Source organism: Pollicipes pollicipes, unplaced genomic scaffold (assembly GCF_011947565.3).
Source record: "Pollicipes pollicipes isolate AB1234 unplaced genomic scaffold, Ppol_2.1 Scaffold_2555;HRSCAF=2994_pilon_pilon_pilon, whole genome shotgun sequence".
NCBI lineage: Eukaryota > Metazoa > Arthropoda > Thecostraca > Pollicipedomorpha > Pollicipedidae > Pollicipes > Pollicipes pollicipes.
Genome location: NW_023596136.1, coordinates 41,570,971 through 41,623,839, shown reverse-complemented (window position 1 = coordinate 41,623,839; position 52,869 = coordinate 41,570,971). Strand labels below are relative to the sequence as shown.

The window sequence follows — 52,869 nt, the reverse complement described above, 5'->3', positions numbered from 1 at the left end:
AGTCTACAGACGCAGGCAGCTGACTTCGGCTATTCATGTTCCCGCGGTACAAAGTCCCGAAAGGCGGTTGGTCGGAGCGGCGTCCGACCCATATCGCACACCAGTTTACCCGGCCTGTCGGCTGGACGCGGGGCCGGAGCGCCGGGTCCCGGGTCCGTCCAGGGCTGCTGGGCCGGGGCAGCCGTGTTTGAGGGAGGGGCGGCTCCCACCGTCACCTCAGTCAACACGACAGGGTCGTCCCTCGCCACGCAGCGGCCTCGAGAAACGCCGTGGTCTGGCTCGGAGATGCTACGACCGGACTCCGAGACGGGTCGGCCGGACCCCGAGACACGACAGCGGGATCCGAGACACAACGGCCGGGATCAGAGATAGGGTGATCAGATCCGAGACACGACAGCCGGATCCGAGACACAACGGCCGGGATCAGAGACAGGCCGACCAGATCCGAGACACGACGGCTGGGATCAGAGATACGACAGCCGGATCCGAGACACGATGGCCGGGATTCGAGACACGACCGCCGCGACCCCGAATCACGACGGCCGGGGGTTAGAGGATAGGCCGGCCTGAGACGAGACACGACAGCCAGGTCCGAGACACAACGACCGGGGTCAGAGCCACCACCACCGCACCGGGCCCCGAGACACGACAGCCGGATCCGAGACACAACGGCCGGGATCAGAGACGGGCCGACCAGATCTAGGAGACACGACCGCCGGGCCCCGAGACACGACGCCGGGTCAGAGGCAACGACCTGCCGGGCTCCGAGACACGACGGCCGGGGCCAGAGGCACGGCCGCCGGCTCCGAGACACGACGGACAGGGTCAGAGGCCACGGCCGCCGGGCTCCGAGACACGACGGCCGGGGGTCAGAGGCACGGCTGCCGTGCTCCGAGACAACGACGGCCAGGGTCAGAGGCAGGACCGCCGGGCTCCGAGACACCGACGGCCGTGGGCAAGAGATACGCACGGCTCGCGTTAATCCGAGACCCGACGGCCAGATCCGAGACACGACAAGATTGGATCGAAAGACACGACAGCCGCATCCGAGACACAACGGCCGGGATCAGAGACACGACGACCTGAGTGGTTGGCCCCGTGGCGCAACAACCGATTCGCGCGTGTAACGAAAGTCCTCGAGGCAGCACCAACGGTCCTGCGGGGGGCAGCGACCGGCTTCCGGGACACAACAGCAGGATCTGAGACAAACCTGACGGGACAGGAGCTCTGGGACACAGTGGGGGGGGGGGGGGGGGGCAGCGGCTTCGGGACGCAATTGCACTCGGCCAGAAAGCGACGGCACACAGATGCAGGACAGCGACTTCCGATGCAAATGTCTGGCTACAGCTCGGAGACACAGCTGGAGGGACAGCGACCCCCAGACGCAACTGTCTGGCTACAGCTCGGAGACACAGCTGGAGAGACAGCGACTCCCAGGCGCAAACTGCCTGGCTACAGCTTGGAGACACAGCTTGAGGGACAACGGCTCCGAAACACAACCGTCTGGCTACAGCTTGGAGATACGGCTTGAGGGACAGCGACTCCCAGACATAGCTATAGGAACAGAGGCCCAGAGATACAGCAGCCTAGATGTCCCGCGTCGGATACTTGTCGTCAAGTGCACAACATATGTGGAAACGGAGCGTTTATGAAAAATAACACCTGATATTGCATAAATATCCATCCAGTTGGTGCACGCTCCATTCCCATCGCTAACGTGATGAATAATGCTCGCTTGAGCCATCATGACGTGTGTTACGTCACAAGTCCCTTCACGTCCCGTCCAACACTAATCCGCTACAAAGCTTATGTTCCCCCGCTGGTGTTGCAATGCCACTACCGTGCTTCTGATAGCCTTTTGCACCATGTGGGTTGGTAACTACGGACTACCAGGGGTGCAGTTTCGTAAAACAACTTGGGGAATTGAGCAGAGAACGACAGTAAACCTACATTCAAAATGCATCAAAAACGTGCTTCTCACCGGATCTGGCTCACTTTCATCTCAAACGCAAGCGTTTGGATAGTTCCCAACTGAATAGTAAATTACACCCTTGCTAGTTACGCATCTGTTCGCTATTCGCAACGCGTACGGCGGGCTAGAGCGGCCAGCTGATTCCCAGCCGGAGCGTACGGACGAACGAACAGATTCGAACGTTTGCGTCAAATCGCGTTGCGTGTGCCAAGGTGTGATCGGATCGACAAGGCAGGCATTGGCACGGTGACAGTGACGATGATGATGACAGGGGCCTCGCTGTGTGCAATGCCGACACCAGCTCAACTCCCGCAAAAACAGCATACGATTACTAAGGCACATACAGCCACAGCCAGTGTGACCGGGGGGCGTAATGGCCGAGTGGTTAGCGCACTCCCCTCTCTCGTGGGAAGCCCGGGATCGAACCCCGATTGAGCCATGGCCCTTGAGCGTTAATGATCTCTGCAGTCGCTGGCGTTCCACAAAAGGATGAGTGGCGCGACGTACATTGGGTTCATGGAAAAGTGTGACATTATAATTACGATCTTATAAGTGCAAAGGGATTTCAGACCTGAGGATTTCCACGGCGCAAAAGAATGGCTGGGCAGCATGGTGAGAGCCCCACGTAGCGGGATGGTCCGCGAGTTATTAGGGAACTGTCGCTGGTGGAACGAGCCCTCGCCGTCAGACTACCGGCAACAGCCGGCCCGCTGCCCCGCTCTGTTTCGGCCCGTGTCGTCACCAACCCGCTCCTCTGCCTCGTTTCGGCCCGTGTCGTCGCCGCCCCGCTCCCCTGCTCCGTGAGCTGCGGCCGCACGCCGGCCCGCTCCCCTGCTCCGTGAGCAGCGGCCGCACGCCGGCCCGCTCCCCGCTCCGTGAGCTGCGGCCGCACACCGCTCCGCTCCTTTGCTCCGTGGGCTGCGGCCGCACACCGCCCCGCTCCCCGCCCCGTGAACTGCGGCCGCACGCCGCCCCGCTCCCCGCTCCGTGAGCAACGGCCGCACGCCGCCCCGCTCCCCGCTCTGTGAGCAACGGCCGCACGCCGCCCCGCTCCCCGCTCCGTGAGCTGCGGCCGCACGCCGCCCCGCTCCCCGCTCCGTGAGCAACGGCCGCACGCCGCCCCGCTCCCCGCTCCGTGAGCAACGGCCCCACGCCGGCCCGCTCCCCGCTCCGTGAGCAGCGGCCGCACGCCGCCCCGCTCCCCGCTCCGTGGGCTACGGCCGCACGCCGCCCTGCTCCCCGCTCCGTGAGCTGCGGCCGCACGCCTCCCCGCTCCCCGCTCCGTGGGCTACGGCCGCACACCCTCACCCGCACCGGCAGCTCGTCGGCGCGCGTTGCCCGCGGCGGCCGGCGGCGAGCCTGGAACGTGACACGAGAGCCCCTAACGAGGCGAATCGGCAGGGAGGCCCGACCGACCACCCCCCGGCTGCACTGATGACCTGTTACGCGCGCGGCGGCAGGTGCTCAGGCACGGCCCGGCTCGAGGAGTCCTTTCGCTGTGCGGCTGTGCAGCTGGTCCAGCGGTCTAGTGCCGGCTAGCTTTTTTGACGGGCGCGGACGAGAGCCCTGTGAGAGCCCTAGTCAGCTGCATGGATGAATCTTCTATGCGTTTATGTTGACTGAGGCAGCATGCTCCTGGATTTGACACCGGTGACGGCATCCTTTGAGCGTTGTGATGAAAGAACTTTCCTCAAATACCAATAACCTCATATATATATATATATATATATATATATATATATATATATATATATATATATATATATATATATATATACATATGTATATATATATATATATATACATATACATATACAGATATATATGTATATATTATATATATTTGGTAGACGTCCTAATGACATAAAAAGCTCTAACTACTCTGAACCGCATACGTAACGCTATGCACCGCTAGTGTCCGTACCAGGTACCTACCGAATTAATGGCGCGACGACACGCAACACCGGTAGAGACGGCCTGTCTCATGCTGCGGATTGAGGAAAAATCTTACCATAGTTCTGGATTTTGGCGTTCGGCGAATTGTGGTGCGCATAATGAGCCCAAAATCAGCATTACCGTTCGATTCCCCGTCCTCGGATGACGCGACCGGCCTGACATTAGGGATGAGCCGTCTGGCCTCTGGGCATACCCGCCGCCCTCTTCAAGACAGCAGGGAGTACTTTTTGCGCTGTTTGCAGTGCAGAACTGGAAACGCATTGCCGAAACTTCGTGGCTGCGCATATCGACGTTCAGACTCACTCAGTATTAAGCCGCATTAACTTTTTTAATAACTAATCAAAGTTATGCCAATTTGGGCCGAGCGTTGTGTGCTGTATGCTAACTGCATTCTAACACGTACGTCAGGAAGTCTGGTTGAGGCAACATGACAGGTTGCGCGGACCCCAGCATCTCAACTTTGATCTTCCACGTCTGACTCAGAACGTGGGCGTATAGTGCAGGACGACGCCGAGAGGAGCAGCCTTGCCATCGGTACCGGCAGCTGCTCCAGCTACTGCAGCGTTCGGTCCCTGGCCCCGGCCGTGCTCGCGCGCCGTCGCCGAGAGGAGCAGCCTCGCCATCGGTACCGACAGCGGCTCCAGCTCCTACAGCGCTTCACCATCGGTACAGACAGTGGCTCCAGCTCCTACAGCGCTTCACCATCGGTACCGGCAGTGGCTCCAGCTCCTACAGCGCTTCACCATCGGTACCGGCAGTGGATCCGGCTCCTACAGCGCTTCACCGTCGGTACCGACAATGGCTCCAGCTCCTACAGCGCTTCACCATCAGTACAGTGGCTCCAGCTCCTACAGCGCTTCACCGTCGGTACCGGCAGTACCGGCTCCTATATCGCCAGCTCCTCACCCCAGCCGTCCGCGCCGTCCCGCCGCCGCGGCAACAGCCAATGTTGGCTTTGCTCATCCCTTTCAGCGCGGCCGGCGAGCGGGGAGGGGAAGAGGAGGGGGAGGGGAGGGGGGGGGGGGCGGCCCGATCGTAGACTGGACTCCCGCCGCGCCGCTCAATCGGCGCAGCGGCCGTGTGATCGGACGGGGAGCGGTCCGCTGTCGGCCGGCCGACGCTCAGAGACCCGAGCACTCATCTGGGACGGAGACGGGGAGCGCACCTGGGGCGGAGGAGGAGACAGCCTCCGCCAGACGGGGGCGTTAGTCGGGGTCGGGTTGGAATGCCAGGAACGGTGTAGTTCAGTGTAACTGAGCTGATGGGCCCAAAGTCATCCGTGCAAGCCACTCGGCAAAATTTCTCACAACGATTATGAGATCAGTGTCTCAAGACAAGTTTAAAATACAGATCAAAACCCAGCAGCCGAAATCTGAATCCTGCGCGCAAACAACCATAAAACCAACAGCTAGGTTAACGAATACCTCACTGCAGACGCCGCAAGCAAGACGGATTTGGCCACGATTTCATGGGCGCATAAAACGGACAGCATGCGCAAACACAATACCGATAACGGCGCCAGTGGATGAGTGGTCCGAACAGCGCGAACGAGAGCAGTCCGCGGATTGAACTGGGTCGGCCCAGCCCCAGCCCCATCACATCCCAGCGAGGGGACCTCATTGAGCCCATCAAACGAAGTGCGCGCCCGTCCGACTCACGCTTTGTTTGGCCCTAATAGCTCTAATTTGGCGTTGAATAATGACTGCACGGGCGGCACCGCGGCCGGGCCGGAGCGTGGCCCGATAGCATCTCTCGCGCCCGCCGGTACCGGGCGACGCGCAGATGTCGCGCACCGGGGTCCCGCCGGCGACCAGCGTCTCAGCGCGCGGACGCGACGAAAAGCCGGGGCTGGTGGAAAGTCGTCTGTTTATTGGTGCGGTCGAGCGATGATGCGATGCGATGACGCACAGCGCAGCCTGACGCTGTGTCGCAGCTAACAAATGGGATGGCGACCGCGGACGGCGGCACGGTAAAAACGGAGCATCACCACAACGTCACAGAGCCGATGATGCGATCAACATCGTCTACAGACATCTCTCTCTTTCGAACCCCGCCGGCCCGGAACGTTACGATCCGAGACGGGGAGGGGTCGGCCCTGATGCGATGCGATGCGATCGGCCCTGATGCGATCCTCTTCAGATGCGATCTGACAGTATGACGTCACACTGCACGGGACGCTGTGTTTGACCCGCTCACGCTTTCTGGTCAGGTCCGGCACCTGTGCTCCACATGTGGCGGACAAGCCCACCAGATGTCATCGCCACAAACATCCATTACAACATGGGCAGACCGACTCTGTAAAATTCCTTTCTGCGGAAAAGCCCGCTTTTCTCCTAGCTACAAGCCTGCGTCGCCAGCACCCGGGGCCAGCTGGCCCGCATCAGGTCCTGTAGCCGCGATAGCTCCCGCCGCCGCCGCCGCCGCCGCCCTGGCCGTAGCGGCCGCCGGAGCTGGCGCTGTAGCCCTGGCCGCGGCCGGAGCCGGCGCCGCCCCGGTCACGTCCCGAGCCCGGCCCGGCCGTCCGGTAGCCGGCCGCCGGGCTGGAGGTGCTGTAGCCGCCGCGTGCGCCCGAGCTGTAGCCGCCGCCGCCGCCGCCGCCGGAGCCATAGCCGCCCGTGCTGTAGCCGCCGCCGCCGCGGCCCGAGCCGTAGCCGCCGCCATGCGTGCTGTAGCCGCCGTGCGCGGCCTGGCCCTGGGAGCGGTAGCCGCCCTGGGCCGCGCCGTTGTACGCGCCCGTCTGGTAGCCGCCGCGGTGACCCGGCGGGCTGCCGTACGGGCTGTACCGCTGGTCCTGAAACCGCGTCGGCACCGTGACCGCCAGCTGTCACGAAACGACGGCACGTGACGGCGGCCGGGCGGGAGGGTGCTCGGCGCGCGGCGGCCCACCAATGGCCCGGTGGCCGGCGTAGGCACGCTGGACACGTGTCATTCACGTCAGCAATGCCCAGCGCATGTCTCGAGGGGCGACAGAAGAGGCAGGGCAGCCAGCGGCTGAGAGGCAGCCCACCCACAGACCGACGGCGACAACCGTGACGGCCCCGAACTACTCGACAACACGACACGACGCTGTTCAACACAATACAATGTGATCGGGACGCGGATGAAGGGCGTCAGCAACGCAGCCTGGTGTCTTTGCACTTTGCACTTTTTCGTCCTTTGGTTCGCAGGGCACCCACTGCAGTACAGCACAGCGCGGAACAGTACAGTGCAGCACAGTACAGAACAGTACGGCGCAGTGCAGCGCAGTACAGTACGGTGCAGTGCAGTAAAGTGCAGTGCAGTGCAGCACAGTGTAGTGACATGCGGCGCAGTGCCGTGCAGCGTAGTACAGTGTAGTGTAGCGCAGCGTAGTGCAATGCAGCACCGTACAGTTCAGTGCAGTGCGATGGAGTGCAACGCAGTACAGCACGACACAGTACAGTACATAACAGTACAGTGCAGCTCAGGGTAATGTAGTAAAATGCATCGCAGCCAAGTGCAGTCCAATACAATATACTGAAATACAGACGGCGCAGCACAATACGGAAGATCACAGCACAGTAGGGTACAGCAGAGTAACGCACAGTACAGGACAGCGAAGCACAGTACAGTAGACCACAGCACAGAAGGGTACAGCACAGTAACACACAGTACAGGCGGCGGTATGTACGGGCACGACGAGCGGCGCGCTACGGCCCGTGACACATACCCGGCTGGAATAGCCTGACTGCCGGCCGTCCGCCTGGTAGCCGCCCCGACCACCGCGGCCGCCATCTGTAACGCAGCGGACCAGCGCGTCAGCACCACCGGTCAGCACCAGACCAGTAACCGCTGCGGCGAGCCCCAATCCCGGCTGGGGGAGCCAGGCGCGGGGTGTGCTGGGCGGCCCGACACTCGCGCGGCGCCCTCCGTTTGAGACCCGCACGGCTCGGGGGAGAGGGGGGGGGGGGGCGAGACTGACGCTCTAGCTCTCTGAAGGTCAATGCCCGGCAGATGCCTCCCACGCAACGACACGTGCGGCTGGGTCACGGCGCGGCCGCGTGCTCGCCATGTGCTCATCAGAGATGAACACCAGATTCGACGCGTCCAGTACGGATTCTACGCAAGTCCAGTGCAGTCTTTCGTCGTCCAGCTCTCAGCGGTCGGCCAGAACGACGACGGCGTTGACTCGTCGTGACCGCGCGCATAACCTTGCCGTCCGGCCTCATCAGATGCGCCCTACGCAAGCGGCTGCCTCTTTGGACGCCATGCAAGAACTCTGTCTGACGCATTTGGTGTGAGTCTTTCTTTCGAGGCTGTCTTTTTCCTCTGTACCCAGCGTGACCGAATGCACGACTCAGACCATCATCAATCACAACGCGAAGCGCGTCTGCTGGCCGCTAAAGTGCCGCAGAATGCTTTTGGAGCTGGGAATGCGTTGACGCAAATCCACTTACAGTATACGTCTGAAACTTTTAGGCAATACACGACCCGGCAGAATCATGACCCACGCACGCTCCTCCCTCCCATATGGTCCCACACACACACAATCGAAGCGGTTTGCGGGACGCTCATCAGTGCAACGTGACGTCATCTACACCCGATGGACACTTCTGGGTTCACCACGCCGCGCTCGACTCCTGCAGGGGAGACCCCGGGCCCGCGCGCCAAGCGCCAAAGCGCAGACCTAGCTCCGGCACAATTGGAGACGCCGGCACTCGAAAACCGCTGGCGGCCCGGGACTGAATGTAATTCACTGACGGCGTCGTCGACGCGGGGCGCGGTCTCCGCGGGCGCGAGCCCCGCCCCGCCGACACTGCGCCCGACGAAGTCGGAGCGGTGCTTCAGCCAGTCAGCCCACGCACCGCCAGCATTCTGTTCCGTTCGGCGCTCAATACCGAGGGCGGCCACACAGCGCCTGTGCCCTGACGAAGTGTGAGGACACCGCGTAGCAACTGCGTCACACTTCCGACGCAGTTGTTACACGATGAGCGTGCTGTGCCCGACGCCCACAATGTACAGGCACGCCGCACAACGCCGCAGAAGCCAGTGCATGTCCTCGGCCGCTATCGCTGTGAGGCCGGCGGCGCAGACAGGTGACGGGCTCGAGCGGCACCAGCCGGGAGACGGGCGGCGGCCGACCGGTCCTCCGGGGAGCAGCGAGCGCGCCGAGCGAGGCTCCGTCCGCCCCCACCACCGGATCAATCCCGGTGCGCGCCGCCGCACAAGCTCATAAACGCAGCGGCGCGCGACTAACCAGCTTACCGGTTATTGCCAGATATTACCGGCGCCTGGACATGCCGGTGACAGGACTGCGCGCGCGCCGCCGCCACCGGACGGTGCCGTCCTCACGTCACGGTCAGGGAGAGGTCAGAGTGCGCCGCCGCCACCGGACGGTGCCATCCTGACGTCACGGTCAGGGAGAGACTGACCGCTCAAGTCCGAGTACACCACCTCCCCATGGCCTGAGGTTGGGACGTGACATATTCTCCAGGCCGGCGATCGCGGTGGCAGCTACATCCCCGCAACTAAAGTTCCCTGCGTCCGCCTGGCTGTATGCCACGCTCCAGCCCTCCCCCTCCCCCTCCCAAACGACGCTGATGTGTCGTGACAGCACCAGAACAGTCAGTTCCCGGGGCTGCTGGCTGATTGGCCGCCGGTGACACAGTCCGTCCGCGACTCCGCCCGCCGACAGTCTCGCGGCACGGGCGGGCCGTCGTCCAGGAGACGGGCGCCGAGCCTCCGCGCGCCACGCGTGCCGACACCACGACCCCGGCTCCGCTCGCGACCAGCCGGCATCGACCTGAGGTCGCTACAGGGCGGGAGCGGAGGGGCCGCGGCGAGCCCCGTGAGCGAGCACTGACTGGTCTGTGCCGTCGCCGGGTGCGGCTGGCGGGGACAGGACGAGACCGCATGGGACAGCTCAGCACAAGACGTAAGCTGGGCATAACAGAACACAGTGAGGAGCGGATAATGCTATGGCAGGGCGGGACGGGATCTGACAACATACAAGCTGCTCATGCAAGGCTGGGACACGACGGACCAACACGGGACGAGGCACGCCAGGCCCGAACAGCACCATCGGGTACGAAGGACACAGAGCTGCCGCGACTTGCCTTGACATAACAGGGTCGTTGCAATGAACAGACGACCAGGCTAATGTATATAGGCCACCAGGGACTAGCTCCGCAAAATAAATGGGGGGGGGGGGGCTGAGCAGGTTAAATGGCTAGCCATATCCCCCAAAACACAAAAACTGGTTTCTCCTCGACTTTGACCCAATTTTCTCAAGATTGGGATCTGAAGCCCCAAACTAACAGGAAACTTTACCACTGCAGACTACCCGCCCAGACGAGGTCAGGACAGCCGGTGCCCAACCACCGTTCCGCACGCGCTGTACGGTACATAGCCTCGGTCGCAATTCGAGGAGCAGCACCGCACCACTGATCTCGCGTGGCGCGAGAGGCGGACGAGGCGGCCGGTCCGGCGGACTCGACCGACTCGACAGCACCGATATTGCATCGCCTCGGGAGAGGCGTGGCGCCTTGCCCCGACAGAAGGAGCCCAGCGCTCTGCTGGATTACGTGGCGCCTTGCCCCGACAGAAGGAGCCCAGCGCTCTGCTGGATTACGTGGCGCCTCTCCCCGACAGAAGGAGCCCAGCGCTCTGCTGGATTACGTGGCGCCTCGCCCCGACAGAAGGAGCCCAGCGCTCTGCTGGATTACGTGGCGCCTCTCCCCGACAGAAGGAGCCCAGCGCTCTGCTGGATTACGTGGCGCCTCTCCCCGACAGAAGGAGCCCAGCGCTCTGCTGGATTACGTGGCGCCTCTCCCCGACAGAAGGAGCCCAGCGCTCTGCAGGGTTGCGTGGCGCCTCTCCCCGACAGAAGGAGCCCAGCGCTCTGCTGGATTACGTGGCGCCTCTCCCCGACAGAAGGAGCCCAGCGCTCTGCAGGATTACGTGGCGCCTCTCTCCGACAGAAGGAGCCCAGCGCCCTGCTGGATTACGTGGCGCCTCTCCCCGACAGAAGGAGCCCAGCGCTCTGCAGGGTTGCGTGGCGCCTCTCCCCGACAGAAGGAGCCCAGCGCTCTGCAGGGTTGCGTGGCGCCTCTCCCCGACAGAAGGAGCCCAGCGCTCTGCAGGGTTGCGTGGCGCCTCGCCCCGGCAGAACGAGCACAGCGCTCTGCAGGGTTGCGTGGCGCCTCTCCCCGACAGAAGGAGCCCAGCGCTCTGCTGGATTACGTGGCGCCTCTCCCCGACAGAAGGAGCACAGCGCTCTGCAGGGTTGCGTGGCGCCTCTCCCCGACAGAAGGAGCCCAGCGCTCTGCAGGGTTGCGTGGCGCCTCTCCCCGACAGAAGGAGCCCAGCGCTCTCCAGGGTTGCGTGGCGCCTCTCCCCGACAGAAGGAGCCCAGCGCTCTGCAGGGTTGCGTGGCGCCTCTCCCCGACAGAAGGAGCCCAGCGCTCTGCAGGGTTGCGTGGCGCCTCTCCCCGACAGAAGGAGCCCAGCGCTCTGCAGGGTTGCGTGGCGCCTCGCCCCGGCAGAACGAGCACAGCGCTCTGCAGGGTTGCGTGGCGCCTCTCCCCGACAGAAGGAGCCCAGCGCTCTGCTGGATTACGTGGCGCCTCTCCCCGACAGAAGGAGCCCAGCGCTCTGCTGGATTACGTGGCGCCTCTCCCCGACAGAAGGAGCCCAGCGCTCTGCAGGGTTGCGTGGCGCCTCGCCCCGGCGGTCTGTAGTCTCGCCGCACTCTGGCCCCGGCCAACAGAGGTGGCGCCGGGCAGGTCATCAGTCACCGCGTGGAGTCACCGCCCAGGCAGGACTGATTCAAAGATTGAGCAACTCTACGAACGAATTTTCAAATCATGCGCAGAAAGATAGAGCCTGCGATCATAAGTTGGTTGTGGGATTTCTTTTAACTGGCAATTGTTCTATATGTGACGATGATTCTGCCAATTATTGTCACATACAAAATTTTGTTTGGCCTCAACACGGGTCCAGTAGGGTGAAAATGGCAACGTTACAGTCAAAGACAAAACCGGAAAAATATGCACGGTATTGTCTTGATGGAACTGAAGAACTGCTTTTATAATCATAAGTTTCATCTGTTACATAAAGCTCAAGCTGGAAAACTTTTTGTTAGGTGTAGTCGCTTGAATGTTATCTCGGACGATTTCCGGCATCACCACCCGATGAGAATATCTGCAGCATGACAAGTTGCCTTGCATGTTAGTGAAAGCACCAGAATCACTGATAAGTTTACAATTGTGCGACGAAACGCTTGTGCGAATGTGTTGAGACCCCCCAATTTTCCGTGATAGTGTGAGTATATGGCGTGAGCACGCCATCAATAACTACAACTGCATGTTATCTGCCACAGTACTTTCAAAAATCAAATATCACATGCGCACTGAGAATACCACGAAAACTCAGTTGCGGATCTCGATGAAGCGCCCTGGGCCCGTCTGATCCACAAACTCGCGCTGACTGCCACGGTCGGGTCAGGTGGAGGCCCAAAGCTCTTAACTCATCACCAATGCCCGCTACCGCCTTGCAATTCATAACCACCCTTCACAACGCCAAAGGTTGGAGCGAAATGAAAAGCCGCTGCAGCGGCACCCATGTCATGAATGCATCCGCCTACAGAGCGCAGAGTCGCTCACCACTCGAGCTGACGGCCGAGCCGATGCCATCGCCGCCGCGCACGTCCGGCCACCGCTCGGCCTGCACGAGCGACCGCCAGCGCGGCGTGGTCCGGCCACCGCTCGGCCTGCACGAGCGACCGCCACCACGGCGTGGTCCGGCAGCGATCCCCCGCCGCCGCGCGGGTCCGGCCACCGCTCGGCATGCACGAGCGACCGCCGCCGCGGCGTGGTCCGGCCACCGCTCGGCCTGCACGAGCGACCGCCGCCGCGGCGTGGTCCGGCAGCGATCCTCCGCCGCCGCGGCTTCCCCGGGGCGGCGGGCGGCGACCCAAGCCGAATTACCAACCCGCCTGCACCCCATTCTCAATACAAACCCCGCGTCGGCCGCGGCGACAGCGCTCAATCTGCCGCGCTAGCCGGCCGTCGAATGACCCTTCCTCTCGCGCGGCGCCACCCTGCCTCTTGAAGCCACTCCAGAGGCGGCGCGTTGGGGCGATATTGGCGCGGCGGCTCGGCGCCCGCTCGCCCCTACCGACGGCCCGAACGATTGGGCTGGAGGGCCTCTCGAAAATATAACAGAGTTGAATTCAGCTGTCAGCGGCAGCAAATAATATTCATGTCACCGGGCGCGCGGTCTGGGTTAATTCAGTCACCTATAATGGAGTCGCGCCCTTCGATGGCGTCCGGCGTCCGCCGTGATTGGCTGGCCGGCCGGAGGCGGCGACCCGGTCGCCACCCGATCAGGCGCGGCCTGCGGCTGCCACTGAGGCCGCGCACCGGCGGCGCACTGCCGCCGCCGGCTGGGCTACTGCGCGGTGGGCTGGCGAGTGTTGTGGACACTTTAACCGACTCTTCTTGGAGACGTCAACTTGGATTTCTTCACCTGCATCGTCGCCTCTGCGACGGTTGTTGCCTCTGATTGCGATGGGTCTTTTAAATCCCTTTGCAAGATGTATAACATTTGTGCGACACGCATCGTCCCGCAAAGCTTGGCAACTAATGAAACCAGGTTCATCTAAGTGCCCAGCGGCCAAAGAGCCGGCCGGAAACCCGTGTAGAATTCCACATGCCACCCCAACATTCTTCCAAATGAGGCAGTACGCCTCGCGCTGTTTCAATCCGACACGACACGCAGAACGGCTTATGGGACCCCAGAGCTTTTAACACAGATCAGCAAATTACAACGGCCACCTCCACCGAAGGGGCAACAGGTCCACAGACCAACAAGACGGTCAGTGGACGTGTCAGGCCCCAGCCCCACCGCAGCTCGGCGAGCTACATCACTAGGGGGAGCGAGAACTGCACCAGTCGACCAGTAGGCGCGTCAAGCCCCAGCCCCAGCCCCACCGCAGCTCGGCGAGCTACATCACTACGGGGGGCGAGAGCTCCACCGGCCGACCAGTGGACACGCCGGCGCTGATCCAGCCGGAGGACGCCCCCGGAGACCGGCGGCGCTGCGCCACACTCATGGCGGCCACGCCGGCAAGAGTGCGTGCCGCCGGCCAGATCGGGACCTTCGATACGACGAGCCTGGGTTGACAGCTTGTCAGAAGAGTGCGCTGCAGGGGATGACGGGCCACCGCGCCGGGCGCTAGAACACGCCCCAGGCGAATTGAGAAACGCGGCATGCCTTAGATGGCTGAGACTGCTGGTCTGATGGAGATCAAAGGCAAGCTCTCTCGCTGTCCCAACGGCAGCTCTAAAGCAGCCTGCGCATTAAACCGAGTCCCCTCTGACATCTTGAAGAACCAGAGTACCAGAGCTGATTTCTCCAACGACAAAATGACTGAGAGTCACGGTGTCTTTCCAAATGAATATGAAATGTGCCAGATACCCACATCAAAGCTTCATACGGGCTTGCGCTGCATACGAAGCATAACTACACACAGCAGAGAAGACCGAAACAATACCGCATTTTGTTACCTTAAAAATGGTATCGGAATCCTCGCTGATTCAGCTTATTAACAGAAGCTAACTTCTTGCACAGCTTGTTTCTGATTATTGATTAACTGTTTTTACCGGCCGCCCCGAATGGTGCAGGTTGTTTTTACCGGTTGCACCCCCCCCCCCCCCCTCCCTCCCCCGGAATGATGCAAGCTGTTTTTACCGCCCGCGCCCGGAATGATGCAGATTGTTGATGCGTGCAAGACATTCACGTTCTTAAAATATAACGCTTCGCCGCGTCTATTTTCTAAGCGTTCCCGTTTGAATATCGCACGTTGCAGCGCTCCCTGAGTACGGGAAGGCACAGACGGCGGGAACGAGACCCATGAAGTCTGACAGGTGTCCAAAAGACGGCTGTTTGTAAAACATAAATGCAAAGAGTGACATACTATTTGACGCCGGGTATCAAAATGCCCATTTGGCTGCTGGTCCGCACAAACCGTGGTACGGCAGCGGCTTTCACGAACCCCAGTATCTCGGTTCCATAAACTACAGATTCGTAAACATTTCTCGATCGGCCATTTCTTTAAGAGACTGGAAGTTTTTCCCAGGGTGACTATTAATAAGGGACAATCTTTATATTCAGTCATTCTAAACCTATGTGGGGCTGTTGGAGTTGACATTCCATTGTTTCGAGTGCTTGAATGCCATTCTATATTTTCGAATATTTGCCCAAGCCCCCAAAATTGGCCAATGGTCCGAAGCTTCCGAGTCCGAATGCTAAGATATGAAACAAATATTTCGTTGTTTGATAATTTTAGGTTTAGAAGACGAAGTCCGGCAACGGGCGGAATCCAAAAATAATGAAAATGTGATGAAACGTCACAAATCTGATGAAATGATTTTCATAACAGATTGCTGAAAAAGTCGATTATCGGGACATTGCCAGCAGGTCAACCATCCGGTCCCACGTCCAAACGGTGTCAGAAAGAGAGAGCGCGTTCCGTACGGTGGAGGCCGGGGACGACTCGCTGGCGGTCGGGGGCGGCTGGGACACAGGTCCGGCGGTCACACGGCGACCGAACCAGCGGCACCGCCCGGCCGTGTCCCGTGCAAACAGCCGGCCCGATGGCCCTCCACGCCATCTCGAGCCGCTCTCCGGGCGTCATTACGCGTCCGACGAGTGTTTCTCCACATAAACATGTTTAGCCGCGCCGCCAGTTCACACCTCGGCCGCCGCGCGCCCTGGTTGGCCCGCGGGTGACGTCATCCGTCTCGGGTGACCTCACCTGTCGGGCCGGCCGGCGACGGGCGCGGCCGAGAGCGAAAGTGCGGCCCACATCTCGTCCGCGAGTGGTGCGCGAGCGCCTCGGCCGCTTCGAGAGACTCTCCAGCCGGCACTGGACAATGGACAAAAATGCGACAACAAAACACTCGCGCGGCGTCATGCAGAACGGCGGGCGCCGAGTGGGCAGCCAGCCACGCCCGTCACGGGGCACTCGAGCGAGCGTGTGACGGCCGGCGGACCGCCCCGTCCGGCCGGCCGGGCCCAGCCCGCAGCCACTTACTGCCGGGCTGTGGCCGCGAACGGCGGCCGTCCTGGGGGGTCCCCGGGGACGTATCGCGGCCAATCACCGCCCAGTTGGGACCGGGTGAGACTCGACCTGCGGGCTGCGGCTTCACCGCCGCATTCCGAGTGGATCTGGGCCGGGTGCCGTCGCCGCCACGGCTCGGGCGACAGGTGACAACCCAGAGCTGAAGGCTCACATCCGTTGCCGCCGAGCCCGAAACACACACAGCGTTGTCATCCTGAACTCTTCTGACCAGCGCAACACGACCGACGCCAGCGCCTGAACCTCGGCTTTCGAGAAAGAGAGGATAACTGACGGCTTCCGGATGGTGCTGGATGTCGTCGGCAGCGGCAGGGATTGAGATTCGTTGACAGCGGCAGGGGTTAGGAGTTGGCGGCACCGGCAGGGGTTGGGAGTCGTTGGGGGCGGCAGGGGCTGGGGATCCTTAGCAGCGCTTGGGGTTGGCGTCGTTGGGAGCGGCAGGGGATGGGAGTCGTTGGGAGCGGCAGGAGTTGGAATCCATTGGAAACGGCAAAGGTCGGGAGTCTCGTTTGGGGCGGCAGGGGTTGGGAGTCGTTGGGAACAGCAGCGGCTGGGAGTCGTTGGGGACGGCAGGGTTGGGAGTCGTTGACAGCGGCAGGGGTTAGGAGTTGGCGGCAGCGGCGGGGATTGGGCGTCGTTGGGGGCGGCAGGGGCTGGGGACCCTCAACAGCGCTTGGGGTTGGGCGTCGTCGGCAGCGGCACGGGTTGGGCGTCATTGGGAGCGACGGGGGCTGAGAGACGTTGGCAGCGGCGGGGGTTGGGAGTCGTTGAGAACGGCAGGGGTTGGCAGCGGCACGGGTTGGGCGTCGTCGGCAACGCCAGGGGTTGGGCGTCGTTGGGGGCGGCCGGGACTGGGTGGCCGTCACCGACAGCGGCCGGCTGAGTGGCCAGCTCCACCTACCGTTGTACGTGCCCTGCCAGTTGCCGGGCGGGCCCTGCCCCATGAGCGAGCCGCGCCCGCCGAACGGCGGCCCGCCCGGCATCAGCGGCGGCGCGCCCGGCATCAGCGGCGGCACGCTGTTGTACCCGGCGCTCTGCGAGCGCTGGTGGAACCTGCGGCACACGGGCGCACGCGCCGGTCAGCGACATACCCGGACACGGCCACGCCTGTGTAACTGCAAAGTGAGACAAAGACTGGAAGAATGAGCTCACAGCGTGAACTCTGAGAGCAGCCTGCATATGCATGTGTGCACTGCGCCCATACGTCCATAGGGCCGTCCTCAGTGGAGCGTGGCTATTACAGCCCCGTGCCAAATGCAAGGAGACAAGAACATGCAGGTTAAAAAACGAAACATGTAACACACACACACGCCCATCCACCGGTTGGCATTAGCGCTCACACAGGTGCGCTCTCACCACGCTTACGAAACACTCCTGTGTCGTTTGTGTGATGTCGGCTGGCAGCGCATTATACAGTGCTGGAGCGTGGTTCCAAAACGTCCCCTACCGGCCTCGATTCTTGGCCTAGAAAGGTGTGGGACTCTATCCTGTTCGTCCGTGACTTTTTCAACACCCAGACCAAACAACAAAGCAGGCCTTGGACAGCAGTCGCCTCACGACGGTTCATCTACCGCTCAGTGCAGCTTCAACCAGCTGGCGCACGCCAGTGCAGGAGCACCGAGCCGTCCCGACGACGCCCGGTCTGCCATCCCGGCCCGAGCCTGGCTGCCGGGCGCCGGGCGTCGCTCGTGCCGGCCGCTGTTGACTCAGATGACGCGGTGCGGCCCGGCCGCCGGCTGTGTGCTCGCGCCGGCAGCCGGGCCGGCCGGCCGGCCGAGGTGTCGCTCGAGCACCCTACACGTCGGCGGCCGCGCGCGCCGCGTCGCCCGCCTGCAGAGCCGCGCCGCCGCTGCAGCGGAGCGCGCGCGGCCAACACGGAACTGGGTGGGGCGGGGTGCGGACGGGCAGGAACGATCGGAGACGCCAGACGCGACGGCGATCGAGTCAGCTGCTGGGGACAGCAGGTCACCGGGGCACAGGCGATGGCGATGATGGAGAGTGGACCTTGCGGACACCCCGCACTGTAGGGCCAACGGACGGGCCCACCTGCGCGCGATGGAACCCCAACAGGAGACATCATCAGCTGACGAGCCCTCTGAATGGTGCGGCGGAACACAGAGACGTAAAAACAACGCAGACCACACCTGCCAACAGGAGACGCAGCGTCCCACGGAGTCACGCTGCCGCTCCTGACGAGGAAGCGGACCCAGGAAGGCGTTCAGGAGGACGAACAGGCCACCGCATGTACCGTTCGGGGGATAATGTTAACAGTGACCAGGGCTTTAGGTCTAACCCGATTGCCAGGGTCAGTTCGAGACAGTGCGACTTTATTACGTATCATGTGAGATGCAGCAGTGGTATTGCTGCGATCCCAAACCAGGAACGCGAAGTCCAGAGAGAGGCATTATAACCACAACACTACCACCGCGCAGTGTTCGAAGGAGGGCAACACCCTAGCCACTTCACCACCACCGTGCAGTGTTCGAAGGAGAGCAACGCCCTAGCCACTTCACCACCAGCGTGCAGTGTTCGAAGGAGAACAACACCCTAACCACTACACCACCACCGCGCAGTGTTCGAAGGCCATGGGATGGAGCATCGTCGACGAGTCAAGCTGTGCTTCCCTGGAATTATGAAAATCTTTGCTAAGCGCTCATGGCGAGTGCACTCTCAACCCTCGTTGATTAGCCGAAACGCAAACATTTTACGCGACTTTAACATGCGCAGCAGGTAATAGGAAAACACTGACGTTGAAATGGAAACAGTTTCCACGGGATAACACAAGTGAACCATGCCAGAAATGTACCGTGAACCGCAGCACCGCAGGTCAGTGAACAGAAACCGATGGCAATTCCTTGATATCGTGGCAGTCCATTTCGAACACGCGGAGGTGAGTGCCCTTCCACGCAAGAAGCCGTTCTTTTTCGTTTACTTGGACACCTCACGATTCGCGCTGGCCCGACTCGCTGTCTTCCACATCAGCCCAAATTGCAGCATCTCATCTTCGCAAAGTTCACGGACTCCCAAGCCACCAGCCGAGCACAACACGCTATCGCCGAGTCATCTGAATTAAACGTTAGCTTAGCACACTAACCCGGCGCCATACAACACGGGAAATGCCGCGTCGGGCCAGCTGACGAACGCAGCATGACACAATCTCACCACCGGGCAGCGGGCCTCAATAGGACCCGGACAGAGACTCCACGGCGGCCCATACAGCACCGCCCCGACGCCAGCCGGTCCCACCGGCGCCCACCTCGGCAGCGGCCGTCGCGCGACGCCTCGTGATATCATCGATAAAACAAACAGCGCACCGCGTGAGTGCGCGTTATTCGGCCACAAAGGAGGGCCTTGCACGCTGGCAGCCGGCGCGGCCGGTCATCGCCGAGGCGCGGTGCGGTAAACACGTGGAGGCTGTGGTGCCATCTGTCGGCCGCCATGCGAGGTTCGGACTCGCACGCGGCCGCTAGTCCGATCACTGTCCGACCGGGATATTTCCAGGCGTGTTGACACGTATTTGCTTACCACAGATCAGGTGTTCACATGACGAACACGTTGTCCCAGAAGCGCCGCGAATCTGTTCCGCCAGGCTCGCCGGCCGGTGTCACAACGGAGCGCGTGACTCATACCACACAGCAGCCCCCCGACCGCACGAGGCCGCGCAATGCCCGGGTGTCGTCAGGAGTATGCCGCAGCCGACAGTCACGACTTAGCCTCATCGCAGTCCTGATTCGGAGCGAGATTCGCCACACGCTCCGACAAACGGCCCCTGTGATGGGTCAAGACCCGCGACGGCGATGAAGTGTGGTAGACGACTTGATGACTTGTGGTGGTGACGTGAGTGGCCAGAGCACCCCTAACCTCTTGCTTGTCCTAATATCATATCTCTGAAATGACCAACCATGGCCAAACGAGCCCGACCCCGACCTGCCTAAGCGTTCTGTCGGCTTGTGCCACTGGACTACACCTCACACCGGCACCGCTCCCGCAGCCTGGCGGTGCCACCTCCCGACAGCGACACGCGCGGCCGCTGCTCGCCGCGCCGGCGGGTCTCGCAGCGGGGCTCCGGCGCCGGCGCCGGGCGGCACTCACCCGACCATGCGGTGTCCGGCGCGGCCCAGCGAGGCCACCGTGTTGGAGCGCACCATGCCGATCTGGGGCCGCCAGCGGCGCGACGCCGCCCGGTCCAGGTCCTGCGGCTTCAGGACGCGCGGCGGCGACCTGTCGGCACAGGGCAGGTCAGCGGGACGGAACACACCGGCGGACAGAGACCGGACCCCGGGCGACAAACCTGGGCGAGGGCAGGGCAGACCAGTGGAGACCAGCTGGCAGCGGTGGGGACACCGAAGGGAAGAGCCGTGGCTCCGCGGTTAACTCAGGTCAGGCAAGATGGGTGGATGTGGGTGAGAGAGGGTAGGTCTGTTAAAGCCAGTGGAGACCCTAGAGCTGGGGTGTGCATAGGGGCAGCGGGGATAATGGCCGACAAGGGGCCTGAAGCCAGTCAGGTCAAGTCAGGACAGATCTGCATATCACTGCCAGCAGAGTCAGGTCAGGATAGGGCAGACCGGGGGCGGGCTTAGGGGAAAGCCCAGCGTAGGCGTGGGGCAGGTCAGGCCAGGCCAGCCGACGGGGGACCTGTGAGGAGGCAGATCAGGGCTGGGTGTACAGGACTAGCCAGCCCAAACTCTGGCGATGGCACGAACACAATGGAAATCCCCGCCGGCGCCAGAGACGGTAGCAACTATGCCCACTCGTTGCGTTCCGGAAGACGGATTCAGGACGATAGACAGCGGTCACCCAACGCAGACACTCTCCATCGGCCGAAAAAAGACACCGATGAGACCAGCCTCCCCACGAAAAGCTACACGTCACGAGTTAAACGTTGCCACGATTACCCCGACTCCAACTCAGCAATTATGATCCTGGTAGTGCAGTGGTTAGGCAGCGTGTCTGGGAAACTAGAGGTACGGGGTTCGACTCCCCGCGGCGCCCGCCCTTCCTGCCTGGGTGACGGGTAGCCGACGCCACATAACCTCAGCAGCCGACTGCGTCGTGAAACGCCAATGACCACCCTACTTCAGCTTGCTCCGTACTGTACACATACACACTGCCGTACCGTGACTGGTCCCCACTGAGCCGCGCACGGCCGAAGCCCCCCACGCCGGGGTGTACGTACGTGGCGCCGGGCAGTTTGACGGCCGGGAACACGAAGCTCTGCGGAAACTGCGGGTCCTTGTAGCGGCACCTGCGGCAGACCAAGACGGACGCGTCAGCGCTTTCCACTGTCTGCCACACGGCGCTCCCACGAGTCGGAGAGGAAACATACCCCACTGAACCCGAACCGTGAACCGGATGAAGCATCGACACTCTCCAGAAAATCCTCCGCACACAGCGGAATAAAGCCACTGGCTGCCACAATGCTGGGCCACACGCCCGCGCGAACTGCACGCGTCGCGCGCGGTCGGCGTCGGAGCCCGCCGAGCGCCTGCCGCGAGAGCAGCAGCCGGCCCGGCGGCGGCGGCGGCGTCGCCGGTAGTACTCACGTCACCACCTGGTTGTTGCGGAGGCTCTTGATGAGCGGCACGGGCGAGACGACGTCGGCGCCCTGCTCCACCAGGTCGTCGGCCGGCATCAGCGCGCCCGACATCTTCTGGAACAGCTCCGGGTTGGCCTCCAGCGTCTCCTGACGACGGAGCGAGCCAGTCAGCGCGACAGGGGCACACAGAGTGGACGCGAGTACAGCTTTTCGCTTCGTCGCATACGGCCCTTGAGGTGATGTACTCCTGTTGGGACTTTGATGCGGATCAAGGTATAACAAAATAAATGCATTAATGGACGCCTGTGAACCATGCGATATCTAAAGCACAGCAAAAGTGACGAACGCATCGCGCGACAAATTTTCAACGAACAAGCTCCTCACGAAAACGATAAAGACAAGCGACAGCTTACGCTCCACACACCCCCGTCCAGCGAAACACAAAACGCGCCAGAGATGCACACTCCCGTGCCCTCACACTCCGACGCGGCCTCTGCGCCTCTCTCAGCGCTCTCACCGTGCTTTCGGCGTACATCTGGTGGACCACCTCGAAGCCGGCGTGGCCGTTGCGGATGAAGAGTCGGTCGTCGCCGCGCACGTTTCGGCGCCGCTCGTCGTCGGTGAGCAGGTGGTAGACGGACTCGAGGGCCGCCTTCAGCCGCACCTCCGACACGAACGGCAGCAGCGCCACGCCCTGCCACGCGAACTTCTTGCCGTTCAGGTCGATCTTGAAGTCCACCGGGTAGAAGTCGATGATGGGCGAGTGCTGCGGGGCGGGGCCGGGCGTCAGCGCGGGATGGCGGGGCCGGCCGCGTCGGGGGCGGCTGCCGGAACCGGACGGTCACAGGGCCACTTGAGGACAGCCGACGATCTCCGCATGGGGTGTCGAAAGGTGGGGTGGTGACGCGGGTGTATCTTCCCAGACGACCCATCCGTGTCAACGTTCAGCACGTTCCATACGCCACACAACCCAGTATTGCAGAGCGTCCTCAACCGGCCTGGTCTACTTCCAATTATTTATTAACTTACCAGGCAAACTGGCGGGACGGGGTTCATCTTACCCCATCCCTTCCACTGGGATCTGCCACCCGAGTTCCAAGCACACGATCCAAGCCAACATTGACAGAAGATACGTCAACATCAGCATCTGCTAACCCAGTCTTCACCCATCGCCATCCCCAGTCACATCCGCTACCACATCTCTTCGGTCCCCACCCCTGGCCTCGTCAGTGGCGCGCCCCTCGTGCCCCGCTCCCGCCAGCCCGCTGGCGACCGTACCGGGTCCATCATCAGCTCGCCCCAGGGCTCGGGCACGTGCGACCGGCTGGCCGCCGGGAACACACTCATCAGCTGCTCCAGCGGCTTGAACGGCGCCGCGAGCGTGAACGTCGGCCGCATGTCGCCGATGTTGATGAAGTCGGAGGCGAACGGCGCGTAGTGGTACGGGAAGTACCACTTCCAGGAGGCGCAGCCCTGCCGGGTCGGGGGTCGAGGTGAGGCGGCAGCCGGCACACCGACGCGGTCGAGGCGCGGCCCGGCCAAAGTACGCAGCCAGACACGACACGGGCACGTACAACAGCATTCAAATAATCCCTTCTCCAGGGATTTCTCAATGAAGTCCTCTCCAAGACAGGAGGAAGTCCTTCTACACAGCCCCACCACTGGGGCGTGAACAAACGACACCGGGCACTCAGCGGCCTCGGACGCGTCGTTCAACACCGGCCGAGCACGCGCGCTCGCCCCCACAGCCGCGGCACCAGGCCGGCTCCGGCCGCGGTCACTGTACCTGGTAGTAGTAGCGCAGCACCCAGCAGAGACCGAGCACGTACTCGCGCGCCAGCTGGTGGCGGAACTCGATGTTGTCGGCCATGACGTCGAACTTGGACTCGTAGTACCTGCGCGCGGCCGAGGCGGCGGGTCACAGGGGGGGGGGGGGGGGAGGGAGGAGGCGCTGCGTCGGACACGGGGCGGGCGCCATCACACCACCACACACGGGCGCGGCTCATCAGGCCTGTCCGCCCGTGCACGACCTCTCAACGAATGGCGCAGAGGGACTCACCACGAGCTGGAAACGCGGGTGAGAACATGCCGGCACTTCGACAAGCAGTTCATGGCATAGAAGGCAGCTACCCAGAAAACAAAATGATACAGGCAGGCGTTCGCGCAGCCACTTTAGTTCCAATGCAGAACAAATGTGAGCCGGCAGCCTCAGAGTGCGACACGGGAACGTCGTACGTTGGATGGGACGGTGACCTTTACAGCGTCAGTATGGGGGGGGGGGGGGGGCTGTACGCTCTGACCTGTCCTTGAAGCCGTCCTCCCAGAGCCGCACCTCATCCGGCGTCTCCTCCTCGCTGTCCGAGTCGTGCGAGCGCTTCTGGCCGGCGGCCGTCGCCTGCGGCACGAGACACTGATGTCAGAACACTGCGGCGACGTGGGACCGACTCTGAGGCCTCAGCATACTCAGAGGCCTCAGCGCGCCCAGCGACAGCCATCTCAGTGGACCAAGCCACAGCCATCTCAGCGGACACAGCGACAGCCAGCTCTCGTTAGGCCGTGGATCTGTGACACAGACAAATGGTCCTACAGAACAACTGCAACACATGCAGTAAACTAATGAGTGACAAAGAGGACCACTCAAATCATTGAGCAGAAAGATGACTCAGTGACTGTGACCAATCAGCATCTCGTGATGAAATGCGTCAAAGCACAAGTCAGCCCGTCGAAAATTTCTACAAAGCTCCCATTGGCCGCCATATAGCAGTCACGGACCAACACCGTGGATCAGTAGTACACCGATGTACAGCCACGGCATCACACTACCTAGACAAAGACTGGTAGGCCTGAAAAGAAGCCCAGCTGCCGCATCGTCCGTCCCTCGCCCCTACCGTCCGGTGGTTCGTCCCCACCCCACGGACCAACTCCCGAGTGACCAACTCCGGTCAACTCCCGAGTGACCAAGTGAGTGGTCGCAGAGTGAAGCCGCCGCCGCTGGTCGCGGCTGCCAGCACACACTCACACTGTCGATGATCCTGTTGTTCTCCGGCTTGAACTCGGACTTGGCCGCGATCTGCTCCATGCGGATCTGGTAGGCCTCCTTGCGAGCGTTCTCCACCGGCTTCACCGCGCCACCCACCGCCTGGGGAGGCGACACTACATCAGCGCGTCAACCGCACAAACTGGCAGGCTCGCTCACACGACAACCGTGGCGGTGACGCCGTGCGCGCCAGCGAAGGCCGACACCGTACAAACGGCGGCCGGCTATCCGACAGCGACGACATCGTATGCCACGCCAGCAGCAGCTGCACACCACCATCTCGGCAGCAGCTGCACACCACCATATCGGCAGCAGCTGCACACCACCACATCGGCAGCAGCTACACACCACCATCTCGGCGGCAGCTGCACACCACCATATCGGCAGCAGCTGCACACCACCATATCGGCAGCAGCTGCACACCACCACCTCGGCGGCAGCTGCACACCACCATCTCGGCAGCAGCTGCACACCACCATCTCGGCAGCAGCTGCACACCACCATCTCGGCAGCAGCTACACACCACCATATCGGCAGCACATCCCAGCAGCAGCTGCGCAACATCATCCCGGCAGCAGCTACACACCACCATCTCGGCAGCAGCTGCACACCGCAATCTCGGCAGCAGCTGCACACCGCCATCCCAGCAGCAGCTGCACACCGCCATCTCGGCAGCAGCTGCGCACCGCCAAACACGAGACAGCGTCAGCGGCGCTGACTGCGCGGCCTGCGGCGACCGTCCGCCGCGCGAGAGCCGTCGGCGCCCCACCCGCCACGGACCTGTGGCGCGAACTGGCCGCTCTGTATGTGCTGGCGCTCCTGCTCGGCCCGCTTCTGGCGGCGCTGCGCCTTGTTGCGGTTGCGGAACGAGATCTCGCGCCGCTGGCGGGACTTGAAGATCTCGTCCTCCATCTCGCCCAGGTCCTGCATGATCAGCTGCACGCGCTTCAGGTTCACCCGGCCGCTACTGGTGAGGAAACCCTGCGGCCGGGTGGACACTCGATCAGCTAACGGACGGGGAGTGTGGAGCTGCTGGCGAGGGAGCCGTGCGGCCGGGTGCACACTCGGTCAGCTTACAGGCGGGGTGTGTTGAGCTGCATGGGCAGCGCGGTATCCCGACCGCTGCTGGTGAGGGAGCAGTGGGTGGAGAAACAGTGGGTGAGGAGGCAGTGGGCGAGGAAGCTGTGGGTGAAGAAACAGTGGGTGAGGAGATAGTGGGTGAGGAGGCAGTGGATTAAGAAACAAATATTGAGAAAGTACTCATTGAGAAAGCAGTTGGTAAGGATGCAGCTGGAATGATGCAGTTGGCAAGTATGCAATTGGTAAGGAAGCAGTTGCGAAGGATGCAGTTGGAAAGGATGCAGTTGGTAAGGACGCAGTCCGTACGGATGCAGTTGGTAAGAATGCAGGAAGTGAGAAAGCAGTTAGTAAGGATGCCCTAGTGCCTGTGGCGCGGTGGGGTCACCTCGCACCAGGTCGGGTAGATCGGAGAACGAGTTCTTGCGTCATCACATATCGAAGCACGTGATAAATGAGAGCGAGTTTCGCTGAAAGCGAGCGTAACTCAGTGGAGCATGCCATGCTAAACTGAGAGATTTATGTTCGATTCTTGCCTTCAGCAAGTGTAAATGCTTCCACTTTCACCGCAGACCAAAAGACACTCATGACTGTAGCAGTCGCACGCTTCAATGGATAATACCATGATAAATGAATGAACAGCTCGCAAGCCGTCTCATTTAAACGCACAACAGCGAATTTAACGCCACAATAGACGGCCTCAGTGCCCCGGTAATTAGTGAGCGACCAGCCAACGAAAAGCTCGCCAAGCCCGTTCCCGCAGAGATCCAGTAAGAGCGTCGGCACAACACGGCCCCAAGCTGGCAGACCCCGAGGTCGAGCCGAGCGGGGCCCCGAGCGGGCTGCGTGGCCGGGGCCCGCTACTCCGGCCCGGCACCCACCCCGGTCTTGTAGACGGTCTGCTTGTAGAGGTTGACCAGCCGGTCGATGGCGCCCTCGCGGATCTCCAGCGACGGCAGGTGCGGCAGGAAGTCGTTGCCGACGAAGAAGCACATGAAGACCCAGTCGTCGATGGCGCGCTCGAAGTCGTACTGGGGACGGGGAGGGGGCGATGAGCGGCGCGTCGGCCAATGGGCTGAGCTTGCACCGCTACAATACATATCACTAACAAGTGCCTCGCACCACGTGGTCGTGGTCACCACCAAGACCGCTCACAGTTTGCTTCAGTCATCCGCAGTAAGGACAAAGCCCGATGGATACTACAGAACCCGGGCCCTACACTGTGGTACAATCTGACGAGGGATACGGAGGACGCCACTAAAACGGGCGCCTCCTCGATCAGTCATCGTTCAGCTATGCTGTTGGTAGCGATCTGGAGCCGTTTGTGGTACTTCAGGGAGGTGTAGTTTGCCTTTAATAATGTCCTTGCCATTAACTGAAATGTTCGCTTTATCCATTGTACACCTATTCATACCATCATGGGTCTTTGGACACACCATTAGTCATCTAAATACCTGAAATGTTCGATATGCCGATCGTGCACCTATTCATACTATTACAGATCTCTGGACAAACCGCTAGTCATCTTAAGACAGCAGACGACTGACAGAAAATGATATCACCAGCCCACATTTAGCTGTTCGGCAGCGACAAGTACGAACATGCACCCCGGAATGTCCACACAGCAACCAGCAGTCTTCCCCTGCGTGCATGCCAGCCCAAGGAGCGGCTGACCGCTCTCCCGCCGACCTGGCAGGTTAGGTACCGACGTGGAAGGGCAGGCACCGACCTAGAAAGGTACTGGCCTGGAAGGGGAGGTACTGATTTAGAAGGACAGGTACTGACCTGGAAGAGCAGCTCCTGACTTGTCAGGACGAGCGCTAACCTGGAAGAGCAGTGACTGACTTGGAAGGGCAGACAGTGCCGTGGAAGAGGACAGTTACGGACCTATATGGACAAGTCTTGACCTGGACGGGCACGTACCGATCTGGAATGTCAGGTTCTGATCTGCAAGGACAAGGCTGACCTGGCAGAGCAGCGACTGACCTGGAAGGGCAGCCTTTGACTTATAAGGCCAAGTACTGACCTGAAAGGGAAGGTTGGGCATCTCCAGCTCGCGCTCCAGGTACTCGCGCAGCACGTTCAGCCGCACGAAGATGTACTGGGTCTCGGCCACCACCGGCATGGCGATCTCGTCGTGTTCGCCCTGCTTCTCGCGCACGTTGCCCACGCACTCCTTCATCTCGTGGCCTGTCGGCGCGGGCGGCGGCGTAGGCGTCACACAGGGTGTAGGCGCCCTATTTCAGCCGATGTCCCCAGAAACCTGTCCACTGACCGATCTGTCCGCATATCTCCTCAAACCCTTGTCCACAGATCTCCCCAGAGCCCTGTTCACAGATCTCCCCTCCCCCCCCCCCCCCCCCTGTTCACAGATCTCCCAGACCCTGTATCCACAGATCTACCCAGACCCTATTCACAGACTGGTATGTCCATAGATCTCTCCAGACCCCTGTCCACCGACTGATATATCCACAGATCTCCCAAGACCCCTGTCCACTGACTGATATGTCCACAGATCTCCCCAGACCCCTGTCCACGATCTCCCCAGACCCTATTCACTGACTGATATGCCCAAGAATCTACCCAGACCACTGTCCACCGACTGATATATCCGCGGATCTCCCCAGACCCCCATCCACAAATCGCCCCAGACCACTGTCCACAGATCTCCCCGGACTGCTGTCCACAGATCTCCCCAAGCCCCTGACCACTGACCGATCTGTCCACAGATCTCGCAGGGCCGCGGCTGGTTCGGCTTGAACTCCTCGCGGATGATGGTGAAGTTCGGCTCGTGCGTGGCCAGGCCCAGCATGATGAGGTCGGCGTCGGCGCCGCACAGCACGTGCTGGGTGTTCGGGTCGTGCGCCGGACTCGCTGCGGAGGTGCTGAGGTCAGGTCGGTGTGCCGGCACTGGTGCGGTTGACCCACGGCTGAGTTATCGATAATTTTGCCGTGGATCCTCACCACTTTGTTCAGCGTGTGATGCGTGCTCGAGATCAGCGCATTCTGTGCACACACATTGGCGAAATGGCGTGGATCGGGGCGGATTTCCCGCTCGGAAAACAGACTGGACGTCGAATGCTGTACTCCTAAGGTTGATTCCTGCGTTAGAAAGACGGACGCAACGCTAACTGCTCCGACGGACGCAACACAAAGTTAAACCAGAACATCACAGAGGTATCTTCTACTGTAGATTAGTTCAGCCTGATCTTGTTGTTCTAGCTTTGATGTCCCTGTCATTGGTCCAAAACTCTGTGATACTGGTCGACCAATTGAACACAGGCACATCATTTCCACATATTCCGCAGCATACATGCCACGCTACACGCGTGCAACATTTATCCGTGCACGGTGCAGGATCATATAAAATGCACTGAGGAAATAAAACCAACTAGCTATAAACTGTAAGCTGTAGGCTCTAAAAACACCGTTTTTCATTGAAAGCTGAAATACACAGGGTTTCAGCTGTTTGTAGAGTCGTTACACAGTAACTTCGCCTGTAGGGAGGGGGAGGGCAGCACAAACTTTGGCAGGAGAAAGGAGGAGGCATCCATCAAGACCAATATGTGGCAAAACATCACCTCTAAACCGCACCCAATCCTACCTCTAAGCAAAAGCCTTACCTTATCTCACACCAAACCCACTACTGAGCATAGCTGATTACTCCACCCCACGATCAACCCCTTGCCCCCACTCTAACCCACGGGTCAGCGGCGGGCTCCGGACTCGGCGGGGGAGGGAGGGTGCGCGGCCAGCGACGGACCTCTCTGCCGGCGGATGTAGTCCATGATCTTGTGCTCCCCCTCGCCGGGCACGTTGGCGTCGGACAGGATCACCTTCAGGTCGCGCCAGCCGGGGTCGTTGTTCATCCGGTCGTGCACGTAAAAGCACAGGCACTTGCTCAGCCGGTCCATGAAGGGCGTGCCCTGCCCAGCGGCGCATGGCGAGGTCAGGTGAGGCCGGGTCACCCGGCGGGCCCGTCGGCATCGGTCACGGCAAAGGTAGGAGCCGATCAAGTACACACGTCATACGAGGTTCACACAACGGTGGCTTCTATGGTGTGAGGAACGGAATCACATCCTCGATGTTCGACTACAGTTAGGGTCAACTTCGCTGAAAGTGCCGGAAGATTACGAACCGAACAGAGCGCAGAGGCGAAGGGATGCCGAGTGTGAGCTCCGAAACACCGCGTAAGTTTTCTGACCCCGGCAACACCAGCATCATCACTCAAATCCACGCGAAACGAGGTTTCGAGATCGCACCTATCCTTGTCATTCACGGCTGGCCATTGCACCCATTCACGTCTACCACCCGTCCGAACCAGCACACCAGCGCTACCGTCACGCCCGTTCGTGTCCCCCGCTGGCCGACCGACCCTCCGCCCCGCTCCGCCCTCACTCACCGGCGTGATGCAGTTGCTGTCGAAGTGCTCGCCCTTGGGCTTGTCGGGCGGCACCTCGACCCCCTTGCTGCGTAGCTCGGCCTTGATGCGCGCCATCTCCTCCAACTTCTCGCTGGTCTCCTTGCTGGCGCGGAAGCGACGCGAGCGCTGCTGGTTCATCTTGGCGCGCGGCGCCTGGGGTAGCGGCCGGGGCACGCGGTGGGGCACTGTGGCGGGGTGGCGGAAACAGGGCGGGAACGCGGCGCAGCCGGCGGCGGAGCACATAACAGCGTGGAAGAACCGGACGGGACCATGGCGTTCAGAACCCGTCGGGCAGGGAGCATTGCACAGGCACAGCAGAACAGCATGGGGACATACAACAGGAGCATGACATATAGCAAAGGGCATGGAGAACAGAACGGAAAATAACACATATGATATAAACACGGAATACAGGACTTGCGTGTGGCATGCAGCAAAGGGAAAAACATGAAACACGACACCAACTCAAAGACCGTGCCATTGCACACCGAGACACCCGTTTTCCCTAGGGCCGAATCGCATCTCGACTGCCTGTCAGCATAACCAGAACACAATGCAACACAGGAGTACGTCCACGGGCGGACGTGCAATGTACAGCTGCATTAGCTAGCACAGGACCGCAACGGTGACCGGAGGCGGCTGGCCCACATCGGCTATCGGACTTCCACACCCGCCCATGAAACAGCCAGAGAGCTGGTGCGGAACACGTCGAGTTCAATGCTCCCTACAGGGGTTCCCGGCCGGGGGAGGGAGACACGCACCGTCCCGTCAATGGCCATGTAGAGCAGCTTGCGGGGCCGCACGATCGCCATCATCTTATCGATGGCCTCGAAGATGGCCACCATCATCTCATCCTCGTTCTTGGGCGCGGGCCTGCGGGGCGGGGGCGTTGGGGTTCAGAGGCGGCGCCACCGGCGAGCAGACTCTCCGCGGCGCGTGTGCGCACATCGTGGCGTGGTCCAACCCACTCCTATGCCCAATAATGATGACACCTCGCGGTCTTTCTATCAGTCTACCCAGTTCCTCGTCTGATCTGGCAGCTGCAACTTCAGCATGGTTAAGCCCTGTTTTGGGAAGTTTACATGTGTTGTTTTGGGGTATGTGCCATTTGGATGAACACATCTTTGCCACACAGTGCACGCAATTACTTCAGTTTTGGTCAAGCATGTCAAAAAATCTAACCAACAATAACAATGACAAAACAATTTCACATTCATTATAATGCCTCTGCCACCACTGCAGACCATTTTCACTTCCCACACACCATGCAACACGTCAAACAACATTCTCACATCGACGGAAAATCAGTGCCAACAAAATTACTTTCAATACCCCAAAACATGTCAAGATATGCTTTGCAAGCCACCAGGCTCACTTACTTGTCCTCTGGATGAGTGCAAGGATGGATGATGCCATTCATGTCAAGGTACAGGTTGTCAAACTCGATGCCATTAGGATTCTCTTTGCTGATGTCAACAGGGATCTTGACCCCGTTGACTTCGCCAGGCTGAAAGCAAACACACACCCCATTCAAAGAGATGACTGGCACACAGGACCTAAAAATTAGTCCTAAATGCAGTCCAGGTGAAGTTGAACTGACTAAGAAGTGAAATGGACAACTGAAATATTAATGTTTCAATGATACACACTAACAAATATAGAGCCAGTTAACTGCAGCCCTCAAACTCAAAATCATATGTCACATCAGCTCCTGAACACAAGCATCCTTTGACCTGGTTCACAAAACTTTAAGTGATTTATGAAAGCATTGGTCTCATCCTCACAACTACACCTAGCACCACACATCCAGAATAAGGGCTTTGCATCATTTAAGCACACTAAGTAAGGCTACAGGTTGAACTAACCAAAACAGCATGCTTTTAAACCATATATTACACACATATAGGGGAAAAGATTGGCCACCCTACCTCAGATTTGGACTTTTGTGTCACTCAGGAGTTTGGTGAGTGATGGAAACTATCCCAACTGAGAAGCTGAAAACTGGCTTGACTCAAGCCCCACTTTGAACAACTAAGCCCAAATATGTGCCATAAGCCTGGAAACTGCTTTATAGATAAAGTGGGCACATTGCACATGTGCCTTTACATGACATATCCTGAATTTGTCCTCAATTCCTCAATTCTTACCTGATGTAAGTTCCTGCCATGCAATGGAAAGGCCATGCTCATCCATTAAAATGAGTATTCATACTCACCTTCTCTTGAATACAGTCAACAATGACTGATGCATACTTCTTAGATAACCATCGGAAGAATGCTGGAACTCCCATTGTAGCGGAGAATGAACGTATTCTCTGCCACTAATCTCTTTGTCCGTGGAAGTAACTTTTCAAATCCTGGAAAAGGGTTTCTCATTTTGATGATGAACACAACAAAAACAAGGTGTGCTTACCAGCAGTGCTCACCAGTACCTTTATATTCTCATTATGTACTCCATAAAGGGGAATGTGTACAGCCCCCCAAAACTGGGAGTATGTGCTGAGCAATACCACACTTAACCACTTATGAACATGGCACAATTACTTTAACCCTTAATGACCCATCTACTTCAGACTGTAAATACCTCCAAATGCCTCAGTCTGCAAACAATCCATATGATGCACCACATGATAACACATTGGTGAGCTGCATGACTTACAGCGGTTGATGCACCCTAAAACCCCCAACACATTGGTAAGGTGCATCTCAAGCTTATGTCACAGAAGTATATCAAGGACAAACTGAGCTGAGTTTACAGTTAATTTTACATCAAATTTTATTCCAAATATCTTCGCCTGAGATGACTTCTGCATCACAAGAGGTCCTTGATACATTGGCCCACTATGTGCTGAAATTAGTGGGACGACTTAAAGGCGGAGTGTAAAATACGCATAAGTCTGCGTATTCTTGTAATCGATAGCAGCTCACAAGCATCTTAAATGCTAAGGATCACATAATCCATTTTGAGCTTATGCATTGCACCACACAATCAACCTTACCCAAACCAAGTTACACAAGAGGCCTCGGACTACACGCAACTGTAGCTTGCGCCGGTTTTGTGCCAGTTGATAGCGGTCCTGTACGCTAAACGTTGCTAAAATACTGTATACAGAGTGCTGCGATATATCTGCGCTAATGCACACACATTCTACTAAAAGTACCATGAATTAGAAATGCACACATAACTACCTTCGTCCCAATGCTTTATTTGGTTAGAGCGTCTGCCTTCTGATTTATCCACCCGTGGTGGAATGGTTTGAGTCAGGGCATGTCCGAGATAGTAATGTAATTTTCAGATAATTGTTTGATGATATGGAGTCCCGGGTTCCTTGAGCCCTCGTTTCATCTTGAAGGCCAACATTGATATGTCAGGACTCTTTATGGACGCCAGCTCTTGCGCTTTTAAATATTTTGACGCTTACAGGGTTAAAATTGGCCGGTAATTTTTTAGTTTGAAGTTTCTCATTGCACGAGCCAGATTTCCACTTTGAACAATGACCTTGAAAGGTGAGGACTTGGAAACATGAGGAAAGATGTAATGCGCGTTTGTTCTTTCTGCAATGAATATTCTGGTGCTGGCAGGTATAAGATCTGCCGGTCAGTTGCTGGTGACGCCGAGTTCCCCGTCATGAGCCCGCGTTTGACCTTAAAGAATGACCTTGAGAGGTCAGGACTTTTAGATGGACGTTATTTCTTGCACCTGTGAATACTTTCATGTTTGCAGGCTAAAAATCGGACGGTAACTTTTGGTGATAAGGAGCTCCCTGTCATTTAACCCAGCTTTTGACGTTGTGGTTCACATAATATTGCAAAATGAAGTTATTTTCGATGTTCTGATGCATTAATTGAATTAGGGGGCTTTGTTTTGTGAAATCGAAACTCGTTCTTGAATACATCGCTGAGTAATCACCAACTTCATCGACATACTGGCGGTCGGATATCAGTCTGTTGCTCAAGGCGGTGTAATACTGCTGCTAGTATGACGCAGGTTGACAGACTTCGCGCCGCGCAAGTTTGTACAGGTACTGTTGAGTCGTACTGGCGCTGCGTGGGTGGCGCGGTGAGGTGGTGCGAGGGGTAGGTGAGGTTGTGGCGGTGGCAGCGGATGATCTGTACGTATATTGCGTGAGCATATTTCAGCCAGTTCTCAAGTGAATCCTTAAGTGGGGAGTAAAAAGATTGATTATAACGCACTGAAACTTGAGAACCATAGATCGTTGATGGGCCCGTCCCAGGATTCTCGACATCGCCAGCATTCTTGCTGCCCTGTTCTGCGCAGGCTGCGTACAATCGCACGACTTATGGTCTTTCTCTTAAAACAGTCAGAAAAACCAGATATAGGGTCACATGACATGTTCTGATTTTCAGGCTGTGTCAGAAATGGCAAATCGGGTTGTTCTTCTCATTGATATGGACTGCTTTTACGTGCAAGTGGAACAACAGCTTCATCCAGAAACATTGGGAAAGCCAGCTATAGTTGCACAATATAACACATGGAAAGGCGGGGGGTAAGTTGTGCATATGTACAACAAATGGTGGTAGTGCACAGATGCTTGTTTGACTCCACTTTTTACTCAGTTCTGAGTATGTTACCAGTCATGGTCAGTTTTGGATGACTGAGCAGCATATGAAGTTTGAGTGATGTGCAGTTTGGGCTGGGGCACATATTCATTAGGGCAAGATTTGATCCTGGAAAGATCAAGCATGATGAGTATGGGTTTGATGGTAAAATGGTTTTTGATATGTATGAACATGTGGGTGTTATTTTCATAATAGGGCATCATTACTACTGCTATGATTGGTGCTGGCAGAAGTTACCAAAATAAGAAAAGTGTTATGCAGCTGTTAGTTGTTTTTTTAGATGATGATATTAATGCTAAAGATATCAAAGATTCCAAAGGTAATTTCAAAGATGTCAAACTTGATTGCTGCTCCAACCAATTTAATAGAGTCCTTAATTCAATCCTGACACATAACTTATGTGTAGAATTGATTCCACTTTGACTTAGTGCAAGTTTGGTTGCTTCTTAAGTCATTTATCACTACTTTACCTGGATTCAAGCAGCATGAGTGAGATGACCAGATTTTCTGTCTGAGCTTGTCACTCATGGCTTTATTGAGGTGATGAGCTCATTAACCCATGACTAAATTGAGCTCATGACTTGTAAAATGCTGTGATATTGCTCATGATATTGTTCGTGTTTTGTGGGGCTATGGGTCACCTGCGTTGTTTGCTGGCCCTACAGAATGTCAGATCCACTTTCTTAGGGGACTATTAATGCAGATTTTCCTGACTGTATCAGATCTTTTGCTCACCAGGACTTCAGAAAGGTGGGCAGTGATATCAGGTTTTTAGTTAATGCTAAGTTTGATTTTCATTTTTATTGTCTAATTACATTGTTTTGCCTGAATTATGTCCAGTGATGTTTGTGCATGTGTTATGTTTATGTAGTTCTTGTTCTTGTTCTTGCCAGCATGCTGCAGTTGTTTGTATGCACATACATTCCCAGCCATGAGCCATAGAAATAGGCATGGAGGTTACAAACTGCCAAATGAATCACTGTACCACAGTCATGCCTCAACACCCACTGCTCCACAGTCCTCAATATTTTGGCATCCTCTTCTATGATCTCAGACTTTCCACAACCTCTCCATTACCTCTGCCTGCTCTGCCTCCAGCATCATCGCCGTCAACTACGAGGCGCGCGCGTGCGGCGTGACTCGCGGCATGCGTGGCGACGAGGCGCGCCGCCTCTGCCCTGAGCTGGTGGTGTTCCGCGTGCCCGAGGTGCGCGGCAAGGCCGACATCAATCGATACCGCGAGGCTGGCCGGCGCGTGATCGACGCCCTGCGACCCTTTACTGAGCGCCTGGAGCGGGCCAGCGTGGACGAGGCGTACGTGGAGCTGACGGCCGAGGCGGCGGCGCGGCTGGCCAGCGGCCCGCTCGCGCCCGAGCACCTGGCCAACACGTTCGTGGTCGGCTATGGCGGAGACGAGAAGACTGAGGGTACGTGACGGGAGGGCAGTTTGGGGCGGTTTGGCGTCTTGGGCTTCGGCACCAGCAAGTGAAAGGATCTTTTTGTATCATATCATAAATTTTTTGCATCTTGGATCATTTCACACATCCAATGTTGCTGTAAAGGTGGACACAATATGCCATTATACATATCTTCTGTTAGTTGGCATAATTGATTGACAGATGGGATTATTGAAAGCTGTTAGAAAGGGAACAGGACACTGTGATGTATGTGTAAACTTGAATATGAACTTGATGTGTGTATGAAACTTCCATGAACTTGATGGAAGAGAACAGAGACATCACTGTGCCACCATGATTCAGACCATGTACTGGGTGCTTCATGATAAGACATGCATGGGCTAGTCTGTGTGACTGGAGACCTGATGACCGCCTAACGCGAGGTCATGAGGCATGACCTTTGTTTCAGAGTGCCGTAAGGCAGAGGTGGAGGCGTTTTTAGAGTCCGTGAACTCAGAGTTCGCATCGCCAGGTGACCGGCTCCTGGCGGCGGGTGCTGCCATCTGTGAACAAATGCGCAAAGCTGTGCATGATCAGACCGGCTACCGATGTTCGGCTGGCATCGCACACAATAAGGTAAGTTATGCCGACTGCGAGATCGTGGAAAAATGCGTCTGCTGTGTATTTGGATGAAGCGTATGTGATTTATCATGTCAGTGAGCTGTTCAATGACATCAACTTTGCACTGAATAGCATTCTTACCCCTCCCCCCAAAATGCAGCAACTGGCTGGTCGCAGAACGTGACAGTCAACAACTTGTGTGTGCTGAACTGGTGGTTTTCGAGACAACTTTGGTGCTTCGGCCGTCTTTCGCCGTCCCATGTGCCGCCGTTCTCGGCCACCACGTCGTCTCGTCCCCTCGCAACACCTCCCTTCCCCGGGGTCGTGCTGCGACCCTCGTCCACGTGTCGGCAGTAACGCGACCCTAATCGGGAGCTCGCCCATGCACCCGCTCTGGCCTGGCCTGGCTGTCTGTGTGGTGAGGCAAGCCCCGCTGTCGGATGTAACCCAGGCTAGCCACAGCATTGACCTACTTGTGGCCCACTTCGTAGTTTCGTAGCCCTGAAATAGTGGGTGCTGATGGAAAGGGCTTATTTCATAATTTATTATTTTTTAAATTTTTTCATACATTTCACACATCATGCAGACATTATTTCATAACTCACATTTTTACGCATTTTTATATTAAATTTAATTACACAAATGCCTTGCGGGAACTTGGTTGACAGGATCAATGAAAGCCCGAGCACATGTTGGCAGGTTCTGGCGAAGCTGTGTGCCGGCAAGAACAAGCCAAACCGGCAGACTATTCTACCCCATGGTTCCGTTGCGCATCTCTACTCGAAGCTACCCGTTAAAAAGGTGGGAATGTCGCATTTTCGCATCAATATGTTAGTATATAGGACAAGCCCAGAAACTTGGATTCATCGATTCAGTGCGTAATCGTTGACTTTGTTTACATAGAAGGTTAGCAAAAGTGACAAGATCGAAGGAAGAAAGTACGGAAATGTAAACTTTGCTGCGTTTCCTCTGCTATACATAACATACTGTGTGTAGCAGGAGAAAGAAAATGAAGGGAAGTGGCAGCGTATATAATAGGATGTAAAAAACATAATAAGTCCCAGAAATGGTGGCCAGGGATCCAGCACATAAAAACAGCATTTGTATGCCACTATGTTTACCTGACGATAGTGCTCACCAGTGCATCTGACTGCATTGAAGACGCGTGGACGGACGAACCCGGGCCCCCAGCGCTCTGTGTGCTATCGCCGTGTGTGCCGCACCGGCTGCCCCAGCGTCACCGGCGCCGTGTCCGGCAGGTGCGTCTGCTGGGCGGCAAGCTGGGAGACGCCGTGACCGAGCAGCTGGGCTGCGAGACCATGGCCGACCTGGGCCGGCTGTCGCTGGCGCATCTGCAGGCGGCGTTCGACGAGAAGACCGGGTGAGGCGCCGCCCAGAGTTCGGCCCCGCTTCGGCACGAGAGACGCAGTGTTTTGTAACACCGGGATCGGTTCCAGCGTACATACATCGTCGGGTCGGGCTTCGGGAGGCCGCGGAAGGTTCACTTCGCAGCAGGCGCTCGGCGGCGCGTCTCCCCACAAAGGCGAAGCTTTCTATTCTGTGGACATTATGGAATGTTGACATTGTGGTCTGAGGGCGTTATGAAGTGCGGGCATTATCAGCTGTAGACATTTCCAACTATGGTCATCATGAAGACCTCCCCCCCCCCCCCCCCCGAATTCAGTGCCCGCTGCAGGCAAGGCAATGTCGAAGCATAACATGTCTAGTTTTGTCCCCCCCCCCCCCTCCCTATTACCGGCTACGGACGGACCGTGGAAATCACCGTTCCCGCTTAGGATTCTGGAAGCAATACAGTAGACGAAATGGTAGATGCGTCCGGAACTGCGCGCAGCCACGGGGCTAGGCCGTGATAGCAGAGTGTAGCACTTACGCTCTCGGTCAGCCGGCGTCTTCGGATATGTTGCGCGGGTGTCGGACGCGTGGATGCTGATTGCGCGGGTGTCGGACGCGTGGATGCTGATTGCGCGGGCTGCGGTGGAACGCGCGTCAGTGTGTGACGGCGGGCGGCGGCTGCTGACGCTGGGTCGCTCGCTCCGCCAGGGCGTGGCTGTACCAGCTGGCGCGCGGCTTCGACTCGGAACCCGTGGCCGACCGCCACCTGCCCAAGTCGATCGGCTGCAGCAAGAACTTCCGCGGCCCGGAGGTGCTGCGCACGCGCGCCAAGGTCAAGCACTGGCTCACCCAGCTGGCCTCCGAGGCGAGCGAGCGGCTCAAGAAGGACAGGGAGGCGGTGAGTGGGCCGGGAACGCCCGCCACCCGTGGATGCCAGACGGGGAGGGCGACGATGCACCGTCACACTTAAAACTGTACACAGACACGTCTTTGAGGGAATGCGATTATGTGTAAACCGCGGCACTGCCTGCTTCTAAGTATACGGGAAGCAGACGAGGATGTAATGTGTACAGACAGTGGCGTCTGGACCTCTGCGTTGTACTGGCAGCCAGCGGGGGGTACGCCATGCTGTTGGCACCGGCGCTCCCGCGTGCCGGCTGGGTGTGTGGTATGTCACTTTTACTGCGGCAGGCCCCAGCCGCCTGTTTGCCTTCTCGTTCGACCGCCTTTCGTTCATGGCTTTCGTGTTCTCATGTTCCTGTACCGGCCATGTACTCCCCGTTCATGTCCCTTTTGCCTGCTCGCACATGTTATGACTGGCCTTACGCCCATGCCTTGCATCTCTCTTCCGTCTGCCCCCCCCCCCCCCCCCCCCCTGTCCACGTGATGACTCCGCTTCCGGCATCCCACTGTCCGCGTGATTACTCCGCCTCTTCCTCCTCCCCCCCCCTGTCCGAGTAGAGGCTTGGCCTCTGCCCCCCCCCCCCCCCGTCCGAGTGGTGACAAGCGCTGACTCCGCTTCTGCCGCCACGGACGGTTGGCTGACGCCGCCCCTGCGCCGCCAGAACCAGCGTACGTCTCGCTCGCTGACGGTGTACGTGACGACGGAGGCGGGTCGCCACGTGAGCCGCGCCTGCGCACTCACCGGCTACGACGCCGACACCATCGCCGCCGACGCGTTCGTGGCGCTGGGACGGTTGAACACGGCCCGCGACGGCGACCAGGCCTGGTGGGTCGGCGCGAGGGAGAGGGGGAGGTCATGTGACGGGCCAGCCGCGCCGAGACGGCCGCCTTGGTGTGGTCGGACCTGGTATGTGGTGATGCGCATCGCCTTTTCCGAGGAATGGAGTATGCCGGTACCAGAATTCCTGAAGTTGCTTGTTGATGCGGCTTCGGGGACGCGGTGTGCTCTGCCGGCATTTGCATGATACGTCAGACTCACGTCTATTGGATTCGCCGCTCGAATGTGACCGAAGCAGCCGCCCTTGTGATGGTCATAGGCCGGGGCCTCTTGTCGTTCGTTAAGACATTGGGGACGGAGGTGACAAGTGTATGTTGGTTGATCGCTTTGGCTCCTTTAGAGCTCGGTGGATGCAATGATCGGATCAGCAGGTTAGCCCGCGGCGGAGTGATGATCTTCGATCTGTGATTGATCGTGGTCTCCGAGACTTCGACTTGCGATCGGTTTCGCCGGTTTCGCCCGCATAGCTTGGGACGAGATGGCCGGACCCATGAATAATGCATGCTGATAAGGGAAATGACATCACCCTATCAGCATGTTACAAACGCGAGTGTTTTGAAGCTAGACTTCGTCTATCTGTCCGTCAGGCCTTCCGAAACGGTTGCCGAGCTGGATGAGTCGGACAGGCGCGTTGTGTAATGAACGACAGGCGGCCGTCTGAAGAATGACAGGCGGCACGTGACGTCACATTTATCTCAGATATTCAGCCGGTGCTCCTGCGTGAGCCTGTTTTGGAAATGCTACGACTGTTGGCTCTTAGTCGGAGACAGACAACTACACGGCCGGGCGATAAAAGGATGGGCTGCCTGGGTACCTCTGTCAGGGCTGTAGACTGGGTGCATTTCTTTTCTACATGCGTTGTTCTACCTACTGCGTGGCGAGGTGTGGCGGCCACGTGCTGTATTCATCGCACTACCCGTGGTACAAGCTGATGGTAGATTTACAAACGAGCTGAAATTCCCAGTCATTGTCACGTTAGCCTTTCAGTGCACGCGGCGGGACCGCCATTCCCATTCATGTCCGAGCATTTCCCGACTATTACAGACCGCTTCGGTTGGTCGCCGGCACATCACGAGGTCCCGTGACCGCGCCCAGCGTCTAATTTGGACGCGCCTCTGGGACCGCCGCCACTAATGAAACCATCGACCGCCGGCCGCCGCCGTCTGGTCGGCCGCCGCTGACCGAGCCGCTCCGTGCTGCAGGGTGCCGCCCCTGATCAACCTGGGCATCTCGGCCGGCAAGTTCTCGGAGGTGCCGTCGGCCGCGTGCGGCAGCATCGCCGCCATGTTCTCGCGACTGCCGACGCCCGCCCGTGCCGGGGAGGCGGCGACGACGGCGGAGGAGCCGGCGGCAGGTGAAGGCGAGGAAGAGGCGTCGGGCGTGGACCGGACACCCGCGGGCGACGGCGGCACCGCAGCCGAGGCCGAGGACGAGTCGGCGGAGGCAGGCGAGATCGCGCTCGATGCGGAGGGGGCGCCAGGGTGCGCCGAGGTGGCCGCTGAAGTGCGCTCGGCCGATGCCGGCGAGATCTCAGAAGCTGCCGGTGGTTCCGCAGCCTGCCCGGGAAAGCGGCCGTCCGAGGCGTCCGACTCGGAGCACGCGTACAAGGTCGCCAGAACGGTGCAGCCGGGCGGTCCGGCCGGCCCGTCGGTGGATGGCGACGACGGCTCGTCCTCCGCCCGGCAGCTGTCCTCTGTCGGGCCGGGCGAGGCCGCCGGCGCGCCCCGCTCCGGCTTCTTCGCGCGCAAGGAGCAGCAGATCCGGGCGCAGCTGGCCGCAGCCGCCGCGGCCGCCGTGACGGAGCCGGTCGTCGCACCTCCGCCCGGGTGTCCGACGCCGGCGGCGGGGTCCCCCAAGCGTCCCGCGCCCGCGCCGAGCACCGCGTCCAGCCCGGCCCGGCGCGGGTAGCGGCAGCACAGCGACCAGCCCCGCGCGGCGCGGGCGTGGCCGCGGGCGGGGGGCGCGGCGGGGGACGAGCCGCCGTTCGCTGCCCAGCGGCCGGCCGACGCGGCGCCGGAGGCGTTGTTTCGCGCTGGACGCTGACGCCCGTCGACGCGGAGACGCTGGCCGCCCATGCCGCCGGACATCCGCGAGGAGGTGCAGCAGCAGCTGCGCCGCCAGCGGAGAGGAGGAGCGGCGCCGCCCGCGGCGGCATCCGGCGCTACCTGTGCGCCGGGGAGCGGCCGCAGGCCCGACGGCGGCGGACGGAGCGGACGGGAGGGACCAGCCGGCGGTCAGCTGCTGTACGCCGGCGGAGGCGGACGAGCCCGCGACGAGGGCGCGGAGAGGAACGCCGGACGGCCGGCGGCGAGTGACGAGCGAGCCGGAGCCGGTGGCGGGTCCGTCGGGCCTGGGGGTGGCGGTCGGAGGGCCGAGCCGGGCCGCTCGGACGAGCCGGAGTCGGACGACAGGCGGCCGACCTGCCGGCGCCGCGGGCTGTGACCGGCCCCGCGACGCAGGGCGGCGCCGCCGGCCCGGACGCGGCCGCCTGTCCGCGCTGCGGGCGTGCCCCGTCTCGCCGTGGGAGCTGCCCGAACATCTTCGACTACCACGTGGCGCTGGAGCTGTCGGAGCATCCGACGCCACCGCCGCCGCCGACGCGGCCCCCGGCGGCGCGGGCCGGCCGGGCGCGGCGGCGTGGGCGGCCCAGCAAGGTCGAGACGCTGAGGAAGGCCGGAGAAAGTGCGCAGCATCGACGCCTTCTTCAAATGATGGGGCGGTTAGAGGGGTGGGCCTGCGCCGGGCCAGGTCCAGTCAGGAACTGATGACGGGCAGGGTAGCTAGGGACTGGTGACAATGATCGTTATGAGATTGGCGTGTACGTGTGGCACCTGGTGCGAATGTTAGACTTCAGTCAGTAATGTGGTCGCGCGTATTGATGCTAATGGGACTACGCCACCGAATGGGTAGTTAACTACATGGTGGATAGCTCGGCCGGACCCTGAAGCATAATGTGAGAACTGAAAGTGCCTAGCACATTGGGGACAATAAGCGGATCCTGAGTCTAATTCTTCATCAAGGCCGCAGGAAATAGTCATGCAATCGATTGTGCTCGTATTCCGCTGGGCCGCTGGCACTGTGTATGTGCGTCGTTTTCTGTTGTTGCTGCTTCGCGATACCAAAGGTTTTGTCGGAAATGCTGGCATGTTTATACACCAATGCCTCGATATGCGATGTGCCACGGTTTGCAACCATCCAGAATATATTGGATTAGCTGCTGGAATGTTAGTCTGCATACGACCGAAAGGCGCCGCCGTCGACTTATGCACGGCTGGTTGATAGCTAATCTCGCTTTAGACGGCTTTGTTTGCCCCGTTTGTCATGTGCACGGGCCGGGCGCCGGCGCTGTGCAGATGTCGTGCGGCGGGAACCCGTCCTATGCACGGCACGAGGGCGATCCGGGGCGGCCTTCAGAGCCGGAGACAGGGTTACCGCAGTATGCCCGCGCCGTGCCGGAACTGTTCAGCCGTGGGTCGGTCGTATCGAACAGGCGGCCACACGGGGCATTCTGGTGCCGGTTCCGAGCAACTATCAAGCGTCGCGAGGTCGGTTTTCGCCCGCCGTGGAGGCGACAGAACCTGCAGCGCGGAGGTGGCCGCTCCCTCGGAGATGAAAATCTAAGCGGGCCGGGTTGGGGCGGATCACGAGGCGTTTCATCTCGGCAGTGCGACCGCTTTGATTTCCGTCAGATGTCGCTTTCTCCGAAGCGGTGTCGCCTGTCAGGCGGCTTTGATCACGCGCCGTTTGAACTCCCACGTTCCATGTCTCGTGTGGCCCGGGAATTTGTGGGGCACAGGCGTCCGTTGTGTATTGTTGAGCCTGCTTGTATTTATGTTGACTGCACATCACGTTAATTGTTTACCATACTGGCAGCCGCCTTTTATCACAGTCCATACGGAAACAAGCGGCGTGTTGTTCTAGGAAAGCCTCGTCGGTATGAAGTTATGAAGCCTTGCCCGCCTTAATCGCGCGGCTCGTGCCTGATTTCGTTTGATGACGCACTAGTTTCGCAAACTCTGCCAAACACCTGCCCACCCGAATTGCATCGTGTGAGAACGCTTCGGCGTTTTGAGCCCCAGCCGTCTCGGCTAAAAGCCGACGGTCAGACCATTTCATCAGAGGATCGTCCAGCGGACGATGCGCGCACGCCCCCAGCGCTAATCAGCTTGTAATTAACCCCACCAGCTGGGCGGCCGGCGGCGCGGCCCGCACGCCCGCGCATGCGCAGTGCGCGACCAGCAGCAGAAGACTGGCCGTGTGTACGGCGGCGGCGTTCGGCAGTTGGGAGGCGGTGCTCGGAGGGGGTGGGTGTGACCGCGCGGGCATCCCGCCGACGGCCGCCACGCGTCTCCTGCGGCTCACAGCGCTGCAGTCATGGACCGCCTTGCCCTCCGGCTCGGCCTAGGTACGTCCGGAACGACGCCAATGCGGGATCTGCGACACCCGGGAATCGATTTTTCCGCTCGGCGAGTTGGCGCCTACGGGTCTGAAGCCCGGCCGTTGCTAAGAGGGATCCCCTCGGGCGGCGGCCCGGTCGATGGTGCAGCCCCCTGTCGGCGCCCCTGACAGGCCCCGCTGAAAAATAGACCTGCGTCACGCCAGCAGGGTGCGTTCTAGTGCACGTTATGCAGATACGGTACCATTTTGTCAGGCTGCAGCGATTTGCGTGTCCTAATTAAGGTGTTTGGCACAAGCTCACTCAGTGCTCACAAGCGTGCTGGTTGTATGATTGGCGGGAATACGACATGTGCATCATGTAGGTTACGAAGCGGAATATGCAAAGGTCCAGCCGGGGACGCGTCCGGGCTGCGCCGGCGGAAGATTACAGGCCGCGCGGAACGACGACCACCCCAATAAGGTCCAACGCCAGCGGGCCATTGGCTGACCACCCCTGCGGCTCTTCGCAGCGTCCCTCGGATCAAGTCTGTAGGTCGGGGATGTGCTAGTCCGTCCTCAGATTCTGTTGTCAGTTCCTCGCTTGCCATCTTAATGCGACCCCTTCGCGAATGCCCCATTCGTTTGTCTCAACGCGCAACAGCAAGAATAGGGTCGCCCGCGACCGTCCAATCCGTGGTGTCATTGCAATGCAACTCCATCTTCGCGTGCCACTGGTCTTGGTTCTCGCAATACATGTCGTGTGCGTTGACATAATTTCCTCTCCCGTCCTGTACCGTCGTCACGCGCTCCTCAATGGCTCGAACACCCATGCTTTCAGCTCCAGTTTCCACGACATTTGGCTATTGTTTGGTGGCGTCGAGAAGCATCAGCGCCCGATGTGGTTACCAAATCAGCGTTTCTGTTCGACGACAATCTCAGCGAATGTTCCATTTACAGTTATCTCACGTCTTTGTGATTGAATTAAAGAAACGGAATACCCTGATCGACTTTTGCCCGCACCCCTGTCATCCGATGGAGAACAGGCTCTGCTTATAGTCCTTCATCCGTTGGCAGGAGGTCTCGGTATGCACATCGTTACATCAGGGCCGTTATTTGCCCTTCAGTGCTCCGTAGTACAGATTAACGTAGGCATTGGTGTTCGCGGTCTGCCAGCTGTCGTACTTGACACCGGCTCCTTGCCATAAATTTGAAGATATAAATGCGTGTCAAACATCGCCTCCGCTAACCGGAAGCACAAAAGCATCGCCATGCCTTTTGCCTTCTTCGTTCACTAGCTGTCGTATTTTTTTTTTTTTAGCTGAGAGTGCCTCGACTTAAAAAACATTTCTCTCCTGCTTTGGATGCTCCTGTACGGTTGTATGCGCCGCGATGAGTTGGGTCAGACGCTCCTAGCCACCTGTTTGTGAGTGATATAAGCATATTCAACGCGGTGAAAACTCGGCTAAGTTAAAAGCCACGCTTAACTTGACTTGCACTAACAAATGAGCGGTGACAACGAACGCATTTATGCACTCGGGACAACGTACGCGTCAAAACACCGCGTACGTATGCAGCTGGGGATTCTGCGGCTTCATGGGTGACGCCATAAACGCCCCACCGGGTCCGCCATCGCGCCAGATCACACGTCAGCGTAGTCACAGCGGCCGCTTAACGCCAGACTGCTGCTGAGGGTCGGTTCGTCTGGCCTGCTGAGATGTATGACGCCAGACTGCGGCTGGGGGTCGGTTCGTCTGGCCTGCTGAGATGTATGACGCCAGACTGCGGCTGGGGTCGGCCCATTTGACCTGCTGAGATGTATGACGCCAGACTGGTGCTGGGGGTCGCTCTGACCTGCTGAGATGTATGACGCCAGACTGCGGCTGGGGGTCGGCTCGTCCGGCCTGCTGACATGTATGACGCCAGACTGCGGCTGGGGTCGGCCCATCTGACCTGCTGAGATGTTTGGCGCCAGACTACTGCTGGGGGCCGGCTCGTCTGGCCTGCTGAGATATATGACGCCAGACTGCTGCTGGGGGTCGGTCGTTTGGCCTGCTGAGATGTATGACGCCAGACTGCGGCTGGGGGTCGGCTCGTCTGACCTGCTGAGATGTATGACGCCAGACCGCGGCTGGGGGTCGGCTCGTCTGGCCTGCTGAGATGTATGACGCCAGACTGGTGCTGGGGGTCAGCTCGTCTGACCTGCTGAGATGTATGACGCCAGACCGCGACTGGGGGTCGGCTCGTCTGACCTGCTGAGACGTACGACGCCGGACCGCGGCTGGGGGTCGGCCCGTCTGACCAGCCGAAATGTTCGCCCACCGTCCTGTCGCGCGCAGTTCCCGGCCGCCCGGCCGCCGTCTGTCTCGCATCAGATGTGATTAATGACCGCATTACTTCGGTAAACAAAGATTCGTCCGGTTTGGTCGATTCGGTCTTTCGGGGCGGCGCGCTAATGAGACAGCGGGGCATCAATCGTGCAAAGCTTTCAGGCCGTGGTCCTCAAACAATCGTAATTCACAGCCGTTTAAAGACATGTCGGGAGGCCTGCCAATATTGGAAGGCCGAATGTGTGCGGAGCAAATGGCAAGTAGTTAGACCAGGACGCGAGGGGACGTTTGGTGCTTCTTCTCGAGCGTCGGCAGTAATCCTGCTTCCCCCAACTACGTTTTTTGAGCGTGATTTACCCAACCCAAATGAGGACGAAAAGTCGGAGCGTAGATTCCTTCGGCCAGCGAGTGGCTTGCTTAATGCTCGGCTTTAGTTTTCAGTCGTCTCTCAATTTCTCTTCTCTCATTCTCTCACTTCCCCCTTTTCCAGTCCCCGAGAAACTTCAAGAATCTGAAAGGCTGCCGTTGCTAAGGTGGCCAGCCCGCCTTCCCTCCACTTTCCAGCCGCATGGTTGCCGCTGCCACCGGCTGGCCGTGTTTTCCTCCCGTCCACTTCAATCTCGTCAGCCCAGCCGTTCCCGTGAACCCAGTCTGACCTGCCGCAGCCGGCACGGTTACCAGGGTTTTGAATCATGCCATTCTTAAGTGTGTATGTGTGTTGGGGGAGTCGGGCACCTGGGCAGCCCAGCTGTGTGCTTCGTTTAGAAACGGAATATTTGAACAAGAGAAGTTTTTGCAAATCGTATACGCATTTACTCTACTTTTTCGCAATCGCAACACGGCCCAGGCTTTCCACGCCGCACCACCGCTCGCCGCATCTAACAGCGCTTTACTCTTGCCTTAGCGCTGAGCGCTTACTCATTTCGACAGTAGTCACTTTTCTCGGCTCGCCGCGCACCACTGATGCGGGTGCTAAAGCCGTCGAGGTGCCAACGACAGATCAGGACATTGCTAAACCGTGGATGTTGATTCACGCCTATCTTCGACCTCGGCAGTGGCAAACCCCACCCCCGCGATCGCCACCTCCAGCGACGCTTACAAGACCGTCATCCCACTGGTCCGTGATCCCGCCGCCCGTGATCCCATCCACCTGTGATCCCGTCACCCGTGATTCTATCACCCATGATCCTGATACCCGTGATCCGTCGCCCGCGATCCCGTCATCCGTGATTCTATTACCCATGATCCTATCACCCGTGATCCACGCCACCCGTGGATCCCGTCACCCGTGATCCGTCACCCGTGATCACGCCACCCGTGATCCCCGTCAGCCGTGATCCGGGGGCACCGGTGGTCGCTCTCCACCTGTGATGCGGCCGGCTGCGGTCCGCCCGACGCTGCCGCGGTGGGGAACGCCGTCACACAATGCAGTCGCCCGACGGCATAAATATCACCGGCCCAGCGGTAAGCCGATTACCGACCGAAACGACGGGCCGCGCTCATCGCCGTATCAGATCTGCGTGTCGTCGGCGGAGCTGTTTGTTTTGACAGCGGGGGGGGGGGGGGCTGGCCGGTCGCCAGCCGGCGGCTCGTTTCAGGACGTCCAATCGCGATACTTGCTTTCAAACGGCGACTGGGCCGACGGGAGGTGGTCAGCCGACCCTGACGCTGAGGGTCACGGGGTCAGCAGCGTGGGGTGCAGAGGTCGACGGCCCGCCCGTGCTGGGTTCTAGGCTGTCAGTGTGACCAGTGACGGGGTCTTGAAGAGCTGGCCGCCACAGATCCGACGAGAGGTCAGACAGGTCATGATTGGATCGCCACAGACATCAGCTAGACCACATCCGTTGTGCGATCAATGATGGCAATCAACGGCCGCGTTGACCTGAGGTCACTCCTCCCCACGCGTTGACTGACAGGGTCACCGGGAGGGTTGCAATGAGTAACGTGGATCATCAAGAACCATCAACTGGAAAGAAGCCCCGTTTGCCCCCACGACACGTCCGAGCAGGCCCCCTTCGAGATCGCCACTCCCCATCCGCGCACACGCTCTACGACCCCGTCGTCGGCGCCCGTGACCCCGGCGGGGTCGTGCGCCGCCGAGCGCCGGCCGCCATGTCGCATCAGCGGCCGTCGGCGCCGGCGGCGCGCTGGCCCGTAAGTGGCGCGGGTGGTCGGCCCCGCCGCTAATCAGACGGCGGCGGCCAACCGCCCCGCCGCCTAATGCGACTGACTGCCCGCTCTTCAGAGGCGCGCCGCGCGGCCGACCCGACCGGCTCAAAATAGGCCGGTTCGGCGTTGCAAGGCGGGCAGTCGGCCGACCTGTCCCGTCCAGAGGCTTGTGGTGCTTCCAGGCGGCGGCGGGGATTAGGGGGAATAGTTTCCGACCCGGCCCCTAAACCGGGTAACACCCGCGTCTTTCGACTGATTAGGCAGCACGTGTTCGTTTAAGGCAATAGCCACTAATCGTATTAGTGTTAGACCCACGTAAGATCCAATACCATTATCGGGGGGGACCCAACACAGCGCGCCGCGTGGTCGGACAGTCAGAGCACGTCCGCTTACGACCCCGTTTACGGCCTCAGCAGGTGTCCCGGACTTTATTTTTTCCGTGATTTACATCTGGCCCGAGGTGCGCCGGCCATTACGGCCAGGCCTGCTTACATGCGCCCCTGCGCCCCCTGGTGCGCCGAGTACAGTCCATAAATGGCCGACGGGCACGGCGGCGTGCTGGCGCGGACTCAAGTCATGGCGCGCCATCCTTCACCTGCCGCGCCGCGCACGCAGCGTCCGGCCGGCGCCGCGCGCTGCGGCTGCGGCGACGCGACGACTGCTGGGGCGTTTGTCAGACAGCTAATGCGACTCACACTGTCCACGCTGTCGGCGTCGGGGCGGGAGGGGGGACCGCGTTCGTTGCTATCACCACATGGTGCACCGGCCGGCCACGTGCCGCCTGACCTTGTCGGCCGCGCTAGCGCCACGCGCCGGCCAAACGGCCGGCACGGTGGGTCACAGAGCCGGAAGCCAATTTAAGGCTCCGCTGGACGAGCGCTCAACTGTCACCCGTGTGCCACGATACTTTTCGTAAATGCTGCAGTTGCCACTGCGGGTTCGAGGGACCACACCACGGAAACAGACGCATGCGAAAGGGAGCCTCTTTTTGCTCGACGCCTCGGACGCCACCGGCGGACACGGAGGGGGACGCATTCGGAGTGTCTCAGTGTCTGGGACGCACGATCACGCCCCGTGCGCCTGCCACGTATCAGCCGGCTTGAAATTATCATAGCTCCTAGCACCACGGTCGGTATGGACAGACACGCTTGCCAGTAAATCCATGATTTGATCGTACACTTCCTACCTGTGCATCTGTTTTGTATCTTTTTGAAATGCGGGCCTTGAAGCTACAAGGCGTGGGCTGTTGAGCTATGCACTTATTGCGTGTATATTCATCTGGTAACTGTATTATTGGCTGTGTAAATGGATGCACATCTTAAGGCACAAAGACGCGGGAGTAGCCGAATGAATGGCGATCCTTAGGGCTGGTGTTGACACACTGCCTCGCGGGGCGCCGACAGCCCGCTTTACACGCTGACTCAAAACGCTCAACGCTCTACACGCTGACACAAACGTTGCTCGGGCACAGCCTGACACTGCGGTGCTCGCTTCAGGTGAGCGTCGTACTGGTCGTGACGGTGCCCCCCCCCCCCCCCCGTCAGACCCCAGTCGACCCAGGACGCCCGGCACCCGCACCTGGACCCGCAGCGCCAAACCCAGCGGGAGACAGTCTGAAGGGGGGGGGGGGGGTGAGGGCACCGTCTATAGTTGGTGCAAGGAGAGAGGGAGAATGGTCTCGATCTTGGTTCGTTTCGGCGGAAACGCACGACCGCACAAAAGCGTGAACTGGACTCAAAGCCGCAGCCGGACGTGATAATGACCATTGATCGGTCCGATCACGTCTCTGATTGCGCCGATGGTCATTATCTTCACGTCTGCAGAAGAACAATGCGCTGCAATCTCGCGCGTCCTGGCAGCAGACTGGGCGATGCGGCTGCACTCCAAATAACGACGCACTTCACGTTGTTGAATGCGCTTCAAACCTCCAATCGAAGTCGTGGCGACGCCGCGCCCAGACGGTCTGTCAGCCTACGCGGCTTCAACATTCAGCCGCGAAGCTCTCACTGGAGCTCGGTCTTTCCACTGCTGCCAGCGAGCGGCAGGGGCAATACTTCGTAGCGTCTTGCTTAATATGCACCTGTTAAGTGACGGCGCTCATTTGCATATAGAGCGTAGTTCCAGCGCCCCGCCGTGCCCCTGAATTAGTCATAGGAAATGTTTCAAGTCATGCCCGGCTCTTATAACAAAGGTTTAAAGGCTATTATTCACTTTTCATGGCCTGTGCGATATAGCTATGGAGGGCGACCGGTAGGTCGCTCAAACTTAATGATAGGCTGCTGCTTTAAATTGATCGTCTTTTTCTGCCAATATACGCAAAGATAATCGGCACAAGCCTTGCTTCTGAGCGGTCACGTGGCCATCAAGTGAACCGGATTAACTGACGTCTGGTTTGTTGCCTTTCATCTCGGGGACCAGCATGAAAGAACGCGTAGAATACAAAGCCATTGGTATCTCAGGAGCATTGTTTAGGTGGGCACTCGGAGGATTCGGACAGCATGGTGTACTTGCCACCAGGGATTGGGGGCACTAGATCGGTTCTTGGGAAATCATAACAGTAATGCCGGATTGCAGGTAATGATGTGGCTGTTTTTGCAACGTGGTCATGATTATGCCAACATGACCGTCGCGGTTACATGCCTCTTAAAGCGATTTTCATGCGCAGGCCGTCTTTGCAGAGAAAAGCGCGAGTGGTACGCAAATGCCGCGCGCATGTCCTGCGAAGAAGGATAAAGGCACCGCGCCGCGTTGTCATGAACAGCGGCTTTATAGGTGAGGACGCGCTTACCGTGACGCAACCAGCAGCCTATCGGACTCCAAGTGAGGAGGACCGCGCCCGAAACCGGCGTGCTGCCTGAATACTTCTGTGACTGGGTCGGAACAGAATGGGGGAAGACCTGCCAGACCTCGCGGCGCCGCCGAGATGACCATAGCGTTACACGCGTCCCTCGCCGCCACGTGTCCCACGGGCTGACGTGTTCGGAGTAGCACGCTATGCGTGCTGGTGCTTGTGCGTGTACTAAAGCAACGCCGCAGTGTTCGGCAGGCGGAGCACGTCAGCTCAACAGCTGGATCAGGGTGGTCCGCGGTCTTCCATGCCAAGACATCGCACCCGGCCGGCCCCAGTCAGTTCACATGCGCTCCATGAGTAGTTAGGATACCATTGCAATAGCCGGCCTGGGCACCAAAATCTTCATCGTATTCGGTACCAAATTTACAAGTTACACACAGTGAAATAAGGTGTTTAAAGACAAAAATGAACAGTACTTTTTCTAGGTACGTTCTGTTCAGTTTTGACAGTCTGTTGCTGAAACAAGGAACGATTTAGAAACAATGAAATAAGATGTTTAAATGCAAATATGAATGGTTTTTACTGCGCATGTCCTGATAAGCTTTCGTGACCTGTCACTGAAACATGAAACTGAAGGAAAATTCATACCCACCCTATAAAAGTTGGTGAAAGAAATTGTCAGAACAGTGCGTGACCAAAGTGTTTCATACCGCATGCATATTTCATGTGTGCATGGACGCGACATATTCTCACGCGAACATGACATATACATGCGCAAAGTTCATTTAATTGGCAGACGTCCTTTGAGGTCATGTTGCTCAGCCTTAGCTTTGAGTATGCTGTCAAAACAAAATAATGTTTCTCGCACAGCGAGATATGATGGCAGTTACAGTTTTTTAGGTCATCATCCACATCCAGAAATTTGTCATAGAAAAATGTCCTTGCTGCGCACATTGCGTGGCGCATGTACGCGCGACTTCAACAACCAGTGTAGCTGAAGACCAAAAGCCACCCGCTCAGGGGGATAGTGAATGTGAAAGCATCTGATGTAACGAGGTACAGCTCAGAACGTTGAAAAATGACGGGCCTCATCCTATCTGCAGGCTTTTGGCTGCCACCACGTTCTCATGACGCGATCGCTTGTGTGGGCGCAGCCACCGCCAATGATCCTCATGTGCATTTCCTGATGTGGTTCTTCTCTGTCTGGAGTATGCTGAGGCTGGGGAAGAGGGAGGGGCGGCGCCAAATTGTACCCGGCCAAAGCTTTGAGTTATGGAGCCATCCGCGCTGCAGCGAATAGATGAGGAGCACAGCGGGGGGCGCGAGCCGGCGGCGCCGCATCCAGGCGGCCGACGATGGGGGAGCACTCGGCTCCGAACCTGAGGCCCGGGGCCGGGGCCGGGCCGGGGCCG

At 59.0% G+C, this 52,869-nt stretch overlaps 2 protein-coding genes across 2 annotated transcripts; one reads left to right on the top strand and one right to left on the bottom strand.

Moving 5' to 3' along the window:
* Window positions 1-20,116: 20,116 nt before the first annotated feature.
* LOC119106505 (5'-3' exoribonuclease 2) lies at window positions 20,117-33,145 on the bottom strand. The gene is made up of 18 exons (XM_037230149.1): window positions 33,100-33,145; window positions 32,317-32,457; window positions 31,481-31,608; window positions 30,863-30,974; window positions 30,081-30,254; window positions 29,442-29,604; window positions 28,394-28,552; window positions 27,705-27,868; window positions 26,560-26,709; window positions 25,382-25,582; window positions 24,584-24,703; window positions 23,865-23,959; window positions 23,351-23,459; window positions 22,843-23,037; window positions 22,082-22,330; window positions 21,572-21,711; window positions 21,205-21,273; window positions 20,117-20,249 (listed from the first exon to the last, which is right to left on the bottom strand). The coding sequence occupies exons 2-18, from the start codon at window positions 32,389-32,391 to the stop codon at window positions 20,117-20,119; spliced, it is 2,436 nt and encodes an 811-aa protein (XP_037086044.1). The 5' UTR covers window positions 32,392-32,457; window positions 33,100-33,145.
* Window positions 33,146-34,154: 1,009 nt separating this feature from the next.
* Window positions 34,155-46,119, top strand: LOC119101383 (DNA polymerase eta). Its single transcript, XM_037224721.1, has 11 exons — window positions 34,155-34,181; window positions 34,469-34,608; window positions 35,780-36,108; window positions 36,548-36,714; window positions 37,399-37,500; window positions 37,959-38,080; window positions 38,761-38,950; window positions 39,618-39,781; window positions 40,996-41,488; window positions 42,253-42,359; window positions 46,044-46,119. The coding sequence occupies exons 2-11, from the start codon at window positions 34,481-34,483 to the stop codon at window positions 46,117-46,119; spliced, it is 1,878 nt and encodes a 625-aa protein (XP_037080616.1). The 5' UTR covers window positions 34,155-34,181; window positions 34,469-34,480.
* Window positions 46,120-52,869: the final 6,750 nt, after the last annotated feature.

What these genes read in the sequence shown, in the direction of transcription:
- LOC119106505 (XM_037230149.1), bottom strand. Translation starts at nt 32,391, where the DNA reads ATGGGAGTTCCAGCATTCTTCCGATGGTTATCTAAGAAGTATGCATCA. An exon ending in ACAACAGGATCATCGACAGT is followed by an intron (nt 23,960 to 24,583) that starts GTGAGTGTGTGC and finishes CTCGTGCCGCAG; the next exon opens with GCGACGGCCGCCGGCCAGAA. An exon ending in TGCTGCGCTACTACTACCAG is followed by an intron (nt 23,038 to 23,350) that starts GTACAGTGACCG and finishes CCGACCCGGCAG; the next exon opens with GGCTGCGCCTCCTGGAAGTG.
- LOC119101383 (XM_037224721.1), top strand. Translation starts at nt 34,481, where the DNA reads ATGGCAAATCGGGTTGTTCTTCTCATTGATATGGACTGCTTTTACGTG. An exon ending in CGGAGACGAGAAGACTGAGG is followed by an intron (nt 36,109 to 36,547) that starts GTACGTGACGGG and finishes CCTTTGTTTCAG; the next exon opens with AGTGCCGTAAGGCAGAGGTG. An exon ending in GCGTTCGACGAGAAGACCGG is followed by an intron (nt 38,081 to 38,760) that starts GTGAGGCGCCGC and finishes TCGCTCCGCCAG; the next exon opens with GGCGTGGCTGTACCAGCTGG.